We start from the raw sequence: 58,241 nt of genomic DNA, 5'->3' as shown, positions 1-58,241 counted from the left end.
GAAACGTGCCTCTCCTCATGTCTGTGAAGGACTTTAAGGTCAGGTTAATGACAGCGGGGAGACCAACCCTAATTGTGCGTGGTACTGCCCTTGGGCTGCAGCCTTGGGCAGAATGCAAAGAAGAGAGTGAAGACGAGCTTTCATTATTCTCTGATTCTGGGCATCAGACAGTGAGAGCAGCTGCTCAAGCTCCTGCCGCTGTGACCTTGCTGCCATGACAGACTGTGCTGTAACACGAATCTTAAATTATAATAAAAGCCCAGAGCCAGATGTCAGGGTGAAAGCTGAAAGATCAGGGAAGCAGAGCAGCCAGCCACTAGTTCTTACCTCTACGAAATCCTCAGCCTAAAGAGAGTGAGTTCCTGTTTCCTCAGGCCTTACATACTTTTCTCTGCCCTGCCATGTTACTTCCTGGGATTAAAGGTGTGTGTCACCATGCCTGGCTCTGTTTTTCTCCTCTAGTCCAGTGTGGCCTTGAACTCACAGAAATCCAGACGATCTCTGCCTCCTGAGTGATAGGTGTGTTCCACCACTGCCTGACCTCCATGTCTAATTTAGTGGCTGGCTCTGTCCTCTGATCCTCAGGCAGGCTTTATTGGGGTACACAATATATCACCACACTGTGCACCCTCGAACTTTGAGCCACAGTAAACTCTCCTTTCTTTGAGTTTCTTTTTTTCAGATATTTTAATCACAGCAAAGTAACTAATGCAGTTCTGACTGGTACTGGTCAGAATTGTTATTAACGCCAAGTAAGGGGCTATAGCACTAATCCGGTGCTTCCATAGCATGCACAAGGTCCCTTGTTCCTTCCTCTTCAACATTTCAAAACTAAGTAAAAGTTAAACAACTGAAAATCAAGGAAAGACTGTGGTAGATGTGACAAACTGAAAACTTGAAACCAGATAGCATGAATCTTTTCCTTTTCAAAATTGTCTTAGCTGTCATCTATGTCTGCACACCAGAAGATGGCATCGGATCCCATGGGACTAAAGTTTTGGATTGTTGTGAGCTGCCATGTGGGTGCTAGGAATTGAACCCAGAACCTCTGGAAGAGAAGCCCTTAACTGCTGAACCATCTCTCGAGGTCCTAGATTTACTTTTTTTTTTTTTTTTTTTTTGGGGTTTAGCTCTATCTTGAGTTGATTTTTGTATAAAGTTTTAAGTTATGAGTTGAGGTTATTTCTTTATTTCTCCTCCTCCTCCTCCTCCCCTCCTCCTCCTCCTGCTCCTGCTCCTCCTCCTCCTCCTCCTCTTCCTCCTCTTCTTTTTTGTTTTGTTTTGGTTTGGTTTTTTGAGACAGGGTTTCTCAGTGTAGTTTTGGTTCTTGTCCTGCTCTGTAGACCAAACTGGCCTCGAACTCACAGAGATCCTCCTGCCTCTGCCTGCCGTGTGCAGGGATCTGTTGAGATGATGGTGTCACTTTTCTGTCTGAGTCTGTAGTAACAGGTAATGCATTATGTGGACACTAGAGTGCTGAGCAGCAGATTCTGTATTTGGCCTGCTCAAATCTGACGTGGATTTTCTCTAGTGAATTCTGTTCCTTGTTTTTAAATGTTTGAAAAGTATATGCAGTATTAGGTTTCGTTTTGTCATTTTCAAGCAAAAATTGTTCGGTTGATTCCACGACTCAACCCATTTGTTTTCCCCCCATTCCCTATGACCTCCCAGCATGCACCGCTCCACCCATCCCCACAGCTTCCTTTCCGCTCTCAGGGTGTGTGTCCTAGTCTCTCCCTTCTAAACACTTTCTCTCCCTCACTTAGTCTCTTTTCTGGCATCAAAACCTACACCCACACTCCATACAAGCATTCACATGGATAAACATTGTAAGCTAATGGTTTAGCTTATTTTCTATGGCTGTGGTAAAGACACTGGCCAAAACGAATTTGAGGAGGAAAGCGTTTGTTGGGCTTACACTTCCAAACACAGTCCAGCATTGAGGCACGTCAGCACAGGGACCGGAAGAGGAGGCCATGGGAGAACACAGCTTCCTGGCTTGTTCTTCCTGGCTTGCTCAGTTGGCTTTCTTATACACCCCTGGACCACCTTCTGAGGGATTTTTAGGAATGTATAACTTTGCTAACTGAAGAATAGAACTTTGAACCAACACTTGAGCAACATTCTCATACCTCATCATAATAAAATCAACTTTCATTGTGATTTGATCATGAATAAAATAAACTCCTAGAAGCTAGGGAGATGGTTTAGTTGGTAAAGCACTTGCCAGGCATGTATGAGAAGTTAAATTTGATCCCCAACACCCACATCAAAAGCTGGGTATATTAGTAACTTTTCTGTTCCTGTGATAAAACACCATGACCAAAAGCAACCTATGGAAGAGAGAGTTTATTTGGGCGTATGGCTACAGAGGAATAAGAGTCCATGATGGTGGGGGTGGCATGTAAGCAAGCAGCATGCATGGTGGCTGGAGCAGGATGCTGAGAGCTCCCATCACCAAACACAAGTGTGAAACAGAGTGTGAAATGGAAGTAGGTGAAGCTGTGCATCCTTCAGGAGTACCACACCACCGAAACCTCCCCAAGCAGCACCACCAGCTGGGAGCCACGTTGAGTGAACCTCAGGCCCAAGTGAGAAACCCTGTCTCACAAAACAAAAACCCCAAGTTAAACAAAAACAAGATGGACACATGTGCACATGACCCTTGAAGTCTAACCCCAGTGACACACCTCCTCCCAAAGGCCACACCTCCTCCCGAAGGACACACCTCCTAGTCCTCCCCAAGCAGCACCACCAGCTGGGGACCACATATTCAAATGCCAGAGCCTGTGGGGACATTCTCCTTCAAACTACCACAGGGAAGGTAATAGAGCAAGAGACACAGTTACAGCCTCTGGCTCCACATGTGCACACACGCTCACATGTCCCTCTACACACAAACACAGGAACACAAAGCTGTATTATGCTTCTTGGTCTCACTGTATCTGCGATACTGTGCATGTTGCCCTGGGCACTGTTGTGTGCCATGTGCTCTGTCTGTTTTAGTTTTCTCTATAAATCACTAATCTACTCCTGTAACTCCTGATGTCTGCATTTGCATCTGCAAAGTAGGTGAGCATCAGCAAAATGTCTAAGGCAGTCCACATGGTGTAAAATTGAGGAATATCTACTCACATTTTTTCTTCTCTTAAATTAAGTTAAATTTGAAAAGAGCTGTAAAATCTTAGATTTACCAAGTTGAACTTTGTTAAAGTTGTGCGTTGGTCTGTCATTGGTGTCCTATCTGTGGCGAGGAGATATTTGTTAGTGTCTCCCCTAGGAAAGTTCATGCAAAAGATGTAAATACATATATGACATGAGGTCTGTTACATGTATGTGCAAAATATGTTTTTTTGGGACAAAGGAAAAGCCCCAAACATTCTTTGTTTTCTCTTACCTGGCTTCATAAGTTAATTAACTCAGTTCCACACCATTGTCATTCAATGTCATTTACATTTTCCTAAAGTTGTTGTTCCTCATACTTCTGTATCATTGCCAATTATGAACTCTCTATTTCTAGTTCATATTAGATGGTTTGACCACCTTATAAAATCTAACAGCTATTACACAAGGCTAAATAATTATCACCATCTGAACACCTTGTGTCTTGAACATACTTCTGCCATAGCATCTGTTGCACATAGGGACATTAAGGATCTATATCTTTGTCTCTTGTCAAAAGAGAAATTCCCTGACAAAGATGTGTAGTTGCCTTATCATAGCTATCCAGAGTGACTGTAACAGGCCACTCAGAGCCCGTTTAAGGTACTAGCCTTTTCTTCTTTTCTTGTTTGTCCTGGGGTTGAACTCAGGACCTTAGGAATGCTAAGCAAGTGTTCTGTTGCTCTACCTCCTCACCTTTGTGTCCCCCCTGGAGTCACTTCAGGCTAAACTGGAATTGTTGTTTCAGGGACCCGTGACATTAAGGGATGTCACCGTGGAGTTCACCAAGGCAGAATGGAAGTTACTGACCCCTGCACAGAAGGCCCTTTACAAGAATGTGATGCTGGAGAACTACAGACACCTGGTCGCTGTGGGTAAGACAGTTTTCCTCTACGTGTACCCATTACCTCTTCATTTAAAGAGTGAATCTGTGAAGCACAGGTGTTTTCCTGAAACTGTATCTCACTTCCCAGGAATCCATGCCATATCCTTTATTTTTAATAGGTTATCGTGTGGTTAAGCGCAGTGTGATCTCCAAGTTGAAGCAAGGAAAAGAGCCATGGATATTAGAAAAAGAACTTCCAAATCGGAATCGTGCTGGTGCGTGTGAAAAAATCATGTTGCATGTGACCCTTCAAAATGCTTGTTAAGAATGCCCTTTGTGATAGTCTCTCGGGAATCTCTAAAGTTTGCTGTAGGCCTAGAAATGATTAAAGATACTGTCTACATATGTTTGAATCTCTCCGTAGAAATCCTAGGTCCTCTTGTTCAGGTGAATATTTAGCCAATTTATGGAAAGCAAATGCCTAAGCAACAGGGATATTCCTCAACACATGAGGAGATTGATATTCTGAGAAATTCACTTTATTGTTGATATCCAGATTGCTCTGGACAGATGACATTTGTGGTCTGCTAGCTACAGTAATGCTAGTCCACTTGCAATTTCATTTGTGGTTCTGTTATCCATGGTCAACTGCAATCTGGATATTAAATGGAAAATTCCAGAAATCAATAGTTCATAAAACTTAAACCACATGCCATCCTGAGCAGCATGGTGAATTCTTGGGTAGCCTTGCTGTTCATCACTAACATGAAAAATCTTTTTCTCCACTGTAGCCACACTGTGTGTTGCTTGCATATAGTCACTTGGTAGCCATCTTGGTTTCAGATCAATTATGGAAGGACCATACTGCTTATGCTCAAATGATTCTTATTTTACTTATTAACAGTTGCAAAGCACAAGAGTAGCAATCCTGGAAATTCATCTATGCCAAAATGAAACCTTAAAGTACTTCTTTTTACTAATGAGGAAGAAAGTATATCGTAGGAAATTAGGGGAAAGACATAGGATGTATAGTGCAGGACTACCTGTGGTTTCAGGCATCTGCTAGGAATACTATCAAACAGTGATCTGTGTTTGTAGGTGTGAAGACCTGTATGTGAGTCCATTAGTTCCTCCACTCAATTACTCTCTGCTCTTGACTATGATATCATAGTCTTGACTTCCCTGCAGTGATGGACTCCAACCCTGAACTGTAAATGGAATAAACTCTGTCCCCCTGCAAGTGCTCTGCCATGTCATTATGACTGAAGCAGAAATGAAGCTAGGACATTCTTATGTCAAAAACAGAAGTCTAGGGGCTGGAGAGATGGCTCAGTGGTTAAGAGCACGGGCTGCTCTTCCAAAGGACCCAGGTTCAATTCTCAGCACCCACATGGCAGCTCACAACTGCCTGTGGGCTCCAGTTCCAGAAGATCTGACACCCTCCTACAGACACACATGCAGGCAAGACACCAATGGACACAAAATAAGTAAATCTTTAAAAAAAAGTCTAATAAAGATGGAAACTCACTTAGCAGGCACTGAAGGAACCTGATTATAAACCCAAACACCTCTGACGTTTCTGACAGTGTAACTCTAAAGACCTGGAGGTGAAAGTTGAGACAAAAAAGGAAAGAATATGGATCAGAAAAAAATATGTTGCTGATTAGGAACATGGAATCAAAGAATGCTGTTAGCTTATTAAAGACAGTGAACAGTAAGTTGAATAAGAAATAATAGTGGGCAACTATATCCAAGAAATATCTGTGTTGGGAGAGAGCTAATGCATGTGTGCATGTCTCTGGCTCACTCTTCTGGATTTCTCTATTCTTGCACAATTCAAGACCTGAACCCAGGGGACAGTGTCTCTCACTTTTACACTGCTTCTTCCCACATCAATTAACATAATCAACACATGCCCACAGATCTAGATGATTCCCCCCTTGAAACCCTCTAGAATAACAATGAAAACAGTCACTAATGGTATAGAGGAAAATTTCACTTGAGAGTGCTTTCATCTTGACAGACTTGCCTGGAGACTGAGAACCAGCCTTTGACCATAATGCTATTAAAATCTTGATTCCTTTGCAGACAGACAATGGAATGTTCCTGACCCCAGAGCCAAACACCAGGCTGGAAATGCAAGGCAAGTTCAAGAATTAATGTGTAGGACAGAAGCTCTGTGAGGAAGAATAGTCTTGTTTGAAATGCTGGAAGTGGGAGAGAAATTGTTAATTAATATGAAATGTGGTTAAACTAGCACTGGAGTGAATCCCAGAGAATGTGACCCAAACAAATATGCCTTCCTGGGGGACATGATTTAGGATCAAGAGAGTCAAACTTTGTAGTTATCTTTTCCTTCTTTTGAACTATGCAGTGAGGGAGACTTCGTTGCTGGAAGTACAGTCTGGCCACTAAGAAACCCTGAGACTTCAGGAGAAGCCTCATTTGGTACAGTATTAACTCACAGTGTAGCTCAGTGGTCACAGAGGAGGAGCCCTGTGAACCTGACAAACAGGATCATCGAAGTCATCATCGAAGTTATTCAGTGAATGTACAGCACCAAAAAGCTTTGTAAGTCCCATTAATGAATTCGGAACTTTCTCTCTAGGAAAGGAGAACTCAGCAGACGTCGGAAAACTCCTACCCAACATGAGAGCTATGACTGTAGTGAGTGTGGCAAGTCCTTCTGCCAGAAATCTTCCCTCGTCGTGCACCAGGAGACACACACCAAGAAGTCCTATAAGTGTGACAAATGTGGGCAGTCTTTCTATACAAACGAAGACCTCACCATCCACCAGAAAGTTCATACCCGCGATAAAACCTACCCATGCAAAGAATGTAACAAAATTTTCTACCACCTGTCATCCCTCACTAGACATCTGAGAATCCACGCAGGAGAGAAACCCTATGAATGTAGCCAGTGTGAGAAGTCATTCTACCAGAAGCCACACCTCACAGAACACCAGAAGACACACACAGGGGAGAAACCCTTTGAGTGTAAGGAGTGTGGGAAGTTCTTCTATGTGAAGGCATACCTCCTGGTGCATCAGAAGACACACACAGGGGAGAAACCTTTTGAGTGTAAGGAGTGTGGGAAGTTCTTTTCTCAAAAGTCACATCTCACAGTCCATCAGAGAACGCACACAGGGGAGAAACCCTACAAATGTAAGGAATGTGGGAAGCTCTTCTCTAGGAATTCACACCTCAAAACACACCAGAGAACTCACACAGGAGAGAAACCCTATAAATGCAAGGAATGTGGAAACTGCTTCTACCAGAAGTCAGCCCTCACTGTGCACCAGCGAACTCACACTGGGGAGAAACCTTTCGAATGTAGTAAGTGTGGGAAAAACTTTTACTATAAATCAGACCTCACCAAACATGAGAGGAAGCATACAGGGGAGAGGCCCTATGAATGTACAGAGTGTGGCAAATCTTTCTCTGTGAACTCAGTCCTCAGGTTACATGAGCGGACTCACACTGGGGAGAAGCCCTATGACTGTGAGATTTGTGGGAAATCCTTCTCTCAGAAGTCACATTTTGTCATCCATCAGAGAAAGCACACAGGGGAAAAGCCCTATGAGTGCCAGGAGTGTGGGGAAAACTTCATCCAGAGGTCACAACTCACCACACACCAGAAGACACATGCTAAGAAGGGGAAAACTAGCAAATAGCGCGAGTTCAAAATCCCTGCCATAATTCATCCTTCTGATGTAATACACACAGAAGGAGAACCTTCTAAGTATTGAGAAAAACATTGTCAGCCACTTTTTTCCTTATAGAATTATCAGCACATATACAGAAGGAAATTAGATGATGTTATTAGGAAGAACTTTACAATATGGCCAACTTTTATAAATATCAGGTGGTAGAAACTGTAAAACATGAAAGATAAAATGGGGCAGAAATCCAGTAAGTAAATGTCCAGAAGTTTCTGTAGTAGCATCTAGCACTACCCTCCAGAGTACAGTGAAGACCTCCTGTGGGTATCCCAGCACTCACAAGTCTCTTCACACAGAGGTACTCATCTTAAAAAGATTGGGGGGACTTAGTACACAGATTGCAACAGATATGGAAGTTTATCAAGAACACATCCATCACTGAACGTTGGCTGTATTATACTTTAATCATACCTATGGAGGCATTATCAATATTTGAAATATTTTTAACAAAAATTATAGGAATTTATACTGAAGGCAACAGTCACACTGTAAGTCATATTGCCTGTCCCAAGATGGATTTTACTTCCTAAAGAAATAAACAACAAAAACAGAAACCATCAAATATCCCATATATCAAGCTATTTAAAGAGCAAAAAAATCAGGAAACACCATTAAACAAAGAATTGTTTTTGATATGTAGGGTGTAGGTATGTACATGGGTATCTACAAAATATTTGTAAGTGTGTGATTTGCACGTGGGACTCATCTGTCATTGTGCCTAAACTCAGTAGCTGTAATGTGTGAGGACACTTGCACATCAACAGTGATTTCCATTGATAGTATTGTTACTATAACATATGTTGGTGTATACTTTAAAAGTATAGTGTATCTTTTCATCTACTTCCTGGCACTTACAAATGGGTTCAGACATTGTTGCTAAATGAACCCTTCAGAAGAAACTTAAATCATTTTGAAATTTTTTCAGCTATATCCTAATCAGCTGAACTTTGGGTTGGAGATGCATTTGTAGCAGTCTGAACAGCCTCTAAAGCAGAAGTATTTCCTTATCTTACTGTAGATGTTGTGTAGCAGTGGTATCTGTGTTTGTATTTTGTATGAAAAATACCTCATGGTTTTTCATTCCTTTTCTGGGTAGCGGAGGCACCATGGCCAGTGGCTAAAAGTGAGATTCTAGGCTCCTGCTACCTTGTCCCAGACCCAGCATGGGCATGCCATGCAGCTTCACTGTGCCTCAGCTTCCCTTACTGTGAGAGCAATGATAGCAGCATCCTAGAATTGCCTTGAGTTCAAAATAGGTTAATATTGTAAAGCACTTAGAACAGTGTCTGTAAAACACAAAAACTCAACATTAGATATTATTCTTATTAATTCGTATTTCCTGAATCATACAGTAAAAAGGTTGGCAATCCACTACTTAGCTCCCACCTTATTGCTGTTAGTGCCTTGATTTGATTTGGTTGTGTATCTACCCACAGTGACTCAGGAGCAGATCCTGAGTAGGCAAGGCCAGAGGTTGGTGAACCACAGTCCATCTGCCAGATTCACAGCCCATTTTTGTAACCTGTTAGGTGAGATTACTTTTATATTACTCAATTATTGCAAAAATTAAATATTTTGTGACACATGAAGGTTGTATGAAACCAAATTCCAGTGTCTATACATAAAGCACTTTGAGAACACTAATCCAAACCCGTGTGCTTATATTGTGCCTGTGGCAGTCCTCACATTGTGCTAGCAGAGCTAAGTAATAGAGGCAGACCACATGGCTAAGAGAGCCTAAGACATTGATGACCCAGCACTTTACCACATAGGTCTCCGTTACTCAGAGCTGCACACACTGCAGCCAGTCCTGAGCCCAGTCTTATAAATGTTCTGTTTACCAAACATGATGCAGCAGTATATGGGTGGGTGATTTCTGTGCAGTATATTTATTTTGTGTATTGTATTTATATGTGGAAAAAGCCTAGGCTTAGAATTATTTTTCCCAAAGAAATGTGGTTTTTTACTTACTGAATTGTTACGTTAAAACAAATTTCTTGGAATGTAACAAATATATGAAATAAACATTGCCTCAATTAAATTGAATTGAATTTTCAAATGATCATTTCCCATGATATTCATCTATTTTCTTCCAAGTCAATGACAAGTTTTTCTTATATCATTTATAATTTTCTAACTATCTCATAATAACATGCCATCTATATAATTTATTACTATTAGCATATGTGTATATATTTATGTGTATGAGATTTCTTCATCCCACTACTGGCTAGATGAAGCCAGCTGAACAACAGACTCTAGCCAGTGCCACAGCCCATGGAAGAAATAGCTCAGTTTATGCACAAGGAAATAAAATATTAATTTAACCTGTTAAGTTTTGAGTATGTAGAACTGAAACATGAAGGAAGCTGTGAATCATGTTTTTGTTGGATGACTAGTCTCTTGCTTCACAGGGATGGTCTGGGGTATCTGGCACTCAGGAGTTTATTAGCATTTATGCCGACTATTGATTCTGATTTATAAGAAGAGTTTGCTCAAGTGTAACCTCATGAATGAAAAGCAGTATTGTTCAAGTTATATTATCACCCCTGCCTATATCTAGATCTTGAAGTTATATAGCAAAATAAACCCCCAAATGTCCAGAATTTTAAAGTAAAAGTCACTTTTATTTTGAGGGGTTCACCACTGGTAGTTTGTCCATGTCCCAGGGGATGTCCCCTTACCCATCTGCACATGGGCAGCATTAATTAGATTCAACATATTATTGTCTAAAATAATTAAAAAATTTGGAGGGAGATGTATTGGAAGGTGGCAGGGAGAGTTGGAGGAAGGGAGTGGGGGTATATATGATAAAGGTATGTTGTATATATGTATCAAAATTTCAAACAATTTTAATTAAAAATAATACCTGGGGGTAGATTTTATCTAAAAGATTCAACAACTGGCAAGATCTTGCTGGAAACAGGCATGTCACTGGAGGTGGGCTTTGAGGTTTCAAAAGACTGGCACTATTCCAATTGTGTCTCTGCCTCCTATTTGTGGATCAACTGTTCCTGCCACTGTTCTTTTGCTCTACCATTATGGACTCAACACTCCAAAACTGTGTACCTAATTAAACCCTTTTTTTCTATAAAGAAATGAAAAGGCCATGGTCATAGTATTTTGTCACAGTAATAGAAAATTAAGACCACTTGCCTCCTAAAAACTTTCAAACAAGGGGCTGGAGAGATGGCTCAGTGTTTAAGAGCATTTTCTCGGGACCCTTAAAACCTGGGGTGAACATATGCTCTCTCTTCACCTCCTTGGATACTGAGATCTTAGACCAGACAAATCAGTGTGAGACATAGCTCAGCTTTCCCAGACCCTAGATAAATCTCCCATGGTAGTGAGTTAACTCCCAAATAAATTCCTTTACTTATTAAATAGACTCCGTAGATTTTTCACATTATCTGGCACACAATATGGGGCATTGGTAGGTCATCTGTGGCCTTTTACCCACCCAGAACAGCTACCCACTACAATCTTTGGTAGACTTGTGTACAATGAACAGTCTATACTTATATTAATGCAGATATATATGTTATCTTTAAAAGTTTATGTATTTTCAGAGTGGTGGAACCAAACATCAATGAAAATGGATGGCCCAGGTATCCAACATTTCAAAATGCCTCTGTTACAGTCTCCTCAAAATTCAGCACCCAGAACAGCATCAAGGCTGCTGGCTGAGATGATACAGCCTCACAGGATATTCCAGTCAGGACTTGACCATAATCCTAAATTTTCTCAGGGTCCCCCAAAGATAACAGTGCCCACAAAAAACAGGAAGCAGTCTAGAGAACTATGCCCACATTCCCAAAAGATGGGTTATAGATATTTATTATCATTAAAAGAGGGTTGGTTAGAAGTTATTATTGGTAATTGTCAGGAAAAAGGCTGAACAAATGAGATTAGATTCAGGGATCTTTTAAAAAGAAAAACAGGGATATAGAAATGATAGGATAAAGGGGTGGATTGTTGAATATACTTTAATCCAAAAACAACTATTAATCTTAAATATTTTACACTGTTAGGGATTTTAGTTTATGGGTACAAATTTAAAATTAATTTTGTTATACTGTATATTTCTACTCTTGTTTAAGTTAGTGTTTATGCAGCTCATTTAAAAATGTATAATTAAGAAATACAGATTAATAGTCATCTATAATAGTCAAACTTGTAGTCATGTTCAGTATATTTTCAAGGTCATATACAGATATATTTAGATAGATGGTCTCCAAATACTTTAAAGACCTATAGAATATGCATTTAATATATTCAATAACCTAAGGCTTTCCATGATAGTGAAACATATCTGCTCTTGGCAGCACCAATCTACTTCAGAGAAGATGATGGGCATCAAAGGAACTCCATATGAAGTTTGTTTTCTTTATGGTAAAAGTTAGCCATGTGGGCAAAGAAACTACCCTTGCCTCAGTTGCTGACAATATACTGTCCAAACTGGACCAGCAAGATGCAAGAAAGGCAACTGCCAAACTTTGCCAAGCCAAGGTAGGGCAGTCCTCAAAATTCTGTGCTTCACAGGAAAGTCTTTGATATGCTAGGCCTGTAGGCCAGAGTTGGTTGCACCAACATTACTGAGGAACTGTGAGTGACTTCCCAAGCAACCTGATATCCCTGTCATTAGGTAACATTTCATCTTTCTGGGGTCTTTGATGGAGTTAAAGACTAAATAGTTAAACATAGTTTTCCTTAGTTATGATAGAAAGCAAATTAGGTATAAAACTTTAGCCTTCAAAGATAAGATAGATAACATTTTCTCTAATTTTGCCAAATTGTAACTATAATTTTTCTTTGATAACTGTTTTGTTGTTGTTGTTGTTTTGTTTTGTTTTGTTTTGTTTTTGTTTTTGTTTGGTTTTTCAAGACAGGGTTTCTCTGTGTAGCTTTGCACCTTTCCTGGAACTCACTTGGTAGCCCAGGCTGGCCTCGAACTCACAGAGATCCACCTGCCTCTGCCTTCCAAGTGCTGGGATTAAAGGCATGTGCCACCACAGCCTGGTGATAACTGTTTTTGTTGTATATAATTTTACTATGTTAAAGTTAAAACCTCCTTTTAGACAAAAGGGGGAAATTCTGTGGAATAATCTTTCTGTACACTGTGTGAATATATGTCACCGTAATTGGTTTAATAAACAAGCTGACTGGTCAGTAGCTAAATAGGATAAAGTTAGTCGGGAAAGCCAAATTGCGAATGATGGGAGGAAGAAGGGTGGAGTCAGGAGACACCAGCCAGCCTCTGAGGAAGCAGGAAATGTAGAAAATGAGGTAACAATCCATGAGCCATGTGGCAAAGCATAGAGAAGAAATACAGGTTAATTTAAAGTAAAAGAGCTAGCTAGTAACAAGCCTGAGCTATTGACCAAGCATTTGTAATAAATATTAAGCCTCTGAGTGATTATTTGAGAGTGGCTGTGGAACAAGAAAACTCTGCCTACACAGCCTCTTCTTTTAGCCCATCTAATAGCTCATTCTTGGCCTCAAAGCACCCCTCTAAACCATATCTCTTAACAGTGCCTTCCCTCCTTCATACTCCTGACCATTCAATCTTCCCACCATTGCCTTTTTTTCTCTCCCTCAACCTCTACTCTACATGATCCCTCTTCCTCAGCTCCAAAGGCCACCCCAGAACCTCATATCTCACCCCTGTCCTTGCCTATATACTACTTTTGGACAGGGTATCTTATCCCACTAAAAAGTGCATCCATGACCTCCATTTTATATGAGCACTATTGGAACCATTCCAAATTCACTCTTTCCTTTACTGACCACTTGGATCCTAATGACCATTGCTGTGGATGTTCTGTATGTTAAATGTGTTGCTCTGACTCGTTAATAAATGAAACACTGATTGGCTAGTAGCCAGGCAGGAAGTATAGGTGGGACAAGGAGAGAGGAGAATTCTGGGAAGAGAAAGGCTGAGGCAGAGAGACACTGCCAGCTGCCACTATGACAAGCAACATGTAAAGATACCAGTAAGCCACAAGCCACGTGGCAACTTATAGATTAATAGAAATGGGTTAATTTAAGATAGAAGAACTAGATAGCAAGAAGCCTGCCACAGCCATACAGTTTGTAAGCAATATAAGTCTCTGTGTGTTTACTTGGTTGGGTCTGAGCGACTGTGGGACTGGTGGGTGAGAGAGATTTGTCCTGACTGTGGGCCAGGCAGAAAAACTCTAACTACAAAGAGAAAACTCTAGCTACAGACCAGATATATTTTGCTTATATAACCTGGCAAGCCTAGCTTTGCCTCCCAATCAACTGATCAGAATTACATACCCTTCCAAAAGTCATGTTTAATGAGAAGTGCATTCCACTACCATAATATATCTCTCTGGTCCAAAGTGAATTGTTAGGTTCCAGGTCTTACTCTTGTCATGAGTGTAAGAGGAATGAGAGGGTTTCATGAATTCTGTCTCCACTGCCCAGAGACTACCCATAAAACTCATAACTAACTACACCAACTCACAGACTTCTGATAATGCAGAAACCTAAAACTGGCATGCAATAGTTATAGCCTAGAACTGTTAGACCCTAGGTTTATTGACCACTGCTTAAGTGGGAGGTATGATAAAGGAAACACACGTTGTCTTATACTAACAAGTCTTCACAAATACAACAAAATCTCTAAAACATCAAACATGCCAATGATTTTTTGAGAACAAGAAACAAAGAGAGGATTTAGTTCCTGGAGTTTGAAGCAAATGGCTGGTCATCTTGCCTGGTTACTTTCCTCTCAGGGATTGTTCATACTCATTCATCCATTTCTTCCACTTGGTTCCTGCGTTTTTAACCTACATGTCAAGTTTACTTCTTGTAGTGTTCTACAGTTCCAACTCCAGATGATGCTCTGCAATTCTTTGTTGTTATTGTTGTTGTTTTGTTTTTTGTTTTTGTTTTTGTTTTTTTCGAGACAGGATTTCTCTGTGTAGCTTTGGAGCCTATCCTGGAACTTGCTCTGTGACCAGACTGGCTTTGAACTTACAGAAATCTGCTGGGCTCTGCCTCCTGTGCTGGGATTAAAAGTGTGCACCACCACCACCACCACCGCTCTGCAATTCTTTCAACCATCAAAAGCTTCAATTCCTTTAATACTTCTTGGACCAGGCAATGTAGATGTTCTATAAAGCCCACCCATAATTATGGTTTTACTTCATGGTACTCTATTAAGCTTTTGCCATAGCAAAATAAAAGAGATTTTAGTAAGATCTGGTCACCAACCATGCTAATCACACAAAAGCTACCAGAGAGCAGACCTCTAACCAACTCTCCAAGAGTAGCTTTGTTGCTGCCAGGGGCCAATGTGTGCAGAAGGGTGCAACTGAGAGATTAGAAAGAGAATGGTCTTTAACTGGATTTCCACAGTGGTTCAGAGAGTGTCCCATTTAAAAAAAGAGGGGTTATTCTCTGGCTAAACCATTAACAGTGAAATGATGTAAGTATGTGTGCTAGTCAAAATTAAGCTCATCCAGCAAGACAGTTTGAACAAACACCAGCTACTTAGTCACGTTGAACTGAACTGCTTTCTTGCCAATCCCATGCGTCACTACTCTGCTGGCTGTGGTGGTTGCAACCAACCACCAAGGGCTCGGGTGAGGTTTTATTGACACAGGATGGGCAAGTGTTTCTAGATGACCTTGAATGAACTATTGGTCATTGCACATCAATAAACATTTTGCTATTGCCAAATATCTCATGATACCCCAGTATGGGTTGTAACCCACACACAGATTTCTAACTTGGGTTAGTAAACACATATTTCTTACCTCTATCTGCTGAGATGTTTAAATACACGTATACCCTGCAGCACTGAGCACAATTAGAGAGCTAAAATCTCAAAGACTAAAAATTCAGGTTGAGTTTGTACATCTTGTGGTATCAGAAAGTAAAGAGATTCTTTGTAAAGTGATAGGGATATATTTGAGAATCTGAGAGCTCCCAATGTCCAACATTCAAATACTGAGGGTCAGAATAATATACTTTGGATCATATTACAAAATAAAAAGTGTAAGAGGGAAGAGTCCTGACCTAAAACACCAAATAACAACACGAATGGATCCAAAATCAAGTTTGGTATATAAAAGAAGCCAAACGCAGAAGCTACATTAAAATTGAATTTTGCTATGTAATAGAAGCCAAATTCAGAAGGTAACTAACTGCATTTATTTGGGATTCTGGAAAAGGTACAATTACATAGAACAAACCAACCTAAAGAGAGGAAGGATAAGGAGGGAGGTAGAATAATAATAATAACAGAGAACAGATCAAATACACAGTCCATACTAAAGTGAATGACACTGAATAAGCAAATGGGAGCAATGAAATATTTCCTCTCAAACATCTCAAGGTAATGGAAGACAGAAACTAGTATAAACTGACAGAGACCAAGAAGACTCCCCCCCCCTTTTTTTAAAAAGATTTATTTATTTATTATGTATAGAGAAGAGGGCACCAGATCTCATTACAGATGGTATCAAGAGACCAAGAAGACTTGATGACTGACTTCAGGGACTGCTGGTAGTCTGGATTTGCTCCTGAAGCAAGAAAATTAGAGGAAAGAGGGGCAATTTAAATAAACCCTACAGTTTATTTATTCCCATGTTATTTCTTTTCATATTAAATATTTCTCAGAAACACCATCGTTAACACATGAGTTAAATGTGGGTGAAATCTACAATTATTTGTTATTTCTTAAGATTTGAGATTCACGTAGCCCAGGTGTTGCGGTAGCGCTATCACCACCCATTTACCATGTCTGAGCTAGGGGCTGTGGATCGAAAAACAGAGACAAAAGACAGCAGGTCATTCATGCCAGTAGGATGCCAAATGCCATTTATTGAAGGAGGGAGGAAACCTTAAATACAGGCTTATTGTATTTAAGCACAATGGAAGAATCCCTGGAGGGCAGAAGTTCGCTATTGATGTTTACAATCTTACATCTAAGCTGTTAAAACCCAAATGCAGGATACACAGACAAAGAACCTCTGGTGAGCATTCAGGAGGGTGGAGACTGGCAGGGAATCAGCATAGGGAGGACACCTGGTCAAGGTCGGCAAGCAGGGCAGCAGTTACCCAACTTGGGAGTTCCAGGGCACTACACCCAGGCAGGCCTTGATTTGGTTATGTAGCAGAAAATGACTTAACTCTTGATCTTCTTGGGGACTGGAAACCTATCCTTTTAATGTTATTTAGCATTAAGTTGGTGGCTTGTCTCTCTCCTTATTCCAGAAATAATCATGTGGTTGCCAGATGCTCTTCCAGTTTAGATTATTTCCCAGGAGTTTAGATAAATTTGTTTCATATTCATAAATATTTTTAATTGAATTAGAATTTTACTTAATCCTCCCACTCCCACTCCCCCTTCTTTCTACCTCTTCCATATCTAGCTCCTCTTCATCCACAGCCTCTCTTCTTTAACCATTGTTCTCACCTATGCGATACATAAATAGACATATAAATACAACCTGCAGAGTCCTTCAGTGTAGCCTACATGTATATGCTTTTGGGCTGACCACTGATATTGGATAAACGATCAGAGGCTCATCTCTAGGGAAGACTAATTTTGAGCAGTTAACCACTTGTAACTCTTCATCTAGGGATGACAGGAGAGTAACTATGCCCAATACTGTAAGTCTAGCCAACAGCACGTGGCTGGTGAGGGCATGGATCTTATAGAACCTACAACTGTCTCTTTCCTAAACTAGTATAATTCCTAACTGCATTCCAAAAACTTACCATTATACCCACAGGTAAGTGTAGAGCTCACCCCTTATCAAAGAAGTTTCTTCTGCAGCAGCAGGAGGCCATTACTGAGAGCCACAACTTGTCAAAATACAGAGACCAACTGAAGGTGGAGTTCCCAGCCCCAACTGATACACGACACCTTCACCTAACGCTCAGACAACATTGTAGAAGACCTGGCAGAGATTTCTAGCGCCAGAGGCCCACGAAGCCTGATGTGAGACTGTGCCTTCTATTGTGATACGGAAATCCACATCCAAGAAATCTCAACATGTCCAAGACCTGAACAATTCCAACACCAGTTGACATTCCAACATAAATTTAAACACATCTTTCCTTCTTTTTGGCTATAAAAAGTATACTAATTGGATTCCCCCAACCCCAAGGTACTGACAGAACTTTGGGTCTAGATAGGATTAATAAAGGTACAAAATCTGGCATGATGTACCAGAAAAGCCCCGTCCTGAGAAATGAGTCGGACAAGGTTGTGTTTGCACTGTAAACGCCTTTAATTCCGGAAACCCTGGTTCCTAGACGCTGTCAATAGCATCATTTTGCAATAGAGGGTGAGACAAGAGCTGACTCTTCTTCAGGCAACATTCTTTCCAACACTTGGACAGAGGGACCCCACTCTCAGCACAGATGGGCGCACCGCCCCTTCCCCTGCGCATGCGCATGCTGCATTCCTGCTCCTGGTCCTTCCCTGGCCCCGACTCCCTCCAGGGAAACATTTCTTGGCCTCCGGCCCCACGCACTGCTAGAGCGGCGGGTGAGCCCTAGATGGCGGCAAGGGTGGAGGGTTCTGGGAGCTCGGGGCCATCCGGCCAGCGAACAGGGGCCAGCGGGGGCCCGTCTGGGAAAGTGCTGGGGTGCGTCCGGCGCCTGCGCTCGGGCTAAGGGAGTCCAGATGGTCCTGCTCCTCTGCAGCGCAAACCTAGGGCCGCTAGCTCCTGCTGTGCGTGCGCGTTTTGTGCTCTAGGAGGGAACAGTGCGAGGTTGTAGGGAGGGACCGTGAGGAGTTACGCATGCGTGGCGTGAGTGTGACGCTGTGACGCGTGCGTTCTCTGTCTCCTGGGGCCAGATGCTGGGATGTGGGGGCCAGCCGGCAAGCCTGATCCCGAGTGAATGAATTACTGGGACAGAATAACCCAACTGAAACTCGGGTTTCCTTTCTGCACAATGTGACTATTAAGAATACTTGCTTTTTTTTTTTTTTTCTTCTTCTTCCTTTCATTCTTTTCCTTTTCTTCCTTTATTTATTTTATTTTTTTTTTAAGCTGCTACTACTTCTTGTGCAGGGAATAAATACCCTGTGAGGGTCACAGGGAGCCCACCTTTGCCGCGGGCCTTTGGACTGGTCCCTAGGGCGCAGTGTTTGGAGTGGAAGAGGAAAGAGCCGGCCTAGCTAGCCACCAAGCCTTCTGCCCCTCACACACTCGGGATCCCCGTTCTGACTTTGATAATCGCTCAATTGTTGTGTGTAATGACACAATATCCTGAAACCATGGAGGACTGTGTGCCCGCCGAAAGTCTGGGACAAGTTTAAGGAGAGAGAGGTGAGCTGGAGTTGAGAGAGATGTGCACTCAGGTTGCACAGGGAATGCCGCTTGGGGGTGAAAGGCTCACCAGCCACAGGTCTGGAATTGCTGTCACCATCCTTCCTAAACATTGACATCCCGCACACCCCTCCTACCTTGTTAATGTGCAGGGGTGGTCTCTAGCCACTGACTCATCGAAACGTGACATGAAGGGAGATGGTGAGGGATGTGCTTTTCTGGCCATCAGTGACTATGGGACAGTGAAGGTGGGTCCTTGAGTTAACCTGTTTTAGTTACTTTGTTTCTGGCTTTTTGGTTTTTTTACATTAAGCCTGAGCATGTAAGAATATCTTGCAAGTTTTTAGTGACAGAGCGAAGTCCTGCAGATGGTTGTACTTTTCTGTCAAAGTTTCTTATCAAGAGATAATCAAGAGAAATGTAAGCAAGCCACTTGGGACATGCTTTGCAATTTTTATCTTGCCTTAAAAAAACCATTCCTTTTCTCAAGTTTTCTTGAATTATCTGACTTCAAAGGATTAATGGTGTCAGATAAACAGTATGTCCTGATTTCTCGCCTCCTCCCCTTGATTATGAGTCTGGCAAAGCCATGGCATTTCCTCCTTTAGATTATTACTTGGTGAATTAAAAAGATCTTCTCATCTTTTTAATTTTTCTGTAAGTTGGGCGATAATAAGAAACAGGTGTTTATATTCATTCAGTGAAAAATATCTAAACTCAACACATGTTAGGGCCGCACTTGAAGTAAACACCTTGCATAGAAGGGAATACCCAGGTGAATCCAGGAACTGCAGGGCAGGCCAAATCTCTCCTGACGTCCTTCTTCCTTTTCCCTCAGCTCTTCCCTCCTCCACTCAGAGCAGAAAATGAACAAATCCCAGGTGAGTTTTTGGCTTTTTTATTCCTATTTTGCTTTAAGAATTTGTATTTCTTTTTCAATGAAACAGTAAAAGCAGGCAAAATGTTGCAGCCACAGAAACATTTGAATTAGAAGAGTTGACAGAATTAGATGGAGGATTTTTAAACTTACAGGAGTGTTCTGTGTGTTTTCTGGTAGCCACACAGAGGTGAATGTGATATGTTTCCTGTAACCGTTTCTGCAAGAGCAGAGCCTGTGTGTGTCAGGAGTAAGTTCCCACACTGAGGCTGGAGTAGATTGCTCTGGGGCTCCTACTTTGTCCAGGAACAAACGCTAAAGTAGGTGGAGGAATTGCCATCCCATGTATTCTCAAAGCAGCTCTTCTAAATGCCCAGGCTGCTCATTTGTGCTTCCAGGTAAAAGTGCACACAGGCAGTGTTTACACTTCTCATTTACATCCAACCTGAAGATAAGGCCTTATCCCCTCACCACCATCCACCTGAGTTAGGCCTCTGCCTCTCTTGACTGCCAGCAGCATTTGGTAGTGCTGACAATGGATTACTTTTTTTTTTTTTTTTTTTGGTTTTGTTTTGTTTTTCTGGACAAGGTTTCTCTGTAGCTTTGGAGCCTGTCCTGGACTAGCTCTGTAGACCAGGCTGGCCTCGAACTTACAGAGATCCATCTGCCTCTGCCTCCCAAGTGCTTGTATTACAGGCGTGTGCCACCACTGCCCAGCTGACAATGGATTACTTTAAAACAAAATTCTTTTTATTTAAAAATGTTCTTCATACAGTGTATTTCTTTTTAATTCTTTCCCCTCCTTCAACTCCTTCCAGACCCTCCCCACTCAGCTTCATGTTCTTTCTCTCCCCAAAAAAATTTTAAGAAAAAAAAGCAAAAAACCAAAACAGACAAACTAAAACATACACACACAGACGAGAGAGAGAGAGAGAGAGAGAGAGAGAGAGAGAGAGAGAGAGAGACTGATGTATTTGAAAGTGCTTCTGTTGTTGGAACACCATGCTCTACACTCTCCTTCACGACTGATTTCTCACCAGCTCTTTCTTTTTGCCCCAGACATTGCTTTTAACCCCCATCTTCTGCTCTTTGTTTTGCTGATGGGTGTCAGGTGTCTTAATGTTTTTGAATTAGTAATATACTAACATTTAAAATAGTGTGCTAATAAAATTTAAAAATCTGGGGGGGGGGGGGTGGGGAGTAATACAAAAGATACAGAAGTATGTACTCCTTCCCACTCCACACTTTCTGTTCCCTGTAGACGGATGATGCTTATCCTTTTGAGACATTTTCACTGAGCATGAAACAGATTCTGTAGATAATTATGCTAGGTCAGTTGGCAAATTTTGGGGCAATTCCAGACATAAATGTATTGTCATCCTACCATAGTTAATGGCTACTTAAATATTTTCTAGTGTTAATCAATTAAAAAAAATATGCATGACTGTTCTTATATATCCTTTTCCTTTTTATTTATAAACCTGATCTCAAGGGCTTCTCAAACTCAGATGCACCTGCAGCATCATTTTAACGTGGGTTCTGAGATAATGGATGGAGATAGATTTCCCTCCTTCCTCTTCTCCCTTAACCCTTCCTCTCTCCCTCCCTTTTTCCTTCCTCCTCTCCCTCATCCCTCCCTCTTTCCCTCTCTTCTCCTCTTCCTCTCTCCCTCCCTTCCCCCCTTCCTCTTTCCCTCGTCTTTTTCTTCTTTCCCTTGGAAATGAACTCCAGAGCCTTGAATACACTCAAGTACTCTGCTCCTGAGTTTTGGAGGCAGGGTCTTGCTGTGTGGCCCCGGTTGGCCATTGACTCATGACCTGCCTCTGTGGTCCTAATGCTGGGATGAGGTAGACCACAAGCTCAGCTGGACTCTGAATTTCTGCAGTCACGTGCTTCATCACTGAGTCGTGCCCTCTGAATTCTGAATTTCTAATGAGCTCACAGCAAAGCCTGTCCTGCCATTCAGGGGACCACCTTTTGCATGGCAAGCCTGTATACTGTATTTGCCATTCTTTTTCACTTCACAAGCGTGCTGTGCACCAGAGGTTTCCCCGACAACGCAGATTGCTGCTGCCGTTCATTTGTCCATCTGTCTGTCCGACCGTCCTGCTTTCCTGCCTTCCCTCTTTCTTTCTCTCTCTCTTTCTTTACATCACAATCCCATGGCAGGTGAAGAGTAAATGTCCAAGTTTATTAAACTACTGCTGTTCTAGCTGGGCGGCGGTGGCACATGCCTCAATCCCAGTACTTAGAAGGCAGAGGCAGGTGGATCTCTATGAGTTCGAGGCCAGCATGGTCTACAGAGTGAGTTCCAAGGCTACCCAGAGAAACCATCTTGAAAAACAACAAAAAACTACTGCTGTTCTTTCCTGGTTACAAACTATGTTGAAAGACTTAAACTGTAAACACGTGTGTGTGTGTGCACTAGTGTATATATCATGTTATTTGTGTAATTATGTTCATGAATTCCCAGAACTTGATCACCTTCATGGGAATACTGTTTTGGAGTGACCATTTATGATCTCAGTGGCGGCAGGCACATGAGAATCCTTATTTTTCCACAGCTTTTCCTGTAGATTGTGTGGTTAAGTTTTTGGATTTGGGGTGACTGTGAGTAAAAAGTGATACAGTTTCTCCTGCAGTTTGAGTGAAGTTCATTATCTTTTCATGTGTCTAATGGCGTTATCTTAGTGAGGGTTACCACCGCTATGATAAAACACCAGGACCAAAAGCAAGTTGGAGAAGAAAGTATTTATTCAGCTTACACCTCCACATAGTCTATCACTCATGGAAGGAAGGGCAGGAACCTGGGAGCAGGAGCTGATGCATGGAAAGTGCTGCTTACCGCTTGCTCAGCCTGCTCTCTTACAGAACCCAGGACCACCAGCCCAAGGATGGCACCACCCACCGTGGGCTGGGCCCTCACTCATCAATCACTAATTAAGAAATTAATCACTAATTAAGAAAATGCTCTACAGGCTGGCCTACAGCCCTATCTTATAGAGGCATTTTCTCAGCTGGGGTTCCTTTCTTTCAGGTGATTGTAGCCTGTGTCAAGGTGACATAAAATTAGGCAGCACGGGTGTCTGTTCACTTTTTTGTCAACTGTCTGTACTCTCTTTCGGCCATTTTCCTCTTGGGCTTCTGGCTTTCCTACTGTCGAGAGGGATAGGGATGTTTGTGGATTATGTGACTTGTAGGCCATCTTGTTCGCTAGTTCAGTGTTTCAGAAACAGTAAAGTGTCGTGTGCCCACATTCTCATGTCTTTTCATCCTTCTATGCATTTTATGTTTAAGCATTTGATTGACTTGGAGTTTACATTAGATGTAGAAACTTCCCAGCTAAATTACAGCAGCATCCATCTGGTCACCTTTCTACTTTATGTGTGTTATCATCCTGTTTTCTTCCTCCTGTGGGCCAACCCTACAATGTGTCTTTGGTGTTAGGACCCTAGAGAGTCACCATGCTCTATTGTTCATGAAGTGTTTGTTCTTCCCTGCGCTACCTCTCCTTCTACCAGTTTTGTGCCCCAGCTGTGACCCTTTGCCTTTGTCCCTTAAAGTTTAAAGTAAAACCATCCAGACACTGGCTCTCTCAGTGGTCATTACTTGATACTACCTAGTTTGGTTTGGTGTAGGTCTTTCTCTTGTATTTCTAGGGGTTTGGATTTTGAAGTGCAATGCCTCTCACTTTGGGGGAATTTTCAGCCATTCTTTTTCTTCTTTACTTGTGGGATTCCAATTCCACTCTTAGCTCCCTCAGATCCCTGCATATCTTATCTTATACAGTACATCTTGATTACAGTTCCTTCCGTCTCCCCCACCTCTCTAGATCTACTGCATTTCTGTCTTTCATGAAAAAAGAAAGGCTTCTAAGAGATAGCAACAAAAATGTAACAAAATAACATAAAGTAAGATAAATCAAAGACCATCATGTCCGCTGGACATGGCAAACCAGAAGGACAGGAGCCCAAGAGAAGACACAAGAATCAGAGACCCACTTGTTCACACTGAAGAATCCTACAAAAATACTAAACAGGAAGCCATAATATACGTGCAGAGGATCTGGTGCAGACCTTCGGCGTGATACTTAAGTCTCTGTGAGTTCATGTGAGCCTTGCTCAGTTGACTTAGAGGGACTTGTTCTCCTGGGGTCCTCCATCCCCTCTGGCTCTTACACTCTTTCCTCCTCCTCTTTGGGGTTCCGTGAGCTCTGAGGGAAGGGATTTGAGGGAGACATCCCATTTTGAGCTGTGTGTTCTAACAATTCTCTCTCTCTCTGCATAAAGTCTGGCTGTGGGTCTCTGCATTTATTCCCATCTGCTGCAAGAGGAAGCTTCTCTGATGATGGCTGTATAAGGCATTGATCTATGAATATAGCAGAGTATCATTAGGAATCATTTTATCTTTACTTTTTTTAAAGACCAGTAGTATTTGATTTTACCCTAGGTCTCTGGGCTAGTCTAATCTCTGGTTCTTGGCCACCCAAGTATTGTTGGGTATGGGTTCCATCTCATGGAGTAGACCTTATGTCAAATCAGATATTGGTTGGTTATTTCCACAAGCTTTGAGCCACCATTGCCCTGGCATATTTTGCAGGCAGGACAGATTGTAGACCAAAGGGTTTGTGTCTGGGTTGGTGTTTATGTTCCCTTTTTGGCAGCCTGCAGGGTACCTCCCACACTATACACACTAGAACGTAAGGTGAAGGTTCTATGTAGGTACCAGCTCGACCTCAATGTTCAGTGAGTTCTGTGGGTGTTGTCTTTAGCAGTGAAGCTTGGCTGTCAGTTTTTGGAGCGTAACCTGTTGTCTTGGGAACAGTCTGGGTTGTTTGGGGGTTTCCATGGGACCCCTTTGGTCAACAGCTCAATCGGATGTAACCTAGTTCCACTACTGGAAGCTTCATTTGGTGACAAGAGATGGCCAGGTGGCATTCTGTCTACCCTATTATTTGGAGATTATTATTAGGATCCCTTCACATATTTTCGGAAGCTTCTACTGTATTAGGTTTCCACACCACTCCTCAATGTCCCTCAGTTCTAGCAATCTTTCTCCACATCCTTTCCCTCAACCCATCTCCTCTCCTCTCCCTTCCTAGCCCTCTACCCTACTTGCAGTCTATCCATAAAATCTATTTTCTCCTCCCATGGAGATCCCTGTGTGTCATCCTCCATCCACCCAGCCCCTTTCTCTATAGGTAAGCCTCTCTGGGTCTACAGATTGTAGCTTTTTTTTTTTTTTTTATCATTCACTTAACAGCTAATGTCTACATATAAGTGAATACATACCATATTTATCTTTCTGAGTTACCTCACTCAGGGTGACTTTTTTTCTGGTTCCATCCATTTGCATGCATATATCATGACGTTATGTTTTTTTAACAGCTGAGTAATCCTCTTTTGTGTAAATGTGCATTTTCTTTTTCCATTCTTCAGTTAAGGGACATCTAGGTTGTTTCCAGATTCTGGCTGTTATGAATAGAACAGCAGTGAATACGGTTGTGCAAGTGTTCTTGTGGTAGGATGCACTGACATTTGGGCATATGCCTAAGAGTGGTATGGAATCAGGGTTTTCAGTCCTTTTAAATATATTCTTTTATTGTTTAACATGTTTGCTGCTATAGATTTATTGTGTATTGTGATGGATTTCATATAGGTCATTTCTTTTACGTTGATGGTACACATTGAACATGTTCACCCCCATTTCTTCCTCTCTATCCCTGGCCTGGCCTCATCTGCTAATCTCTTTCCACACTCCCCCCCATCTCCCTTCTGCTTTTATGTTATCTCACGTCACATGGATAAATGTGACATTATCCAGCAGAATGTGTATGTTGAGCTGAGTACATCTAATAAAAGTTACTATCGGGGTTGGGGATTTAGCTTGGTGGTAGAGCACTTGCCTAGCAAGCACAAGGCCCTGGGTTTGGTCCTCAGCTCCAGAAAGAAAAGTTACTATCAAAGGCACAAAAGACATTATCTAAAGAAAACCTAAGATCCGTTAGTGAGAGAAAATGTGATATTTGTCTTCTGAGTCTGGTTTGTTATGGTGATCTGATATTATACCCTTTTTTCAGAACACAGCATAATTTCATCCTCTTCTAAGGTTGTATAAAATTTCATTGTGCATATGTAATTTTCTTCAGTATTCATCTGTTGACAGACACCTAGATTGTGATCTATAATTCTGCTCTTTTAGTAGTACTACAGTAATATAAATGTGGAAATACTTCTGTGGTCTCTTGACTTAAAGCCTATATTAGTTTTCTCTCTGTCATGATGAAGACCATGACAAAAAGCATTTTTGGGAGGAGTCCATCATTGAAGTAAGCCAAAGTAGAAACTGGAAACAACATCTTCTACAGCCCAGGACTACTTGCCCAGGGGTGGCACAGCCCATGGTGGACTGTGCCCTTCTTCATCAATCACTAATTAAGAACATGTTTGCCTACAGCCCACTCTGATGGCAGCATTTTCTTAAGTGAGGTTTCCTTTATCTAGATTACCCTGGCTATGTTAAGTTGAAAAAAAAACCTAACCAACATAGAGCTCTTTGGCTATATACTCAGAAATGGTATAGCTGGGTCAGTATTAGATCTGTTTTTAGTTGTAGTTTAAAAAACAATTTATTATCCTGTGTGAGTGTGTGTGTGTGTGTGTGTGTGTGTGTGTGTGTGTGAGAGAGAGAGAGAGAGAGAGAGAGAGAGAGAGAGAGAGAGATGTGTGTGTGTGCAGGTGCTCATGTGCTACAGTGGAGTGTGGAGGTCAGAGGGCAACCTTGAGTCCCGGCCCTCATCTTCCACCTTGTTTGAAATAGAGTCTCTTTTCTAGCTGACCCTCGAGCTTTCAGAAATTCTGTCTCTGCCACCCATCTCACTGAAGGAATACTGGGATCACAAACATATACTAGCATGCCCGGCCTTTACATGTTTTCTTAGGTTTGAACTCAAGTCCTCGTTCTTGTCAGAAAGCATTTTATCCATTGAGTCACGTTTCCAGTCTCTTGAGGAGCTTCTGTCCTGATTCCCCTCAAGACTGGTCCAATTTATATTGCTGCCAGTAGTGAGTAAGGGCATCTGCCTACCACTTGTTGTTCTTTATTTTATTGGTGATAACCCATCGGGTGAACTCACATAACATTCTAAGTCATGAAGCAATTTGATTTTCATTTCCCTAATGTCTAGAGATTTTAAAAACTTTTCATGTTCATTGGCCATTTGTATTTCAGCTTTTGAAAGTAGTGTATTCATCTCATTAGCTCATTTATTGGTTGGGTTATTTTGAGTTCTTTATGTATTCTGTGTATAAATTCTCTGTCATATGTATAGCTAACAAAGTTTATTTTTCCCTCATTCTGTATGCTGTCCCTTTCCTTGTCCCCATTCCCGCCCCCCCACGCATGATTTGCTATGGCTAAACTTTATATTTGGTAAAATGCTATATTTCAGATCTTGGTATTATTTCCTCTAAGAAACTCTGACTAGTGTGTCTAATTTGAAGTGCTTTCTCTTACAGTGCAGGTCTTATGCCAGTCTTACATTAAGATCTTTAGTCCACTTTGAATTGATTTTCATAGAATAAGAGGTACTGAACATCTTGACTCACAGGCAACAGGAAGTGAACTGAGACACTGAGTGTGGCTTGAGCATATATATGAGACATCAAAGCCTGCCTCCACAGTGGCTCACTTCCTTCAACAAGGCCACGCCCACTCCAACAAAGCCACACTTCCTAAGAGTGCCACTCCCTTTAGGGGCCATTTTCTTTCAACCACCACACACCCCCATACTAGTAATGCATAAAAATAGAAGATAAAAAGATATAAGTTAGTGTATAAAGTAGAAGTTTTAGTGTGGCTTTTTCATCCGTTTTTGGTTTTGGTTACTCTGCCTCCTCCAGAACTCCATTTCTGCAGTGCCCTGCTCCTGTATCTCTCCTCTCCAGAATTCCTTCCTTCCATTTCACACAGCATGTGTTGTTCTTTCCCGCTTCTCTTCTGCCTCCACCAAGGCCCCTTTCTCACTTCCAAGTCTCTATAAACATACCAAGTTAAAGACACACATGGAAGAATTTGAAGCTGTGATCCGCAAATAAGAGAGAACATTTGGCTTTTGACATTGTGGACCTGGATTACCGGACACAGTGTAATATTTTTCAGTTTTACCAATTTTTCTACAAATGCCATAGTTTTATTTTTATTTACAGCTGAATAAATTTCCAATGTATGTATGTCCCACATTCTCATTGTCTGTTCTTCAGCTGGTTGTCATTAGAACAGATTCCATTTCTTACCTGTTGTTACTAGAACAGTGAAGCAAACTGTGTCAATGTCTCTACAGCAGAGTTTAGAATCCTTCAGGTGCATGTTCACAGTGGTATATTGGGGTCAGTGGAGTTCTACTTTTAGGCTTTTTTTTTTTTTTTTTTTAATCACCAGACGTATATCCAAAGTGGCTGCCTTGGTTTAATCTGCTCACAGTATATAAGGGTTCCTCTTTTCTAAACCCATGCCAGCATTTGCTTTTTTTTTTTTTTTCCGAGACAGGGTTTCTCTGTGTAGCTTTGCGCCTTTCCTGGAACTTACTAGGCTGGCCTTGAACTCACAGAGATCCACCTGCTTCTGCCTCCCGAGTGCTGGGATTAAAGACGTGTGCCACCACCGCCCAGCTAGCATTTGCATTTTTGATGATTCTGACTGGGGTAAGGTAGAATCCTCTTTTCCCTGGTGGTGAAGGATTTTGGTGTTTTTTTTAAAAAAATGTTTACTAGCTATTTATATTCTTTTGTGAACTCTTGTTCAGACCTACACACATCTTTTAATTGGGTAATTTCTTTTGTTGATGTTTAGTTGTTTAGTTTAGTTTCTTGTGTATTCTAGATGCTGATTCTCTGTCAGAAGTATAAGAAAAGGTTTTCTCCCAGCAGACCCAGGGTGTGGACTGGTCCTGAACCAGGGTTAGGCCTGTTGGTGTTTAGGGAGGTCCATACCTTCCAGAGGCTTCAGGAGAAGGTGCAGACCCGGGGTAGTGAGCAGATCTGACTCTGGGTTGGACTGCAAGGGATCAAGAAATTCTGAATCTTCCAGCAGCTCTGATAGAAGCTGTGGACACAGGCTTGTGGACAAGTCCTGGACTGACTCTTGGTGTCATCGGATTCCATATCTCAGTGGCTTCAGAGGAAGCTTTGGTCAGAGGATGGGGAACTGGATTTAACTCTGCCACAGGTGTGTCTGAAATTCCGCACCTCTAGGTGACTTGAGGTGAAGCTTCAGACCCAGGGAGGGACCGGATTGGACTCTGGGTGAACCCACAAACACGAAGAGTCACAACTCCCAGCTGAAGCTGCAGATCCATGTAGGAGGCCCTATTTGACACAGGACAATACTTGACCCTTGGAGGAGTACATGAGATTAACGTCTAGTCCTAAATGCCGATCCTACAAGGAGAATGACATCTCAGTCCTGCTAGGACTTAATCCTGTCCCGAACACTGGAGACAGTCACTGCTGAGAGAAAGAAGTGACTTAAGTTTAAAGAATAAAAATGAAAAAAAAAAAAAAAAAAAACCAAACTCGACCAACAATCAAACTCCAGATGCACAATTCCCAGCACAGAAACCAAAACAAAACAAAACAAAACACATTTCTTTAACAAATAACTAATCCTAAATTGATTCTGTCTTAGTTTGAGTTTCTATAGCTGTGTTGAAAATCCATGACTGAAAATAACTTGAGGAAGAAAGGGTCTATTTCCCTTACACTTCTACACCACAGTTCATCATCATCAAAGGAAGTCAGGGTAGGCACTCAAGGCAGAAACCCAGAGGCAGGAACTGAAGCAAAGGCCATGGAGGAGTGCTGCTTACTGGCTTGCTCCTTATGACTTGCTCAGCCTGCCTTCTTATAACACCCAGGACCACCAGGCAGGGGCGGCGCCACCCACTACATAGAGTACCAGCTTATCTATGGCCTGATCTTATGGAGGCATTTTCTCAGCAAGTTTTCTCCTCTCAAGTGATTGACATAACCACTAACAAGCACAGGGGAAGCATTAGGACACCATGAAAATGACTTGGGAGAATTTTCAGACAATTAAAAAGAATAAGTATTTTCAAACAACAATTATAAGCCTAAACAATTCAAAGAGGACATGGGCAGCTCCAGGAGTACAAAACCAAAAAGATGGATGAAAAGGAAGTCAGTCTCAGTTATGAAAATAAGATTGCTGAGGCAAACCCAAACTTGAGTGCTGGAAATGACAAACTCAATAAGCCATATAAAACACAAGTGGGAAGCCTCACCAGCAGAGTGGATCCTATGGGAAACAGAGAATCAAGGACGGACAACAAGGTAAAGGAACTGAATCATTCAGTCACAGACAGTAATCAATTTAAACAGAAAGTGGGAGAGTATTGGGACACCATGAAAAGATCTAACATTCAGATTATGAGCATAAAAAGATAAAAGCACTATAGATAGGAAATAGGAATATTTTAAGTATAATTATAGGATAGGATAGGAAATAGGAATATTTTAAGTATAATTATAGGAAAATTCCCAAAGCTGGGGGAAAAAAGATACTCACCTAGACACAAGAGACCTACAGAACTCCCAAACAGGGCCAGAAAAGAAACTCCCTAGGATATATTAGGATGACAGAATAAAGACAGGATATTAAAAGCTACAAGAGATAAAAATATTAAGTCATCTAGAAATCAGACCCATCAAAATAACACTTGATTATTCAGAAGAGAGATTAAAATAAGAAGGGTCTGGAAAGATGTATTCAGAATTCTGAAAGGCCATAACTGTCCACCATGCTATTATACCCAGCAAAACTATTCAGAGTGGAGAAATTACTTCCTATGATAAAACAAATTAAAATAATTTGTGTCTGCTAAACTAACTCTACAGAGCGTACTTACAGGAAGGAATACTTCAGTCTGAAGACAAGGGTAAACACACCAAAGAGTTCACCTGGAACAGTTTCAGAACAGTAAATTAAAAAGGAGAAATGAGGCCTAAAAATACCCCAACAATATGGCAGACATTAATACACATTGTTCAATAATAACTCTTAATGGTCTCAATTCTCCAACGAATAGACACAGACTTGCAGTTGGGATTAGGAAACAATATTCATCTCTTCGATAGCTTCAAGAAACATGCCTCACCACCAACAGTAGACCCTACCTTAGGGTAAAAGGATGACAAAGCTGTTCCTTGTAACCAGAACTAGGAAACAGGCAGCACAGGTATTCTAATAGCCAACAAAATAGACTTCAAACCAAAACTATTTAGAAGAGTCCCACACTTATCAGAGGGACTAATTCACTAAGAAGACTTTATAATTCTTAACACATATATAACCAAACACAAGTGAACCCAGTTTCATAAAAGAATTACTATTAGATTTAACACCACAGATTAACCCCAATATAGTAATAAAGTGAGTTTAATACTCTCACCAATGGATGGGTGAGCTGGACAAAAACTACACAGACATTAGAGTTAAATAGCATGTCAAATGGATCTCTCAGGGTTCTATAGAACATTCTACAAAAACACTAATTATCCTTTTCTTTTCAGCAGCACATGTAATTCTCTCCACAAATTAAAACAGAAAGCAGGCTTTAACGAATATAAGAAAATTGAAAAAGACATCCATATTCTATCTGGCCACAATGGAATGGGCTAGATAGCAACAGCAATAGAAAGTACTGACTAGTTTTATATCAGCTTGACACAAGCTAAAGTCATCTGATAGGAGGGAACCTCAACTGAGAAAATGCCTCCACAAAAATCTGGCTGTGGGCAGTTTTCCTAATTAGTGATTGATAGCGGAGGTTCTGGGCTGGTGGTCCTGGGTTCTATAGAAAGCAGGCTGAGCAAGCCATGGGGAGCAAGCCAGTAAGCAGCACCCTCCATGGCCTCTGCATCAGCTCCCGCCTCCAGGTTTCAGCCCTGTGTGACTTTAATGACTTCCTTCAGTGATAGACTATGGTGTGAAAGTGTAAGCCGGCTGGTTTTGGTCATGTTGTTTCGTCATAGTAATAGTATTTCTAACTAGGACAGAAAAGTAAGGGAAATATACAAACTCACAGAGACTAAACGACACAATTTTATGGTAATTGAGTCAAGGAAGAAACAAGAAAAATTTAAAAATCTTAAAATTGAGTGAAAATGAAAACAATGTACAAAAAACCTATGGAACACAGCGGAGGTAATCCTAAGAAGAACGTTTTTAGCTCTTTGTGACTACATCATTATATTTGAGGGATCTAAATAACTTGATGATGCACCTACAAACCTTGGAAAAATAAGAATAGACAACATCCCAAAGCACTAGAAGGGAAGAGGTAATCATAACCAGGGCTGAAATGAATAAAATAGAAACAAAAGTACAAACAAACAGAAAATAAAGAGTTGATTATTTGAAAAAGAATTGATGATTGACAAGAGTAGAGACCCACAGAGGTTTCCTAGTGAGAACTTACTCAGGGTCCAAGAATCTGATTTTGCTTTACCTAGCAGGGCTGCATAAAGGGATGGCCACAGGCATGGTTACCAGGTGTTTGGAAGGGTCTGCACTTGGCTGTGCAGTGTGCTTTGATCTAGCAAGGGGGAGGTCTTTTGCTTCACCCCTTGGCATTGTTATAAAAAGCCCTTTTAAAGGCAGAAGGGCCGTTGGGTTTTGATCCAGGTCCTCCCGAAGCTATCCTGTGTTTCTTTCTGTCTCCTCTTCTCTATCTTTCTGTGGGAGTCCATTTTCATGTTCCTCGTGCCTTTACTCAGCAGGTCTGAATAGAGAGGATGATTAGGACCATGGGCCTGAGTGCAGGTGTCTGAGATAGTCTGCATTTGGCTGTGCTGGAGGGAGGTCTTTTGCGCCATCCCTTGGCATCTCTATAAATACCCTGGGGCAGAGACAGTCAGGGCTGGTTGGAATAGGTTCCAGGCCCTCTCAAGGCTATCCTTTATTCTCTATCTGTTTATCTCCGCAATCTAAATCCTTCTACCTAATACTTCCTGCTGCTCACACTCAAGAAAACTCTGGGGAGCTGTGGGGTTGGTGGGTAAATGCCCTGCATCTTTCTATCTAAAAGTCTCTTGTCCCTCTCTCTTCCTCATAGGAACCCTTTTAACTGGTGGGAGATGACCTCCCACAGACAAGCCATTAAACAAATTAAACTCCTCCTCCACAAGAAAAGACTCATCAATGAAATTACAGATGAAAGGGGGGGATATTAGAACAAATACTGAGGAAATTGAGAGTCATTAAGAATATACTTTAAGGGGCTGGAGAGGTGGCTCAGAGGTTAAGAGCACTGACTGCTCTTCCAGAAGTCCTGAGTTCAATTTCCAGTAACCACATGGTGGCTCACAATCATCTGTAATGAGATCTGGTGCCCTCTTCTGGTCTGCAGTCATACATGCTGTATACATAATAAATAAATAAATCTTTTTTAAAAAAACACTAATGCACATAAAATTAAAAAAATATATACTTTAAAAACTTATACTCCACTAAACTTGAAAATCTAAATAAATAGATGAATTTCTAAAAGTATATGACCCACTAAAGTTAAATCAGAATGAGATAAATAATAATAGCCCCTAAGAATCAATGAGGTAGACATATTAATTTAAAATCTCTAACTGAAACAGGACCAGATAGGTTCAGAGCAGAGTTCTGACAAATTTTCAAAGAAGAAAATTAATGTCAAATTATTCCATAAAATAAAGAGGATGGAACCCTTCTATTTATTATTATTATTATTATTATTATTATTATTATTATTTTGAGATAAGTTCTCACTATGTTATCCTTGCTGTCCTGTAATTCACTATGTAGACCAGGCTGACCTCAAACTCAGAGAGACCCACCTGCCTCTACTTCCAAATCTGGGATTAAAGTTGTGCACCACCATGCTTTGTCCATATTCTTTTTGTGAAGCCAGTATTGCTGTGATACCCAAACCAGGCAAGACCCAACAAAGAGAATTATAGGGACAGTCTGATGACACAAAAGAGCTTTCTATAAAGAACTTACAAATCAAATTCAAGAACATTTTAAAAAGATCATCTACCATGATCAAGTCAGCTTCATCTCAATGATAAAGGGATAGTTCAACATGTGTAAATCAATAAATATAATATACCACGTAAAAATAGTTTCAAGGACAGAAACCACATGGTTGTCTCATTAGGTGCAGAAAAAGCCTTTGATAAAATCCAACATCCTGGGGTTGGAGATTTAGTTCAGTAGTAGAGCACTTGCCTAGCAAGTGCGAGGCCCTGGGTTCGGTTCTCAGCTCTGGCAAAAAAACAAAACAAAAAAAAACCAATATCCTTTCATGATAAAAGCCCTGGAGAATCTAAGGATACAGGGAACATATGCTAAAGTAAAGACAGTGCAGTAAGCCCAGAGCCATCATCATGCTATGTGGAGAAAACTTTGAAGCATATCTACTTAGGATTGAGATTATCCACTCCTGTTCAGCATAGCACTTAAAGTCTCACCAAGAGCAGCAAGACCCCAGGAGGAGACCAGAGGAATGCAAATGGGAAAGGACAAACTCAAAATATTTGCAGATGATACAATTCTATACATAAGAGAAGGTAAAGACTCTCCTAAAGCTGTTAAACCCAGCAGAGTGGCAGGATACAATGTAACACACAGAGAGTCAGGAGCCTTCCTACATGCCACCTTTTTAAAATGATAAATCCAACGAAGGAATTGAAAGACCTGTACAATGAAAACTTTAAGATATTGAAGAAAGAAGTTAGTGAAGATGCAGTGTAACATGAATCTTAAAAGGTTTTATAACAAAAACCTGGAGCCAAATATTGGGGTGAAAGCTGAAAGATCAGAAAAACAGAACAAGCCAGCCATGTTCTTACCTCAGTGAAATCCTCAGCCTCAAGAGAGTGAGTTCCTGTTTCCTCACACCTTATATACCCTTTTCTGCCCTGCCATCTTACTTCCTGGGATTAAAGGTGGATTAAAGGATTAAAGGATCTCAAGCAAAGGCATGAGATCTCAAATGCTGAGATTAAAGGTGTGTGCCACCATGCCTGGCCCTTTTTCCAGTGTGGTCTTGAACTCACAGAGATCTCTGTCTCCCAAGTGATAAGATTAAGGTTGTGTGCCATCACTGTCTGGCCTCTTTGTCTAATCTAGTGGCTGGCTCTGCCCTCTGATCCCCAGATAAGTTTTATTGGGGTACACAATATATCACCACAATTCAGGAAGGTGGGAAGACCTCCCATTTTCTTTCTCTTTTCTTGGTTTTTCAAGACAGGGTTTCTCTGTAACTTTGGACCCTGTCCTGGACTAGCTCTATAGACCAGGATGGCCTCGAACTCACAGAGATCCAACTGCCACTGCTTCCCAAGTGCTGGGTTTACAGGCATGCACTACCACCACCACCCGGCGACCTCCCATTTTCATATACTTATAGTATTAATATTGTGAACTGGCCATCCTACTCAAAGCTGTCTACAGGTCCAGTACAGTCCCCATTAAAAAAAATCTCAACACAGATAAACCCCATAAACTTACATCCATGTGAATTTTGAAAAAGAGGCCCAAAATACATATTGGAGAAGACAGCCTCTTCAACAAGCCACGGTCTCATTGAACACTGCATGTCAGAGAATGAAACAACAGCCTTCCCTCTCACTTCTAGGAAGTCCAAACTAAAAAATGGTTATAGGACCTCAACCTAAGACTTGATACCCAGAACCTGTTAGAGGAAAGGGGTAATACTTTTCAACTAACAGGCACAGGTGAGGCTTTCTGAACAGTGTCCTGGCGGCATAGTCAACCGAAAGCTGATAAGTGGGACCTCGTGAAACTCTACAGCAGAGGACATCGTCATCGAGTGAAGTTGCAGCCTGCGGGATCTGTTCCTAGCCATCCCCCTGGGGATTGTTCACAGTCCAGTCAGCATTCAGGGGTGATTACACTGTGAAAACAGCTCACCACCATCTTTGCAGTCATCACCTCTGAGTATCAGCTTTAGAGAAAATAGGGAATATACTAATAGTAGCGCTTTGTGTACTAGTCTGTAATCACTTAGGGAGTGGGAAAAGAACCAGGAAAAGGAGTAGAAAAACTATTCAGAGGACAATGGCCTCTGTCTGCTATCTTAACCTTTCCCAACAACACACACATATCACAGCCTTCATGTGTCTGTTGAGTCCTCCCATCCTTTCATGATTTTTTTCTGCATTTCCTGCTTTATTGAACATATTAGCCACAATTTATTTTGAAGTTTATATTTAATCATTTCAGTAACTGAGTCACCGTGGGTCTGCTTATATTGCTTATTTTACTCCTTGTTCACTATTGGTTCAAATACCATGTATCTGTCTACTGTATTTAATAAAACTACTGTGCTTAAGAAAATGTCCATGAGACTCTAGAAAACAATGTCCTCAGGCAGAGAGGATTGATCCTGTCCTGTGGGGTTAGACTGCAGGGCAAGTACTTTAATCGCCATGGACTTTTTTTAGTGGGAGCCTGTCCCTTGTTTATCAATATCATTATTTATTTAACCCATTTCAAGGTTTACTTTCTAGTAAAAAGTGAATCTACTCCCAGGTTTGCAATGTCCATTTAATAAATGTACTTTTATGTGTTCTTACCAGGTTACATAGGCACTTTGAAAAATAGGAACTGTGTTTTTTGCTTACCTCAGAATATTCATAGCAGCTAAAACACTCCTAGACCTTTAGCAGAATCTCAGTTTGTATAATATATTTTTTTTCTGGTTTTTTTTGTTTGTTTGTTTGTTTTTTCTTTTTTTGTTTTTTCAAGATAGGGTTTCTCTGTGTAGCTTTGTGCCTTTTCCTGGAACTCACTTGGTAGCCCAGGCTGACCTTGAACTCACAGAGATCTGCCTGTCTCTGCCTCCCAAGTGCTGGGATTAAAGGCATGCACCACCACCACCCGGCAAGCTACTTTCTTTTATTCTACATAGTGTAGCAATAAAGAGGGGGGGTTAATCCTGATTATTATTTTTCAATAAACTCTAAAGAAACTCGGTCTGTTAAATCTTCTCTATGTTGCCCAGTCCTGATGACCTCATACAGAAAAATGATCTTTTGTTACAGGAGCATGTGTCATTCAAGGATGTGTGTGTGGATTTCACCAAGGAAGAGTGGTATTTGCTGGATCCTGCTCAGAAAGTGCTTTACAGAGATGTGATCCTGGAGAACTATAGCAACTTTGTCTCAGTAGGTAAGGGTTTTTCCTCAGTGGCTACCAGTCACATACATTTCCAAGATTGGGAGGGAATGTTTGTAATGTCCAATTTGAGGCTTAGGAGTCTTAAACGTTTAGGGTCTGAGATGATCTATCTCTCTTTGCTGTGACAATGGTGTATTCTCACCTTTCTGCAGGATGTTGAGGGCCTTCCTGAACCGTAGCTGAAGCTGTACCTTTCTTTTCCTTCATTTTTTTTTTTTTTAAGTTCACAAAGCTAAGCTATTAAGCACCCAGCCTGGGTTATTTTCTCTTAACAGGGTATTGTGTGACTAAGCCAGATGTAATCTTCAAGATAGAGCAAGGAGAAGATCCCTGGATACCAGAAAACAGATTCCAATGCCACCCAGGTACAGTAGTGAGTTCACTGGCAAGAGAAAGTAGCCTTGTGTCATTGGGTAAGGTAGGTTCCTGCCTTAGGGTTTCTATTGCTGTGAAGAGACACCATGACCACAGCAACTCTTACAAAGGAAAAGATTGGGGCTGGGTTACAGTTCAGAGGTTTAGTTCATTGTCATCATGGTGGGAAGTATGTCAGCATGTAGGCAGACATGGTGCTGGAGAGGTAGCTGAGAGTATGCATCTGGATTCACAGGTAGCAGGAAGAGACAGTGAGCCATTAGGCCTGGCTTGAGATTCTGAAACCTCAAAGCCCACTCCCCAGTGACACACTTCCTCTAACAAGGCCACACCTCCTAATCCCTCTCAAGTAGTGCCACTCTCTGGTGACCAGACATTAAACTCTATGAGCCTATGGGGGCCATCCTATTCAAAGTACCACAATTACCTTTGGAATATTTTTTCAGAAATGTTCTATTTTAATCCAGACTTCTGGAAATGACCAAGGACAGCTTCCCACATCCTGTTGCCTTAATGATTCCTCTGTCTGTTTCTTGTTCAGAAAGACTTTTTTCTTTTCCTTTTTTAAATTTTATTTTATAATATACTTGTATATATATATATATATATATAAATTATATATTATATAATATTTATTATATAATATAAACCATCTGGACTGAAAGTATTCTAGACAGAGAGAATTAGAGGTTCCAGGCCTCTAGGACAGGCTTGTTCTGTTTGAACAGTAGTGGACAGACCATCGTGGCTGGGAAGTAAGGTATATGGGAAAGCCAGGTGGAATGATGTTGTGAGTAGTATCTCCATGGTTCATGGAGATACAGTAATTTTATCCCGAGGAATGCAAGAAACTCTGTCTTGAGTTCATGTAGATTAGACTGAGTCATCAGACTTATTTTCAGCTTCAAAGGATTTGTCTAGCTTGTGCAGGAGTTGTGGGGATGTGTTTAGTGGGTGGACACGAGCTAGGAAGGGACACCAGCTAAGAAACTCCTGTGTACCCCAGAAGAAAGGGTAGTGGCCAAGATCATCTCAGAGGCGCTGAGAAGTGCTGGGTTTGTATGGATATCTTGAAGATAAGGCCACGAGATTGCTGTTGGAGAAAGAGTACAAGAGAGTCAAACATGACTTGAACTTTTTATCTCAAGCAACTGGACAAGTCAGGAAGCCACAGAACAAACATGATTGAGAAAGGATTATTACAGATTCAGTTTTAAATGGAAAAAGTTGGAGGTTCAAATCTGGCCTGGAGTTCACTTTAAGGTTGGAGTTATCCAAGAGTGGAATGCCTTGCTGAGGCTGGAACTAGATGTATCTATTTGAAGGCGTCAATTTTAGGTGGTGTTATGATGTGTGATTAGATGAAATGTAGAGCCAGCCGAGATAGGTAGATGTCCTTTTAAAAGACCAGACAGTGAACATCTTTGGTGCAGTCCTGGCTGCGGCTGCTGCTGCTTTTCTCTCTCTCTCTGTTTGGTCTTCATGCCCCTCTTGCCTCCGCCCCCATCCATATTGCATCCTCTCTGTTTCCCCTTTAAAACATAAAAGATACTTCAGTTGTAAGGAAGTGCCTCACGCCATAGTTCCCAGCCCCCTTTCTAGGCCATGGTTTTAGATGCTCAGCTAGAGCAATCAAGGGATGATATACTTTTATGAAGTTATTAAATCCTTCCATTGGAGGAGATGTAGAAGGAACACCTAAGCTACACAAATCTGATTCCCTTTCTGAGGAATCAAGTATCTTCCCACATCATCATCTTACTAGTTCCTCTGAGTGACATCCGTGAGTTCCCTGTACTACATCTGTTCAGCTCTTGCTGTCTTCATCTTACTCTTGCTATTTTTCTTTCAAAGCCACCTGTACTTGTTCATAAGATTACTTTTCACTGAGCACACGCAAAAAACCCTTATGTCTGTGTTCTCTTCTTTCTTACCCTGGTGTAATTCCTGCTGTGGGTTCTTTCTCTTCTCCTCCTTCTCCTTCTTCTTTTTCTCCTCCTCCTCCTCCTCCCCCTCCCCCTCCCCCTCCTCCTCCTCCTCCTTCCCTGGTGTAATTCCTGCTGTGGGTTCTTTCTCTTCTCCTTCTTCTCCTTCTCCTCCTCCTCCTCCTTCCCCTCCTCCCCTTCCCCCTCCTCCTTCTCCCCCTCCTCCTTCTCCTCCTCCCCCTCCCCCTCCTCCTCCTCTCCCTCCCCCCCCTCCTCCCCTGGTGTAATTCCTGATGTGGGTTCTTTTCTCTTCTCCTCCTCCTCCTCCTCTCCCTCCCCCTCCTCCCCCTCCTCCTCCTCCCCTGGTGTAATTCCTGCTGTGGGTTCTTTCTCTTCTCCTCCTTCTCCTTCTCCTCCTCCTCCTCCTTCCCCTCCCCCTCCTCCCCTTCCCCCTCCTCCTTCTCCCCCTCCTCCTTCTTCTCTTCCCCCTCCCCCTCCCCCTCCTCCTCCTCCTCCTCCTTTCTTCTCTCTCTTCTCTCCTTTCTCCTTTTCTTTCTTTTTGTTTTTTCCAGACAGGTTTTCTCTGTGCTACAGCCCTGGCTGTCCTGGAGCTCACTCTGTAGACCAGGCTGGTGTTGAACTCACAGAGATCTGCCTGCCTCTGCCTCACGAGTGCTGTTATTGCCCCACACCCCTTTTCACATGAAGCATCTGGTTTTTCTTTCACTACCCTGATGGTAGCCCATAGAAAAAAATTAAATTATTCCAACTATTACATGATTCTGTTCTACCTGTCTCATATTTCTTTTTGTTCTCTAGAATTTATACTAAACCTCATAATTTCTGTCTTAGTTAGGGTTTATTTAGCTGTGACAAAACACCATGACCAAAAGCTCCTTGGGGAGGAAAGGGTTTATTTGGCTTATGTATCCTGCATCATAGTCCACTGAGGGGAGCCAAGGCGGGAACTCAAAACAGGTGGGAACCTGGAGGTGGGAGTTGATGTAGAGGCCGTGGAGGAGTGCTGCTTATGGCTTGCTCATCCTGTTTTCTTCCAGCACCCAGGACCACCAGCCCAGGGGTGGCACCAGCCGCAATGGGCAGGTCCCTCCCCCATCAGTAATTAGCAATGCCCTACAGGCTTGCCTACAGTGGGACCTTATGGAGGCAGTTTCTCAGTTTCGTCTCCCTCCCCTCAGAGGACTATTGCTCTGTCAAGGTGACAGAGAACCAGCCAGCACACTTCTATACCTGAAATACGTCTATGTCTCTCCTTTGTCTAAATTTTCATTTCCTTTTGATATTATCAAATAAGTGATACTGTATCTGTGAGGTGTTTAGACATTGTGTGCTTACTCTACCCATTAAGTCGGAGCACATTCTTGCTATTACAAGCACATATTTTATTTCTACAACCCTCCAGTGGCTATAGGCCCAGAACTCAGCTCTTATCATCCAGGTTGCATAAGACTTCTTTCCCACGGAGGTTTTCTTCCAAAAAGAAGGATCTCTTAGTTGTCTCTTAGTTGTCCTTTCCTGGTCTATTGGATGCTGCTGGTCAGGTTAGCTATGGATCCAGGCTTCAGAGGAGTCATGTTCTTGGTACTTCTAGGAAGTGTTCTGCAAGTTTCCTACCTGTGCTTAGTGGGCATTCCCACAGTCTCCTGTGTATTCCAACTCATCAGGGAGAAGTCAAGGGTAATCCACGTTTATATTGCTGTCTAGAATCTCTACTTGACATTTCCTCAGAGGATGCAAAGGAAGTAGACTAGTAATGGCTGCCAAGAGCCCGGCTCGGGTTCTGGCAGGAGATAGATGCAGCATCAAGCAGAGGACTTATTTCATGTTACAGTGAGTCATGTGTACAGTACGTGTAATGGATAGAGCAAGTGGAGTCTGAAGGCGGTGTGGATGTTGTAGGAGAGTTTGGTTTTCATTCTCTTTATTGTTTTTCATCATTTTTCAATTAAGGTAGCATTTTGTTCAAGAGAACCAAGGCTGAAATGTGCCTGGTTGAGGAAGGAACCTTGCTAGTGATGAGCAGCTAGCACTATAGAGAGTATTTTTTCATCCCTCTGTATACAGATTTTTAATGGGTATATTGAATGTAGATTTAAACATTTAGTGTGGATCAATTAATATAAAGTTTTATTTGTTGCTTATTTTGTTTTGAATTATTTTTGCTAGAATCATAACTTTAATTGTTGGTCTTTAGGACAGTAGACTGCCATAGTTTTTTTTTTTAATTAAGCATATGATTAACATTCTTGCATTGAGTACCAATAGTTAAGGATAGCCAAGGTTTTTGTGATAAAGTGTACTGAAAGTCTCAGTAAAAGATATAGAAATATGATTATGAGGGTCCCACATGTAAATGAAATACAGGGTATGTTAGATGTTAAAGCAGAAAACCTATGAGTAAATGAAAACCCTAGAATAAAGACAGGCCCAAGCATACAGTATAGAAAAATACATGCACTCAGAGCTTCAGAGTAACCAGGATGTGAACAGATGGCATATGAGGCAGAATACACGGTGAGCTTGGTGTCGGCCATGTTTGGACTCTGCCAGATTTACTTCTTCCTTTGTTACAGTTCTCAGATAGTCTGTGTATGTAAAAACTATGCAACGGCTCCTTGGTGAATCTTCTGTTCCTTGGATAACAGCTCAGATAACTTCCACCGGCTAGTACTACACGTTTAGAGTTTATTTCTCCTTTCCAGCATGCTTCCCCACAGCATTTCAGAAAACTATTCCTGTAAATACAGGGAGAGAAAAGAACCTCTAGATCCTGGACTTTCAGACCGTTCTTTGGGACCTGAAGGAGTGGGTGCTTCTAGAACTCTAATGTGTTCGGCGTCTGGTGGGGACCTCCTGCAGTGCTGTGCGAGGCGTCAGGCTCACTGTGTCTCATTCCCACCCAGGGCAGTTCACCATCTAAAGCCCTTGGCTGCTGGTCTTTGCTGCCGCTTTGCTTGTTTCCGTTGTTTGTTGGGCTCACCTTTTCAGTGGTGTGACTGCTGAATCAGCCACTCTAGTTTCCTGCGAATTGCATTTTGCTCCAACCTTTTTGTGTCTAGTTTTGAAGTTTCTATTGATAGTGTTTTAAATATTATAACCAGTTCCCCATCCCTGCTTCCATAGCAGCATATGTGTTTTTTATCCTCAAACCAGGCTGCTAAAGAAAATGTTGGATTCAGTTTGTACCAGGAAACAAAATCTACTTTTTAAAAAAAAAAATAATTTCAGAGCTAGTCCAGGACAGGCTCCAAAGCTACAGAGAAACCCTGTCTTGAAGAAACAAAAACAAAACAAAACAAAAAAGCTGGGTGGTGGCAGCGCACACCTTTAATCCCAGCACTCGGGAGGCAGAGGCAGGTGGATCTTTGTGAGTTTGAGGCCAGCCTGGGCTACCGAGCAAGATCCAGGAAAGGTGCAAAGCTATACAGAGAAACCCTGTCTCAAAACAACAACTACAACAACAAAATAATAATAGTAATTTATTTTTATTTTATGTGCATTGGTGTTTTGCCTGCCAGTATGGTTGTGTGAGGGTGTCAGATCTTGGAGTTATAGACAGGTGTGAGCTGCCATGCAGATGCTGGGAACTGAACCCAGGTTCTCTAGAAGAGCAGTCACTATTCTTAACCACTGATCCATCTCTCCAGTCCCAGGAAACTGAATCTAAAACAAAACACTTAACCATAGAGTAGAAAATTTCTGTAAAAGTCCACACATCCATCAGAAATGTGTTAAGATATTTCAGCTTCCCAAGTCCCTCCTCTGCTTTGTGGAGGGACTTTTTCTCTGTGTGTTTTCTCACCCTTAGCAAAAACCTTTCTTAAAAAAGACAAGTATTAAGATTCATAAGGGGACTTGGGGATTTAGCTCAGTGGTAGAGTGCTTGCCTAGCAAGCACAAGGCCCTGGGTTCGGTCCTCATCTCTGAAAAAAAAAAAAAAGATTCATAAGGTATTGTGATTTTTTTTCTCTCATTTGTAGAAAGGAAATGGAAAGTGGATGAGCTATTAGAGAGAAGCCAGGAAAATGAAGATGAACCTTTTTGGCCGTTCATGCTCACCAACAAGATCATACATGTAGAAGGTGGGGGTACCACAAGAAAAACTTCCAGTCTAGAAATGGACCCTGTTTCTTCAAGAAGTTTTCTGCTCAAAATATGTGACTCGTGTGAAATGAATTTAAAGAATATTTCAGGTGTAATTATTAGTAAAAAGAGCTATTCCAGAAAAAAGCTGAATGAGTTTAATGTAGGTGAGAAATCACTCCCTAATAATAGGCATGAGAAAATTCCTGTAGGAGCAAAATCCTATAAATATAATGAGAAACCAAATGGCCTCAGCCTTTGCCAGGATCTCACTCAGCCGGTTTCTGATCAGCCTTTTGAGTATAATGAAGATGGACAAGGCTTCAGTGAGGAAGTGGCCCTTTGTGTGAATCAGCACTCTCGGCTAGGGGAGACGCTTTATAAACACACTGATTGTGGAAGAACTTTGGTTGATGGCCTGAAGCTAAGTGTGTCTCGGAAACCTCATTTGCACATGGAATCACATGAATGCAGTATTTGTAGAAAGTCCTTTTATGTGGATCTACAGTTTGGACATCAGAGAGCTCTTCTTCCGAGAAACAGTCCTTGTGAGCGTAATGAATATGAGAAAATCTTCTGTGATGGTTCAGCTCACATTGTTCATCAGGAAGCTTACCCGAGAAAGATTGCCCCAGAGTACAAAGTGAGTAGCAAAACTTGGGGAAAGTCAGGTCTCTTTAGACATCAGATAGTACAGATGGGGGGAAAACCCTATGAATACCATGAAAATGAGAAATTTTTCAGCAAGAAATCACATCCCACCCAGTCTCGAAGAGCTCACTTGGGAGAAAAAACATTTGAATGTGGTGAGTGTGGTAAAATGTTTTGGGAGAAATCAAACCTTACCCAACACCAGAGAACACACACAGGAGAGAAACCATATGAATGTACTGAATGTGGGAAAGCCTTTTGCCAAAAACCACACCTTACCAACCACCAGCGAACACATACAGGAGAAAAACCCTATGAATGCAAGCAGTGTGGGAAAACATTCTGCGTCAAGTCAAACCTTACTGAACATCAAAGAACACACACAGGGGAGAAGCCCTATGAATGCAATGCATGTAGGAAATCCTTCTGCCACAGGTCAGCCCTCACTGTCCATCAGAGGACACATACGGGGGAGAAACCATTTATATGCAATGAGTGTGGGAAGTCATTTTGTGTGAAGTCAAACTTGATTGTACATCAAAGAACCCACACAGGGGAGAAACCCTACAAATGTAATGAATGTGGGAAAATGTTCTGTGAAAAATCAGCTCTTACCAAACACCAGAGGACTCACACAGGGGAGAAGCCCTATGAGTGTAATGTGTGTGGAAAGACCTTCAGTCAGAGGTCAGTGCTCACCAAGCATCAGAGAATTCACACGAGGATGAAGGCTCTTTCAGCATCCTAAATGTTCACCTTGCTTATGCCTGTCAAGTTGGTTGTACAGTTTTTAAAATGAGCTTAGAGAATGCCAAAGAATGCCACAGAGTACTAGAAAATGCCATTTTGTTCAAATATATGAATGCTTTTAAGAAAATAAAAACTTTCATTAGAAAGATTGTATTGAAGGGAAATCATTCATATAAACAATATGGTTAAAAAAATCTATGGAGTTTAAATTGTGTAGTGTCTTCCAAATGTGTTTCAAAAATGTATTTTAAATATAATGGGTAATATTAATTTTACTTGTATTCATAAGAGTGTATAAAACTTCAAAGTGAGTAACAATAACACTAAACATATATGTAAAGAACATCTGATGTTTGTAGACCTTGTGTGAGTATGCTAAAGTAACATTTATGTAATTTAGAAAGTGCTTGATTTATGTATTGGAACTCAGTAAGGATGTGAGGAAAAAATATGAACCCTTAGTGTAATAACTATAATAGTATACTTTCTATATACTAAGTACCACCAGTGTCTTTGTAGGTTGATAAAATTATGTATGTTTATGGACATACGTGTGAATGTGGATCTATCTATATGTTTGCATATGTAAATATGTTTATATGCATGTATCTATACACAAATGGTGATGTCTTAAGGGCAGCTCACACCAACTTAAAAGTGCTGATAATTGTTAAAATTTCAGGAATTTTGTGAATCAGTTGTTTAAAATTAGTGAAGTTACAGGTAAATTATATTGAGAGCAAAGGAAATAATTAGCACCCATCATTCCCAGTAATTGGCTGTCTTTCACTATTATCTTTGCTGCTACCGTTGGCCTACATGCTGAGAGCACTGTAGAATGGAGTACCACTGCTTCTCTCTTCCAGACTCACTGCATCCATCCCAGGCTCATGTTGGTAACTTGGCCTTAGAACATTTACACTGGGGGAACTGGCAGACCGTGTGTCAGGGGATTGATTTCTCAGAGAAGCTGTGTGTATATAAACTATATGGCAGTTTTAAAGTGTAAGCCAGCCATCTTTTCCTAAAACAAGTAAGTGGCTATGGCCATCATTACCAAACTGCCTCTACAGTCAAGAAGCCACAAGAGGGTTTATTGAGCCTTTTAATACCTCAGAATTGCCCACTTCTAAATATTTCCATCTTCTTGATAGATTGATCAGTATATATTTTAAATGTCATTCTCTCTCTCTCTCTCTCTCTCTCTCTCACACACACACACACACACACACACACACACACACACACACACACACAAACCATTATCACAAACCTTTTCACTATTCTGGACCATAAGTAAGTATGGCTATGATTTCCAAACTTCCCATTTGGTGAAGAAATCATACATATTTCTAAGGGTTTATCTTAGCTACCTCTGTGTCAATCGTATAAATGCTGTTAATTAAAAATGGTATTTACATGACTTAACATGAGTTGTCAATGGTAATGCTGCACTCTAAAAAATATGGTAGTGTATAATAAAATGCTCATTTTATATCCTTAATATATTCAGTGTGTAGCTATTGAGGCATGTAACCATAGGTCTGTGTAATGCAGTAACTATATACTTATATTTAGAACTATAGACTCCTGTATAGTGTCTCTACCTCCTTTCTTCTATTCCCAATACCTCCTGGAAACACATTGATCAGTAGTTTAATAGATGCTACTCACCTTCTTTGCTAAGCTGAGTTTTATTTCTTTTTCCTCCTCCCCAGATGGTTTGGGGAATAAATCCAGATTAGTCAGAGCTAATCATGATAACTCCATTTTTACAATTTTGTTGAAGTTAGAGAATGCTATGTAATGCTGGAATAGATCTCAGCGATCAAGTTGTCACAAAATGAGACAACAGAAGAGACGTGAAAGGAAATCATACCTTTTGGATGCATTTCCTTACACCTGTGTATGACGTTGGCATATAGTCTGTGGTCTGGAAGGGCAGTGACCCAAGGATGGCAGTGCACACAGCACACAAAGCTGACCTGATACGGTGTCACTGAGCTGTTTAGCATTCTACACTGCTTTCTTCTGGGACTTTGTGTTATTTTCAACAATACCTCTTACTTGTTTATTATTAGGTCTGTCTGATACTTAGAGTTGAAGGCATTCCAGCTAATAACAGAGGTCACTTTTCCAAATGCTAACAACATTCCATACAGTGGTTTGTGGGAAAATCTTTTTTCATCATTTGATGCACCGATGGATGCTTTTTAAAGCCACAGCTCTTTTTGATGGAAAAAATAGAATGCATCAAATAAAAAGATATTAATGGTAGACTAACTCTAGTAATGTGGTCCAGGAACAAGAGATGTTGAAACACACCAAGACTAGTGCCTATATTCTGACAAGAATGTAAACTGAATTAGCATATCCCAGTTCACGCTAACGTCATTGAGGAGATACTGTTACTACAAAAATTATGGCACCAAATTGCTAGTACCTTATTTTGAAGAACTCAGCCAGATGCAGCTGCAGGTGAGCCCAGAGAAGAGTGGAGGGAGAGTCTAGGTAGAAAAATGTAGAATAAGCAGCTTAGTAGTTTTCATTTCTGTAAATTCCTCAACTCTCAGCGTTGGAAATAAAGCTATCGCATTAATTGAAACAATTATTTTTCTCAGTGTTGTGCTTTCATATGAGTAAAATTTGATATGAAAAAATTCCTTTTGAAATTACCTACTACTATCGGGTTGAGGTTACCCACCTTTCCTCATCCTTCAGTGAAGCCATTTTCACTGAGGTCCATTTCTTTCCCCCAAGATCAAACCATCCTTCTGATAACTTTTCCAATTTTAATTTTTCTTTGCAGCATTTAAAATCACCATATCCTTTGCAAATGTACTCTGTATGTGAAGAGCTGACTTTGAATAGACGGAAGTACAAATAGACACAACTCCTGGAAAAGAACAACATAAACTTGATCTATTGAGACCACTCAAGACCCTCTATGATGAGACCTAACTGGCTGACTTTGGAACAAATGAGTACTCTAATGCTTCCACTTGGGATAAAGGCCTACTGTATGATCACAGGGATAAAGTCTACAACTCGTGCTAATTATCTGGGTGGGAGAGGGGTTGTTCAACTTGATAAAAGCAAGGGTCATCTGGAAAGAAGGAGCTTCAACTAAGAAAACGCCTCCATCAGATTGGCATGTTCTTGGTTAGTGATGAATGTGGGAGGCCCAGCTCAATGTGAGTGGTGCCAACCCTGGTGTGGCCTTGGGGTCTATAAGAAAGCAGGCTGAGCAAGCCATGGGGAGCAAACCAGTAAGCAGCACCCCTTCATGGTGTCTACTTTAGTTCCTGCCTCAGCTTCCTGATCTGACTTCCCTTAGACTATAATTGGGATATGTCAGCTAAATAAATCCTTTCCTCCCCAAGTTGCTTCTTGTCATAGTATTTTATCACAGCAACAGAAAAACAAAGGAGGACCAAAATGTTGAAAGGTTACATGGAACACAGCAAAGCAGTAGCGACACCACATTGAGGACATGATGATGATGATGCCATAGCTACCAACAAGACAAAGGGTCAATCAGCTAAACAGTGCAGACACATCACCGATTTTTAGGGGAAAATGCAAAGAGACTTACTTCACACACCATATGACAAGGAACATCACAGAGATATATTGTAAATAATGCATTTTAACATAATGTCTGCTTCAAACACATCAAAAGATAGGCATACATGCTATAGGACAAAACAAAGGTTAACAAATTCAGTAAATTTGAAATAACTATGCATCCTATATGTCCATAATGCAGTAACACTTAAAATAGACAGCAGACAAATCTCTAGTAAGTAAAAAACCCCAATGGAGATTAAACAACTCTTTATTGAATAGTGAATGGGCTGAAAAAGAAAGTAAGAAATAACAATTCCTGAGAATAAATGAAAATAGGAACAAAATGCAACAAAATCTCTGGGACACATTAAAAACACCCTGAAAGGGGAATTCTTATCTCCAAGTGCCTAGATTAAGAAACAGAAAGCCAGGCAGTGGTGGCGCATGCCTTTAATCCCAGCACTTGGGAGGCAGAGGCAGGTGGATCTCTGTGAGTTCAAGGCCAGCCTGGTCTACAGGGTGAGTTCCAGAATAGCCAAGGCTACAGAAAAATTTAAAAAAAAAAAAAGAAAAGAAAAGAAAAAGAAACCAGAAAGAGAACAAATATAAATGACTTAATTATGCATTCAAAAAATTTGAAAAACAAGAACAAATCAAACCCAAATTTAGTAGACAGCAAGACCAATAATGAAAATCAGAGCAGAGGCAGGCATAGTGGAGCACACCTTTAATCCCAGCACTTGGAAGGCAGAGGCAGGTGGATCTCTGTGATTTTGAGGAAAACTTGGTACACATTGAGGATTCTAGGCCAGTTAGGGTTACATAGTGAGACCTTACTTTTTTTTTAAATGCAGAAATTAATGAAATAGAAACAAAAAATACGAAGAATTGCTGGGTGGTGGTGGCACACACCTTTAATTCCAGCACTCAGGAGGCAGAGGCAGGCGGATCTCTGTGAGTTCAAGGTCAGCTTGGTCTACAGAGCAAGTTCCAGGACAGCCAATTCTACATGGAGAAACCCTGTCTCAACCTGCCCCCCAATACAAAGAATTAACAAATCTAAGAGCTAGTTCTTAAGTAAAATAAACAAAATCAATAGAACTTTGGCATTAGCAAAAAGAAAGAGATTACCCAAATTAACAATCAGAAAGGAATACGGAAACATTGCAACAGACTCCAGAGAAATTCATTGTATTATAAGCAAATACTAGAAAAACTTGTTCTCCATTAAGTTGGAACATCTAAAAGAAATGGACAAACCATCAAAGGTAAACCAAGAAGTGATCAACAATCTCAACAGACCCATAACACAATGAGACTGGAACAGTAATGCAAGGTCTCATGACTAAAAGAGTCCCAGGCCTAGATGGCTTTACAGACTTTCTTGGAAGATCCACAGCTAATATATAACTATATTATTCAAAAAAGCAGAAATAGAAGGAGCATCCAAAAATTCCTTTTATGAAGCCAGTATTACTCTAATACCCATACTAGGAAAAGATAAAACCTAATGATGATGATGATGATGATGATGATGATGATGATAAACCTAAGGCCAATATCCCCGAAGAACATGAATTAAAAAATCTTCAATAAAATATTTGCAAAAAGAGAGTCCTTCCCAGTGCCCCTTGGCTCCAGGTGGCCAGGAAGACATCTACGTGCTCACCTGGGTAGTCAGGTGCCACCATGATGAACAGGTGTATGGTGGAGAAGTTGGAGAGGAGAAGCTGAGTGGTTTGTGCACTGTGAAGAGAAGGGGAATTGAAGGTGGTGGACTACTCTGCCACCTGGGCATATGATGTCTGGGTCTGTAATACCCTTCAGGATCATATCTGGTTCCATGGTCCTACTGAAGCTGGGTCTGTGTTGATGTCCCTGACCCATGTTACCTCCAAAGGCCATGCAGATGTCTGTGGTCTAGGCTGCCGTGTTTTCTGAGGGCCACACCGTTGCTGGGGTCCATATAGATCTGAGTGACCTGTGTAGCCACCCAGGGCCATGGTGATGTCTGGGTCTGTGGTCCTACCACAACCTGCATCTGTGTTGATGTCCATGACAGTGTTACCACTGGGGGCCATGGGGAGAGCTGGCCTTGGTGGCCTGGGCACTAGAGAACTGGTCCTGCCCCTCACTGGCCGCTTCAACAGGAGAGCTACCTCTCTCCCAGAACTGGTCCCAGTTGCATGGGCATAGGAGAGCCGGCCCCAACCTTTGACAGCCCTGGGAGAACTACCTCTTCCCAGCCACAGGCCACCGAAAAGGGAAAGTTGGCTCCTATAGCATGGACAAAGGAGAGCTGGCCCTGACCCTTGCCTGAGGGGGGGCAGTCCTGGTGGAGGCCCAAACTGACCAACTTAGCTACCATCCAGGCCCACTTTCAGGGTTTTGAATTGGCCCACCCCAGCATCTACCCCATCTATGACCTGCTGGGTCACCTGAAGGAAGGAGTCCTAAGGAACCATAGCCACAGGAGCTTTGTGACTGGGGCAACAGCAGGATACCTGATTTGAGGGCCCAGTATTGATGGTGTAGCAGAAGCCAGAGGTCTTGAACCATATCAACAAATCATTGCAATGAACTTTACAAGTAAAGCTGTTTGGTCAAAAGGGTGTACTGTTGGACACATAGCAGCTTCCAAGGCCACTATGACAAAACAATATATGATGGAGAGCCAGGAAAGATGCAGGTGTGGTGGTATTGTGTTCCCCAAAATATTGTGCACCCTAATAAATTTATGTGGGGTCAGAGAACAGAACAGCCACTAGATACAGAGGCTAGAAAATGGTGGCACTCACACCTTTAATTCTAGCATTCCAGAGGTAGAAATCCCTCTGGATCTCTGAGTTCAAGGCCACATTAGAAACAGCCAGGCATGGTGACACATACCTTTAATCCCAAGAAGTGAGCCTTTAATCCCAGGGAGTTATGGCAGAAAGTAGAAAGATATATAAGGCACGAAGACTAGAAACTAGAAGCATTTGGCTGGATAAGCTTTTAGGCTTCTAGCAGCAGTTCAGCTGAGACCCATTCCAATGAGAACTCAGAGGCTTCCAGTCTGAGGAAACAGGATCAGCTGAGGAACTGGCAAGGTGAGGTAGCTGTGGCTTGTTCTGTTTCTCTGATCTTCCAGCATTCACCCCAATAACTGGCCTCAGGTTTTATTTTATTAGTAAGAGCTTCTAAGATTTCTGCTATATGGAGGAATGAATTTTTTCTTTTCTTTTTCTTTCTTTTTGGGGGGAGGCTATAATTGTTGGCCATTTCTGGAAGTTTCCTGGTGGGATTTTTGGAAACTCTTCTGTAAATTATATCACCTGCAATAGGGAGAAATTGATTTCCTTTTTCCTGTTTGTATTCCTTTCGTTTCCTTCTCTTCTCTTGTTCACCCAGTTAGTGCTTCAAGCCCAATATTGAAAAGAAGTAGGAACAGAGGACAGCCCTGCCTCACTCCTGATTCTAATGAGATTGTTTGACATCCCCCCACTTAGGATGATTTTGGCTGTGGATTTCTCATATGTGTCCTTTATTAGGTTGAAGTATGTTCACTCTAGTCCTATTGTCTATGACTTTTATCATGAGGCATGTTGGATTTTATCAAAGGCTTTTTCTACATCTACTGGATGATCATGTGATTCTGTAAGTCCATTTATTTGATTTATTACATTTATTGAGATGTATGCTGACCAACTCTGCATTCTGGAATAAAACCTTAAGAAAAATTTTTAGAGAGTCAAAATAAAACCAAATATTAGTGTCAAGAGAATAGTCCCTTAATTTTGGTTTTTCTTCTGTCCTATATCAGGTGGCTCCTCTGACATGAGACAGAGATTTTGGATTTTTCTATAACAAGCATTCTTGGATCAGAGAAGGAGAGAGCCACACTCCAACTCCAAAGCCAGCTTTAATTTTTAATTGAACTGGGATTACAAAAAGACCATTTGACTTCTATGTCTGTACAGCACAACAGAAACAAACACTTGGGAAGATTTATGAATTTTATCCTGTTAGAAATGTGCTATACCATTAGGCCAATTAACTCTTTTTCTTGGGACTTTTTTTGTGGATGATTTGTCCTTTTTCTTCAGATGTCTCATTTGTCCAGTGCTCTTTAGATTCCTTAGTTGGATGCCTTCATTCTCCTGGAAAGACAAAAATAAAACCTTGCCCCAACCCTAACTTTGAGGAGTTTCCTTTCTGACAGGTTATCAAATGAAAAGCATTTGTTAGTCTTATAAGGCAGTTTAGATAGAATGGTCACACTGTTTGGTGAACTATCTAATCAAGAGGTCTCTCATGTTCAAATCTAATTTTTATCAGTTTTGGTGGTGTCTATAGTTTTTCTTCTGTGGAAACAAAAGCAAAACCTCTTCCACAATGTAACACATATCCTGGTTTCCATTCTGAGGTCAGCATATCTTTAAAGTATATAGGTTGATTTAATTCAGCAGTTTTTTCTATTATCCATTGTCTCTTTGCAGCTGCCATTTTTTTCTTATTAGTATTTAAAAATTTTTCAAGTTAATAAAGCATTGTGCAATTTATCTCTGGGCGTCTTTATTACCCCTTTCTGTTTATTTAGCTTATCTTTTAAAGTGTGATTACATCTTTCTATATTTACTTGCCCTGTAAGATTGTGTGGTATACCTATAATATATTTTTATGATGTAATATGCAAAAAATATTTCATTTTACTGGAGACATAGGCTGGAGCATTGTTGGTCTTAATTTTTACAGGTATCCCCATGATAGCCATAACTTCTAATAAATGTGTAATTACAGCATCAGCCTTTTCAGAACTCAAAGCAGTTGCTTATTGAAATCCTGAACATGTATGTATGCTATGGTGTACATATTTTAATTTTCCAAACTCTGCAAAATGAAACACATCCATTTGTCAAATTTCATTTCTTTGAGTACCCTTTGGGTTACTTTCTACAGGTAGTGGGGTTTGGTTATACAAAGGACAATAGGACATTTCCTTATAATTTTCTTGGCTTGTTGCCAAGTGATGGAAAAATCTTCCACCCCATAATGACACAGAATGTACATTCCCTTCCAGAAGTGAGGAATGGGGCAAATGAGGAAATACTGGACCAAAGCAAAACTGAAACAAGCAGGGCAAACCCCACATCCTATCTACAGCTCTGTGTGTCCAGTATCTGCTGATATGGATTCACAACATGCCCCCACAGTTGGGCATGGTCTCACAGGCCCGGCGGGACCTAGTCACTTCTGCTTAGTCATTTCCGGGTCAAAACGTCTCGCAGGACCAGGACCAGGACCCCCGTGGCTTTGCATGGTTGCAGAAAGCGTGCAGCGCAACCATGTGATCTACACATCTGTGGAATAGCCACATGGGCCTGTGTGTGCAGGTGTGGCCCACCTTTATAAGCTGGCACCATGATTCCTGGCCCCACTTCACTCACGTGTCTTTCCACAGGCCTGTGCACATCTGTCCCTCTCCCTTATCTTAATAAAACTCTTGTTAGTGGACTCTGTCATGTTTTGTGTTTCCTCTCAGGGTAAGAGCGCCACAAAAAACAAAAAACCAAAAACAACACCCAACATCCTGCGACTTCAGTTTTAAAGGATTTGGACAACTCTACCACTCTTGCCTTGTTGCCTTCAATATTCATTCTCTCTCTCTCTCTCTCTCTCTCTCTCTCTCTCTCTCTCTCTCTCTCTCTCTCTCTCTCTCTCTGCCTTCCCTGTATGCAGTTCTTCTTGGCAGATGTCTCGTGGCTTTGACATGCCCAATATCTTGGAGTCTTCACCATGATCCAGCGCTACCTCCTTCATGCGGTGGTCTCTCGGTGCCCCCTGCAGGGACTCTTAACTCTTCCATACATTGCCTTGCCTGAGTGGCTCTCTAGAGGAAGAATCCACAACCGTGTCAGTGCTGCACTCTGCAAGCTCCTGAAGCCAGAGTACAGGAGGAGGAAACCGCCAAGTTTGGCTGCCAGCCTGGGAAGAACCTCCCCCACTGCTCTAGTCACATCAGCAGCAGCAGCTGTTACTGTAGACGGCACTGGAAGGAGTACTGTGGACCAAAGAGAAGGACAGATGCATGGGAGCTGTGGCCATCCATGTAAGTCCTTCTCAAGACACCATAAAGGGAGGAGGAGGAGTTGTGAAGAAGAAGGGAGTCAGCAGGAGGGGGAGAGGGACAACAGAAGATCATGGGTGGTGCACACAATCAGAGAGAGTACTTTGTGTACAAATATGAAGTCAGCAAAAGTTATACAAACACGTAAACTACTTCCCAAAGCCAGATCATTCACTAGGAACAATTTCAGAGATGCTGAGATGGTTCAGTATACACAAATTGATGAATGTAATTCCTCATATAAATGGCCCCAAAGACAGAAATAACATGATCATCTCAATGGATACCAAAACAGCCTTTGACAAAATCCAAAGCCCATTCATGATAAAAAAAAGCCCTGGAAAGAATATGGATAAGTCACAGTTTTAGTGCACAATGACTTTTAAAAGGATCTGAAAAATGAAAAACCAGATAAAGTGTCCAGAGGGTTTTGGTGTTGTTTGGTTTCCTTTTTATTTTCTTTCTTTCTTTTTTTTCCCCGGAGCTGAGGATCGAACCCAGGACCTTGCGCTTACTAGGCAAGCGCTCTACCACTGAGCTAAATCCCCAACCCCTTCTTTTCTCTTCTTTCCTCTTCTTTTCTTTTCTTCCTTCCTTCCTTCCTTCCTTCCTTCCTTCCTTCCTTCCTTCCTTTCTTTTGTTTTTGTTTTTGTTTTGGGGTTTTTGAGACATTTTGAGAATTTCTTTGTGTAGCTCTGGCTGTCCTGGAACTCACTATGTAGACCAGGCTGGTCTTGAACTCAGAGATCTGCCTGCCTCTACCTCCTCAGTGCTGGGATTAAAGGCATACATCCCTGTCTGAATAGAGGTTTTAATTAGTTATTTTCAGGAGTATCATGGGCAGATTGGTTTTGCATTATTGATGTCTTTCAAACTACTGTAAATTTGCAAAATACCAGTGTTCACATTTCCTTCTGCTGTGACAAAACACTGACCATAACCAATTTAGGGGAGGACAGAATTTTTTTTTTTTTTTTTTTTTTTTTTGGCTTACACTTCAGACCACAGTCCATCATGAGAGGAAGTCGGGGCAGGGACTCAAGCAGGAACTTGAAGTAGACACCATGGAGATATGGCACTTGCTGGCTCACTCACTACACTTATGCTTACCTTGTTTTCTTATACAGCACAGGACCACTTGCCCAGGGAATGGTGCTGCCCATAGTGGTCCTGGCTATCCTAAATCAGTTAACAAGCAATTCTCTTCTCCACACCCCATAATCATGCCTACAGGCCAATCAGATCTGGGCAAGCCCCTGAGTGGGACTCACATCTTGAGTGGTCATATGACTCTAGGCTGTGTCAGGTTGACAGTGGAAGGTAAGTAACTAGGACAACTGGTCAGGTAGGACTGTCCCTAAAGGCACTGACATAGTAAGGACATTTTCACAGTTAGACACACTAAAGACATCTTAGCATGCTTATTTCTTTATCACAAATGGCTCTACAGAGCCCAGTGGATAAGACATGGAACTCCAGAACATTCTCTTTTACAAGGCAGATGCCCAAAGGTGCTAGGAGTTAGGGTGCCAGAGGATGAAAGATGTGGCTTCTAACATTGGAGATGATATTCAAATTAATTCTGAAACAACAGAGTTAAGGTGCCTGAGGGTGTGAGGTGTGACCTCTGACATTTGGGGATGCTGGGGCTTGGCATGCCAGACAGATGTGGCCTCTGACTTGGGGATTGTGTTCCAGGTAATCCTCAATAAAATTTTTTTTGAGTTAGCTATAGGCAGATTTTTCTGTCTCACCAGCCAGCTCCCAAATAACCATAGGGAGACTTCTTATTAATTATGAAACTCAGCCGATAGCTTAGGCTTGTTTGTTACTAGCTCTTACAACAAATATTAAGTCATTTCTGTCAATCCTACATGTGCCATGTGGCTTGTGGTCTTACCTATCCTCTATCATGTCTTGCTCCCTCTACATCTCCTGGTGACTCCTGTAACCCTGCCCTTCTTCTTCCCAGCATTCTCTCTTCTCTGAAAATCCTGCTTAGCTTTTGGCTGTTTAGCTTTTTGTTAAACCAATCCAAGTAACAAATCTTCACAGTGTACAAAAATATTGGTCCACAACAGTTAACAGTTATCTCTGGTTAAATAGACAAGTCACACATATGACACCAGATAAGTCCAATTATGGCCATTGATATTAACTTTAAAGTGTCCTAAGAAGCCTAAAAACTTTAAAGATTCTAAATTGTTTAAAAAATAACCACTTCAGTAGTTATGGGGATGGTCACTTTATGTGTCTATGATCTTTCAGAGTATGCCTTCTAGAATTTAAAGTTTAAAGTGCTTCGTTAGGCTGTTGTCATACAAACAACTGTTTACACTGACAATCTTTTTAGATGTACATTGATAACTATATTGCAGGGAGCCATCCCTGACCGTGGATGGGTCCTCCAGAGGGTGTAAGGAGTCAGTGGGGAAGGAAGTGAGCCAGGACATGGTGATCGAGACAATCTTGCAGCCTGACTGACTAGCAGCCAGAGTGTTTTTTTAATATTTATACAGAATTTAGTTAGCAGGGATACATTCATGCTAAAACATAGATCATATCATTTTTGTTTTTGGACACGTGTTTTACTTCCTTTTGCTCATCTTTCAGTCATCATTAATAAACTATGACAGAACAGAGTTATCATTTCCAATCATTTTCCCTCAAGTTTTGACATCATTAAAAACAGAGCTATCATTCTTACTCATTAACCCCATCACCTAATTTTTGAGAATCTAGAGGCATATGACAGCCTGTACTCAGGCTGGTTGCTTTAGTTGCTTCAAGGACACTAGACCAAAACAAAATCTTCAACCACCCTGGGCATTTTGCCATGTCCCAAACAGTGTATTATTGACTCTTAGTGGTCAGAGAGCCCAGGAAAGATCCTCAGGCCAAAGCTGCTGCAGTTATTATTCAAATTCTGACATAATACAATCAATGTTCACATTTATATCCTTATAGATTTTGTCTATATGTCTAATTGTGGCATTCTGTTGTTCCTTGGTCAAAAGACATTGTAGTGACTCTACATGAGCTAACTTCTAAGAGAGGGAGGTCCTGACACCTCATGCTTTCATCATCTTTCCACTTCATACTTTGCTCATCAATATGTCTCTATGTAGGGCAGAGTTGTATGCCACGTAATTGTCTGAGTGTACAGTGGGAAGAGCCTTGCAATCTGATCTGGGGCCAACTCCTCTAGCCCACCTGATCTTGTTGACCTTTTAAATTTTACTTTGTTTTGATTCTCTTGTTCCTGTGTAAGTATAAGGACAGATGTTTCAAGAATGCCTAATAGCCTCATGAAGAGACCTCTGGCTTCTTTATGTGTCACAACCTCCAAGGCATAAGGAAGACCTTCAAGTAGATAAGGATAGCTCCCTCAAAGCAGGGGAGGGGGGAATAGTATGTTCATGACTTTCCTGGGTAAGCTTAGAGGCAGCATTCCTGGGAGAAGGCATAAATGATTCATAAAGAATTTCCATCAATCCAATATCCTCAGATTGTACAAATATTAAAAGTGCCCCAAGTATGTAACAGGTGGAGATGAAAACCAAAGGTGGCATGGCAGCCATCATGTGGCTCAGCTC

The 58,241-nt window shown here is 41.4% G+C and overlaps 2 protein-coding genes across 4 annotated transcripts in view; both read left to right on the top strand.

Moving 5' to 3' along the window:
* Positions 1 to 9,745, top strand: part of LOC118580652 (zinc finger protein 25-like) — a 22,291-nt gene extending 12,546 nt beyond the window's left edge. For all 3 annotated transcript variants that reach the window (XM_036182548.1, XM_036182549.1, XM_036182550.1), the window contains 4 exons: positions 3,911 to 4,037; positions 4,168 to 4,263; positions 6,077 to 6,131; positions 6,597 to 9,745. In XM_036182548.1, the coding sequence (XP_036038441.1) occupies positions 3,911 to 4,037; positions 4,168 to 4,263; positions 6,077 to 6,131; positions 6,597 to 7,662 (1,344 nt within the window). In that variant the 3' untranslated portion in view covers positions 7,663 to 9,745. The remainder of the gene's footprint in view (positions 1 to 3,910; positions 4,038 to 4,167; positions 4,264 to 6,076; positions 6,132 to 6,596) is intronic.
* Positions 9,746 to 19,882: 10,137 nt separating this feature from the next.
* Znf248 (zinc finger protein 248) lies at positions 19,883 to 46,179 on the top strand. The gene is made up of 4 exons (XM_036182398.1): positions 19,883 to 19,909; positions 37,026 to 37,152; positions 37,437 to 37,526; positions 43,463 to 46,179. The coding sequence occupies exons 1-4, from the start codon at positions 19,895 to 19,897 to the stop codon at positions 44,962 to 44,964; spliced, it is 1,734 nt and encodes a 577-aa protein (XP_036038291.1). The 5' UTR covers positions 19,883 to 19,894; the 3' UTR covers positions 44,965 to 46,179.
* The last annotated feature ends 12,062 nt before the right edge of the window (positions 46,180 to 58,241 follow it).

Source organism: Onychomys torridus, chromosome 3 (assembly GCF_903995425.1).
Source record: "Onychomys torridus chromosome 3, mOncTor1.1, whole genome shotgun sequence".
NCBI classification, from domain to species: domain Eukaryota; kingdom Metazoa; phylum Chordata; class Mammalia; order Rodentia; family Cricetidae; genus Onychomys; species Onychomys torridus.
The sequence above is the reverse complement of the archived record's forward strand: the minus strand, read 5'-3'. Positions and strand labels throughout refer to the sequence as shown.

Coding starts and splice junctions, on each gene's coding strand:
- Znf248 (XM_036182398.1), top strand. Junction 37,153..37,436: donor TAGCAACTTTGTCTCAGTAG/GTAAGGGTTTTT, acceptor TTCTCTTAACAG/GGTATTGTGTGACTAAGCCA. Junction 37,527..43,462: donor CAGATTCCAATGCCACCCAG/GTACAGTAGTGA, acceptor TCTCATTTGTAG/AAAGGAAATGGAAAGTGGAT.